The following is a 71,663-nucleotide window of genomic DNA, read 5'->3' on the forward strand; positions in this document are numbered from 1 at the left end:
TCTGTACGCGGGAAGACTTCTTCTTCCTACTTTGTACCTTGTGCCATGTTAATGAAAGACCGTTGGATAAAAATCCTTCCCCCAAATTGTCATCCTTTGTCTTCCGTTGGATTCTCGCTCGGTCACACCTGCGTGTGAGGAAAGGCTCTGCAGCCCTCTGTCCTCCTCAGCTAGGCCAGAGGTGAATCCCAAACAAAACCCACAGCTCTAATTCACGGCTGGACTTTGTTTCCAGTTTAATCAAGGGGATTTTGGCCACTGAATTATACAAAGACAAGCTGCAATTCCTGAAGTCCCATTTTAGAAGGCACTGACTTCTCATTTTGTTTGGAGCACTCATCTCCAAGCCATCCTGCAGGGTGCAGCCAGTCTCCAAAGATCAAACACTAAGGATCAATATTCCATGGATCTCCAGAGAACAGCAACTGCTTTAGTGTTTGCTGAGAGGTAAAGGTGTTCAGCACCTCTGAAAAACAGTCTGTTTAAACATGTAACCACATAAAGGCTTAAAGATAATTGGGCGCTTTTGGAAGTCCCACTATGCCCTTCACACCCCCGTAAACCTGACCCCTATGCTCCCATTTTAAGCACTGAGGTTTGAGAGTTTGGGAGTATGAAAGCAGTTGAGCTTGCAACAGTGACAAACTTTATGACATCTAATTTAAATCATGCTTATAAAATTGGTCTGAATTCACGGAAGGTGCCAAAGAATATAGTTCTTTCACGGGAAATAACATTTGAATTCATGTTCAGTGATGAGTGTTACAGTGTCAGTTGTCCCAACCTCCTCGGGCTCACTAGAAGAGGAGGGAGGATATGCATTTTAAAAAGTAGGTTTTTTTCTAAAGAAAGGGCCCAACTACCTAGAGTAGATTCCCGATAAATAAAAAACCATTTCCACCATGAAGTCACACTGTGCCGGTTAAAAAGATGTCAACATTAAGAAAAAATGACCATTTAGACATGAAAAAAAAATGACACACACAAGCCTTAGCACTGTTATACATATGTTTATGGTTATTGCTCTGGATTTGTTAGAATTTAACAGGCTTTTAATGGCATCATTTTGGAAATGGTTCTGCTTAAAGGAACGGCTGTGTGTATACATTCCTCTGAAAAGCTCATGTACAAAAATTAACCAACTGCATTTCTTCAGTATCACCCCAGTATTTGCTGGAGCAATGATGCACCAATGATATTAAAGATTTCAAAGAAAGGGTTGAGTTTTCTACTGCAGACCAAGAAAGACTGGAGCATCTGAAAGGCCAGCATCAAGGCATTCATAAAATGCTGAGTGTAGGGCCACATGGCATTAGGTTTCATTAAGCTTTTGGTGGCCTTTCCTAGGGCAGGTGGCAGCAGTCCTTCCCCATACAAACAGTCTACGGTTTGAGCTCAGCTTGGAATCTAGAATCCATATAGTCCATGTAATATATGTGTTAAGATAGCACCACGACCATTATACGAGTACAAAAACACAGTCCCTACCTTCATATTATCTGTAAGGAAATGGTGAACATGGTCACTAAAAAGAAAAAAAAGAAAAAAAATGGCTGTCTGCTTATGAATGGCAATTTCTTTAGCTTAGTGCATTGGTCTCTAGAATGATACTCTATCATTTTTAAACTGTACCACATAGTTCCCACATTTAGAGCTATTATGTCCCCCTTCCTATCCTCTAGCATCATGTTGCAAAATAAACAGGATTGAATTAACTGCAGCCTAATAGATTTTTTTTTTTACACCATAATGCAATTTCTTTTTCTTTCAATGTGCTATAGCCCTCTGAAGAACACAAATCTCAGTAGCAACCGCCCGGGGAACCCGCTACATACATCAACCAGAGGTGAGCTGAGTCTGGAGGCGTTTTCTTCCTCAGCTTCAGCGTGCTGGGGGGTATTGAAGCAACAGCACCTGCACTCAATGCCCTCTCCAATCGGCCAAGATTCACAGTAAGAAAAGCACGTGGTGGGAAGAAGCAACAGTCACACTTCAAACTGTTCTCTGTAAAAACTCATGGGAGCTGTACGTCTCTTCCATGCTGATGAGATCCCTGTGTTAGTGTCTATATTTATATATATATACACATATATATGAGCGAGTGAGATGAGTTTTCATCCGCTGGAAGCTTATACTTGTTGCAGTCAGTGCATTGTTCAACAAGGCTCGGGGACTGCTGATGTAAGAGTAAGTCCTTCTGTCTTCATTCAGCAATTAACCAGATTGCTGCTTTGTCTGATTTAATTTTATAATCCTCAGAGGGTTTAAAGAGATCTGAAGCACCTGCTTCTGAAATAAGCATGTATTTTTTGCCTTATTTTAAATACTTTTTCATTCTTTTTTGCAGTACCATTGTTCTCCATGCTCCTGGTTTTCTTATATTTTCCTTCAGAGGCAAAAGTTACAGTGATCCTGACGCAGTTCGGGCACAGCCACAAACACTTTGTCCTTCCCCTGTCTCTTGGTTAGAAAAGCATCTTTGCGAACACAGTTCTGGTGATTTCCGAGGATGAAGCCAGTTCATCCGTCATGTTAGGCAGTCAAAAAAACCAACAAAAACCCAAACAAAACAAATTGTCTAAATCCCAAACAGGCATCTTTGGAATCAGTAGTGCAAAAAGTTCACACATTTTTTTTTCCTTGACCTACTGCAATAACCTCTTAGTCTTCAAGTCTTTCCTAAAATAGTGGATCTGCAAAGTTAAAACATAAGAACAATGATAAGAAAATAAAGTAAATGTTTTGTTGTTGTTTGTTTCTATTAAATCACAGCTTTTATTACACCAAACTTCTTTATGGTGCCCCTCTAAGACATGTAGATTGTGGGAATATCCGATTAACCCCAGGTATTTTTCACCTATACGAGGCCTCTTTTGCAGAGACAGAGGACTGTAAAAATGCACTAGCGCCGGGTTTGCTTTATTTAAATGGTGGATAACTTGAGATGAACATTAGATTGTACCAGTGCTGCCCCCAGCTCTGTAAATCAGTCGCGCATTGAAGAGGCCTCCGTCAGAGGCCGCGTTTTAAGCACCAGCATTTCACAAGGGTCCAGCGCAGTCAGGAGGCTCCCTGAGCAGCAGTGCAACATTTGGAGGGGCCCCACAAGGAGCTGAGGAAAGGAGCGGTTACCTTAAGGATTTCCACCTGTCTTTTTCAGTCTGGTTTTCTGGACTTTCGCTTTCATAGGAAGCCAGGTACAAACCTGGGAACGATAAAGATGAGTTATTTCAACAGGGGCAATAACCCCTCTGCTCACTGCTCTCTTGTAGGCCCCATGGATTTTGCCTACTCTTGTTACTGTCCCACACAATAAATTGAATCTGTAAAACCTCCATGTTCCATCAGGTCGCTGTAGTGAGCAGGACACTCATGTTCAAAACATTTCTACCTTTGGGAATTTGTTACGTTAATTTTGATGGAACAGTAAATGAGGCCAGAACTAAAAACATTAGTACGAATTTGCTGCAACAATATTAAGCTGTCTAGTTTTGAATACAGAAATTTGCACCTTTTATTCCATCACAATATTCATCAGAGGTGTTATCAGAACACAAAGAGAGCTGACAGCTAAACCAACTCTTTTACATTAAGGATAAATCATGTTAAGCAACAGGAATAATCTCCCTCAGCAATCTTCCCATGGCATCCCGAAAGGGGACAACCTTCCCCTCAAGATAAAAATGAGTTAGAGAAGCCAGAACAGCAACACAGGAGCGGAAAATAGTTTTGTTGTTTCCCCCCTCTGAAAATCTTTGCACTCTGTGCTGCATTTTATGGTGCCAAAATATGTGTAAGCTGCAGAGTCTCCTCGGCACAAGCTGGCAGGGCATTAACATCTCACTGTCTTTACAGACTTCTAAACAGTAGGTTGTGATTTGTGTTCACACATTTTCTCTTTTGATTATTTAGTTATGCTTTATTCTTTAATGCTAGAATCAGTACTCAGTATTCGAAGCACTGCTATAATTCAAGAGTATTTTAATATTTAAGAGCTGGCCTGCTATTCCTTCACATTATGTCTAGCACGGTGCAGCTGTATTTTGCATAACAGTGCTGCATCTCTTTAGTGCGTTCTCCCATTTTTTATTCGGGGCAGATCTTCCTGAGCTGCTCTTCCCTTTGGCTAAGACGAGAGTGGTGACTTCTGCAGAGGGCATCTCATGAAAGCACCACGAATGAAGCGGAGCACGATGGGGAGAGAAACCGTGAGAACCACCCCGAGATACCCCTGTCTTTCACCGTGTGTTCTTCACGAGCCTAAATACAGAACTAAAGCACTGTGTCTCCTTGCGATACATAGTACTTTAATCACATTAATTATTTCACTTTGGCAGTCATTTCTCTTGGGATTTAGGCAGGATTTTTGAGACTGCATGTCGTCCTCTGAAGTGGTCTATGAAATAAAAGCTGTCTGGTCTGATTAACATGAATGGCTACAGAAAACTGCCTATAGAATCAAAAAGAAAAATAAATCCAACACCAGGTTAGCTTATGGGAACAGGGCTTTAGACAATATCTCTGTGTGACATAATATACCAAGAGGCAACTGACATCAACCCGTATGAAATGACGCAGTGTGACACGCTGGCTATTAAACAGAAACGGAAAAGAGGCCAGATAAGAAGGAAAAGATGATCAGAGAAATGATTTCAGAACAAGGCTTTCATTAGCTACAGTTTAAATTAATTACTAGAAAAAATATCTTTAAAATTACTCTCTGTAGATAGCATTTCTTTGCTGCTGTAAAGGAGGTCAGCTGGGCCAGCACTGCCCTGAGCGCTGCTGCTGAAGAGCTGACAGTGGCAGTTTGCAGAAGAGATTAGTCCCGGCTCCATCAATCCCTTAACGAGTTTGGCTAGAGGACAAGTGGCATCCATGGCAGTCCATGCCATGGTTGTGTGGCCTCTTTTCTTGCCTACAAAATCAGGGCCATCACAGCAACTTACTACACAGTGCCTCCCAGAGACGTTCTGGACGAGGGAAAAACAACCAGGGAGCAACTTCAGGAGCTGGAAGGCAGTATTTGTATGTCGATAGACTGGGGTCAAACAAGCTGCAAGGATTAGGGTGTTAATGAGTGCTGATGAAGAGACATGTTTTCAGTTACTAGAGTTTCTACAGGCTCTTACCATCCTCAGTAAAAATGGGAGCAGTGTGCAAGTAGTGGATGATGTTTGGGTCCTGCTCAAAGGGACATTCCACTTGTTTCCAGGTTATAAATTCTCCTACTTGCTTAGCCAGTTCCAGAAATTTCTGCAAAATAAAACCATTCCATCAAGTTATATCTGAACAGATCAAGATCCAGGATCCTTCACGTCAGTCACAGGGATATTAGGGAAAAGTAATCTGGTACAGCTGTAAATGGGTGCATTTTCCTACTTCATTACAGCAGAAAGAGGCAGGAAAGGGTGTGCTACATTTCTTTGTACAGGCAGTCTCAGTTTGTACTTGAATAAAAATGCATCCATGAACACGTTTCAGGTTACACATATGTATTTGAGAACAGAGGGCATAAACTTGGATGGGAGAGGAAGAAGCAGGGTTTAACAGAAATACAGAAAGCAAAAAGACTCCAACCCCTTCAAACAGAAAACATGCATGGCAAAGGTGTTTGGTGCAATTTAAGGGATGTTGAACTCAATATCCTATTTATTACTCACCATCCCACAATGTCAGTAACTAAAGGAGAAATTTAATGCATCAACAGACGTGTTGAAGAAGTAATTTACAAAACATCTGAGAGCTGAAGAACTCTTTTCTCATTGACGCTAGGCAGTTCTTTTGAAAGCACCGAATCTTTGCAATGATCTTTGCACAATGTAAAAAGTGTGAGCACCTGCACATTGCAGCTAGCAACAAGCAGCACTGGTGTGAACTGAAGCTCCCCGGCACAGAACAGGGATTACGCAGGAGACGTGACTAATATTCCCTAGTGCCAGGCCTGCAGGGAGAAGGCAAGTCCTCCTAGGGGAGTTAATGGCAATTCTTTCATGTAAAACAGCAGGCAGGAAGGAGCACGCTCTGATCCTTACACCAAGAGCATGACTTTCACCTCATGAACTGATTTCTGTCTGTATAGAGCACTTTATAGCGCCTTGTTTATTAGTGTATACAGAGGAAACATAGTTTTTCTTGTTTTCTGGGGAAGTCACCTCCTCCTTCAAGCCATTATGTATAATCATTTCTAGTGCTGACACTACACTTCCATCAGTCAACCCACACGAAGCGAGTCAGGATCTGCCGTTCGCTCGGCACTGGAAAACCCCGCAGCTTGGTTTTTGATCTGTTTGCAATGTTTATAAAAAATAAAAAGCATATTTTGTATTTTTTTAAAAACTGTTTAGGATTAGTTTAACCTTCAAGCAGTCACTCAGGAACTGCCCATTTTGGCACATCCAGTCTTTGTCAGTCTGCACTGAAAGTACATGGAAGTGGTCTTAGATAGTGCTATCAGAACGGGAAAGATAAAAAAATATTTTTCAGATCTTACTTCAAAGTTGACGTGTCCATTTGGAAGGCGATTAGCACATCCTTCATTCAAAAAGTAAATGTCTTTGATCAATAGGCTGAAGAAGGGGATCACAATCTGTGAAGAGAAATGGCAAAACTATTATCTTTCCAGCACAGTATTTTCTCTGCATGAAAGAAGAACTCAATCAGGAAAGAAAGAAAAAAGAAATATTAACTTTTCAGTGTGCTGTGCACTTAAAAAGCAGGATAGTCAAAGGCAAGCAAAAGGGCAGCGGGGTACAAAGACACCTTCAGCAATCAGGAGCTGACTGTACTCAGGAATAAATAGACTCTGAGCACAATAGCAGAGTAGAATGACTAAGAAAATACTCAAAACCCAGTTTCTTAACTCTCAGTGTATCAGTAGTGTCACTGAGCATAGAAAGAATAAAATTGAACTGCAGACCTTCCCTCTCCCTGTTGAGCTCTTTCTCAGTAAAGATGTTCAATAGACACATCAAGCAATTCAAAGACATTTGCAAACCTAAGAACAGCAAGGAAGGAAATACGTAGCATAGATACACTCAGGTGACCACTATCGTTCTAGAACAAGGAAAGATGGAATAATAAAATTTCATGGCCAAGGACTTATCTACAGACATGGTTTATCACCAGGAACAGTTGCATTTTCAACAGCTGCATTCATGGCTTTCTCTGGAGGCATGAACCTGCCTCTGTAGTGCCTGTTTAGTACAACCTCTCCAAAGCAACCTTAGAGGGTTGCGTTGAAAATACAGTTTATTGAAAGGAAAGTGCCAAGAGTAGCACAGAGACCTTCACATCACGGAAAATAACCCCTAAGTGACATTCAGGGCAAGCAGGCACATATTCCTGATCCTTCTCTCTAACCTGTCAGAGTCAGATCTTGCTTTGTTAAAGAAAAGATCTACTTCAACGTTAAGGTAAAACTCTTGAAATTAAAGGAATTACAGCAGGGATAAATTCAAAGCCAGATGCAACCCAATATTCAGATCTGAGTCTTTGCATCTCCTGTGTGCTGCTACTGAGATAGGAAAAGCCGACGTGGAGGGTTTGGGCACCCAGTTCTGTGAGCACTTTCCTGCAGCAGCCAGGCCTGGTTTTAAGCCAGTAAGCAGAGACTTACACCCCGTTGCATAGCGGGGTTTCTGAAGGTTTCTGCTGGCCTATCTGCAGGTTAATGAAGCGCAGCTCGTTAAGCGCGCGCCGTTCAAACACGCACAGCCGGCCACAGGAGCTGGGCAGCAAAGCCATCGTTCCCTCAAGTACTCAATGTGCTACTGTGACTCCGCTGCGTGCTGGACATCAGCTGAAGTGGGATCTGCAATGGACCCAGGGCAGAGTGACAGCAACTCACAGATGCTCAAACCCTCCTTGGGGCAGGGCCCCGTCAGGCCAGTCATTAGCTTTGCTCGAGGTGGAAATTTAAAATAAATACCTCCAGGTGAAACACCACATGCAGGGAACTGCTCGAAATTTCCATTTCTGTCAGCGTTTTTATGGGGCAGAGAGAGACAGACTCTCTAACGCCAGTGCAAGAGCCATAGAGCCACCGGGCCCACCACCTTGCTCCAATAAGGAACTGGGGACAAATCAACCTCAGTACTTTGGACCCAACCCTGGCAAGGGCTGAGCCCTCCCATCGCACTCAGGTGGGCTGATTTCTAGTGTCAACCTGAGGCGAATGTGCTTCAGGGCTCACTGTTATACCGTCCAAACCACGTGAATCAGCCTGAGGTAAGGAACACAACTCAGCACATGGGTGGTTTTCCACCAGAAGCGCTGATGCTCAGGCACAGCTACGGCAGCCCTCTTGCCACATACTGATCACCAGCTAGGATTTACTGCCAGGCTCTGTCTAATATTTCTGTGCAGGCCCATGCGAGCTTGTTCTGCCTGGGAACAAGGTGCCCATCACTGGTGGCACTAAACATAAACCCCTTGCTGAGAGGGAAGGTGCATTAATGTGGGCCCCATGCCATGCTCGTAGAGCTGCATGGCCACCAGGCAGCTCGGAGCGCGCGTGGAGCTTGTGCTCATCCACATCCAAACCTCAGCCAAGAGATCCCCTAGGACGCCAGTTCTCCACGCACGTTTCCACAGGATTTCTGTCTTTGGGTCATCATTTATTTCCCCAATAAATTTCCCCGGCCTGCTTTGTTTTCCAGACTTCTGTGGTAAAGGAAACAGAAATGGATAGAGCTGCACTTTAATGCTGGCTGTAATCCAGCCACTTTGCTAGCACGAAACCTGGGCTAATGCCAGAAACTCCTGTTTCACTCCCTTTTGATGGCTCACCAGGACAGCTGCCTCCCGCAGCGCGACGGCAGCCGCGGAGCCCAGGCCCGTTCTCCTGCACCAGCGCACGGCGCTGCTCCGTGCCTGCTCCCAGCCTTCCAGAGCCACCCAGGGAAACGGCACTAGCACATGCAGGGATTCCCAGTGGAATGACTTGAAGTGGGGGATGACACAGGTCTGCTGACTGCACAAATAAGGCCAGCCCTAGTGCCTGCCTCTGGATTCTGCGTGGAACAGAACCCCTCATCTTTACCAGCTCTCTCCCTGGGCGCTACGCCAGGTTCATTCGTGCCTATTTGTTGCATCTCACGGCCTGGAGAGCTGCATGGTGATGCCCTCCTCGAGGCTGCTCTTGAGCAAACGCAAATATCCCAATGGGGCCGTTTACAACCTGGACTGTGGGATTCCCACGTGCTGCCGGTTCCCCCCTTCTCCCTGGGGATGTCATCAGCCCTGAGCTGCGTTTCTGCTGAACACGACACAAACTCAGCAGCCAGGGAGGCAGCCTGAAGGAAACGAAGGGAGTGACATTTCTGGTGAAGCCTGCAGTTAAACATCAGCTCTCCCGTGCAGGGTGTCTTCCTGCCAGACGTAAGGCACAGTGTGTTGGTCCGTGATGAGGGCTCCTTCCAGAGCTCCTTCCCATTCCAGCGGGTGCGTGGGGCCCTGCAGCCTCCACGGGCACTTTGTGGTGGCTGCTTGTTGACAAGAGGGTGGAGGAGACTGGGGTCTCTAACTGTTATAAGGCTGGTCTGGTTTGAAGACAAACGCTCTGCTTCAAAAGGCAAACTTTGCTAAGAACTTGTCATGAAACGAGGTAACATTTTAGATGAAAAAAGTGATCACGTTCTTACAGTTCTATTCATTTCAGTAAAACAAACAGGCAGGAATCTTGCTTAAAATAGGCAACAAATTTTCTTAATACCTAAACTACAAATTACAAGATCTGCTGTGTGTGTCACTATAACATACTCATCACGATTAGCTACTAAGTCATCTTAAGCTAATGTTAGGTGCACAAAGGACACAGAGTATGCAAAATCTTACGTAAAATAGATTCCATCTAGTAACCTCTTTCCCTTAGTATTAAATATTAAACTAGCTAGGGTAGAGAAACATCAGAGATTGCTAACTTACACAGGAAATTAAATCAGACAGTAAAGCAGCTGGCTCAGATATCAGATTGTCACAGAAGAGCTGGATTGCAGAAGCACCTCAGAAATGCAAGTCCCAGCTGCAGCACTGGAGAGTTAAAAGAATTTCTCTGCTGCTTATAACCATCCAAGGCACTGCCTCCTCTTTGCCTAGGAAAGTGCTTTTCAGAACAATTCTGCACACTCCCAAGGGAGCTGAGTCAGCCCACGACCAGATTCTGATCTCGTTTTGCTGTAATCCTGTGAGTTTCCATTCGCTTCAGCAGATTTACATCAAATTTACAGCAGGGAGGGAGCAGCATCTGGACTGGCTCCTCTAGCAAACGACCGTTCAATCCTGTATTATGCTTGTGGATGCAGTATCTACTTTACCTTAAGTTTGTTCTATGCAGAGGTTGTCCATGTTCAGATGCATACAATTGCAATGTTAAAAACAAACCCACTTTCATGGTAAAGTAAAAATAAAGAGAACTAAGTGGAGAAATCGAAAAGGAAATGATCAAGAAGCAAGCCAGGGCACAAACAGTGCAAGATCCTGCACCAAGCTCTGATCAATCCGATCTACTGCCATATCAGAGACATCCAAGAAAGATACTTATCTGCCATAAATACTGACAAAACACTTGAATTTTTGCTCAACATGACAACCACCAAATGAAATGAAAATTCTTGAGGACAGAATTTATCCAGACCTGCTGCACTGGAATCAAACCAGATCTGCAGTGTGACTTGTGGTAAGACATTCCCTAATGTACACAGAGACCCCCCCTCACCTCCTAGTGCTGCACCTTGCTCTCTATCTCAACTCACACTAAACACAGACTCGTCTGCACGGAGACGCTGCTGGGCACAGTTCTAACAGAATCACCCTTTCTCCCAGGCCTGCCAGGTAGACACTCCACAGCAAAACACAGCTTTCTAGTCCAGTATAACTGCTCCAGCAGGGAGCAGTTTGGTCTATCAATCCAGACAAAGCGGATTTTCAAGGAATGCTCACAGCAAAGAAGTGCTCCCTGTGCTGTGTCCCCTGCCTCGCTCCCCTGTGTCTGAGCAGCCAGTCCACAAAAGCTCCGTGACCCCTTTCACACTCCCCTTGGCCACGGACTTGTATTTCTGATCCCACTCAGCAGTGCACTATCCTTGGACGTGGAAGCAGGAGAGCTGCTCATCCCAAGCACTTGCAGCCGGTGCCTCAGCTGCTGAGCCCAGCGTGTCGCTCCCTGCCCCATCCGCGCGGAGCCTCGGGAGCTGCGGTCGCATCCCAGGGGTTGCGGTGGCTCCTACCTTCTCCCTGTTGCTGTGTGCAGTGAGGGACCTGTGAGCAGCTCCCCGCAGCGCCGTCCGGTAGTTATAGAAGTTCCCAGTAGGGTCCATCTGGTGCTAAATCCACAAGAGAAGACACCTGGGTTATAAAGTGAGCAGGGTGCTCCAAAGACAGCTTTGCCCACAGCCTCCCAAGCCCTAAGTGAGCCTCGCCTGCATCCTTGGAAAACCTACACATGCGAAAGTCGGATGCATGATCCGAGGATACGATGACAGCTCTAGGAGCACAGGCCGTGGTTGTTTGTATCTCTGATTTTGTGTTAATAAATGACTGAGTTTTTACTTGGACACCATTTTATTTGCAGAATGAGGTGCCACAGTCGGATGATAGGAGGGCTGTGCATTTCATAGAGGCCAAAGACTGGTTCCTGGTGACAAAACCCCGATTCCCCATGGTACATCATCCGCTTTCCTCACTGCCTGCTCGGTACCCACAGCCAGCATCTTGCCCTCTGCCTATGAAACATGTTTACAAGCATTTCATACATCATTCACACATTAAAAAAGAAAAAGGTTTTGCCTGTCTTTTTACCTCAAGAATGAAAAATTTTGCTGTTTTCACTTTCGACCAAGTCTTCTTTAGCCTGGAAACCGGACTCATGTTCATTCCAGCTAGGAGGGAGGAGGAAGAAAAGGACAGTGGGTGCCATTCGGATATACCCTTTACACCCTGACAGACGATGGGGAGCTCTCTAGAGAAGCAGTACTTACAAATGATTGCCATCAGTGAATTAAAATTTCCTATATTAAAACACTCTCGAGCGACATCGATGAAGAACTCGATGACTTGAGCTCGCTGTTTCTTTTTTGCTGGCTGCAAGATAAAAGAAAAGCTGTAACGAGCATATGCAGAATTGGAGGGCACCCCTGCTACTTGTTCAAACAGTGGGCTCAGCACCCCGGCCCTTTGTGAGGGCAGGATTCCACATCCGTGTAAGAACAGCTTTTTTGTCCCAGAAAGACTTTGTTTCAGTGCATTTAATCCCTTCTGCTGTTCTGGGCCTTTTAAGAAGGAGGTCAAATCAAATGGTAGTTTGCATTTTCAAACCCCATGTTCATTGGGCTGGAACACCCTACCTTTCCAAATAGCAATGTGTTAGAGCCACAGGCAATCTGGGCTGCTTAACCCATTACCATTCCTCCCTTGCACATCTTTTTCAAAGTAGTAAACATTCGGTTCATTTTGATGGGGTCAAGTTAAAAATAAAAACAAATGAAAACACTACCAAGTTAAAAAAAATCCTTAGTCACAACTACAGTAATGGACAACAGGACAAAGACCCAGGCAATGAAACTCACCTGCAGAGCAAAGATTTAGGCAGACACATAACAGATACTGCTCCACTACAATTTTTGCCAGTAGAAGTCACACAGGGTAATTTAAGGCATTTTTTCCCCCTCTTTTTTCCCTGCAGGGTTCATTAGTCCACCCTGTGCTCCTACTACATCAAGAGAACTGTGCATCCCCTGTGTGTCGCCAGCTCTTTTTGCAACGTGCTCATCATTTATCAGGTCACTTCTGTGAGTGAGATATTCCTACACCTCACTGCCTGATGCTCGGCTAGCTCATTAAGAAATAATCCCCAGGTTTGCTCATTAACAGACCCTCTCAAAGGGGCACATCAAGCGGGTGGTAAAACACGGCCGCGCACGTTTTACTTACCATGCAAATCTCTGTTGCTACGAGATAGCAGAGTCTATTGAACCATTTCACGTAGGCCTCAAGGTTACTTGTCTTCTTCTGCTCACTGAAACAAGTCTGGAGGAGGAAGGAGGGAGAGACATTTAACTTGCAGTGAGCTGTCTGAGCGCCGCGATACACGCTACGCAACAGTAATCACTTTGTCACATCTCGGTGACGCCCTCGGGGGACGGTGCATTAAGGGCACAGTTCAAAAAGTCAGTGGGTAGGTGGGCGGCGGGTGGATGGCTCTAGCCGAGTATGTCACTGTGCCATCCACGTCAGTGGATGGAAAACGGCCCCATTTTGCCCGTGGCAAGTGCTCGCCAGAGCTGTGTGCACTGATCCTTGCTCAGTGGGGTATTAGCAGGCACTGCAGGATCCACAGAGCAGCAACAATATGCAGAAAAATTAAATAGGACAAGCGCAACCTTGCCAGCACATGCAGCTGGATCCTTCCATTTCGGGACCTTCTTCATTTTTGTAAATGCAATCACTGGTAGCCTCTTTCTGGAAGGAGTAACCCATAATTCATGAGGTGATCAAGAGACAGCTAGAGTTGCTTCTTTATGAGAAAAAAAAATATTTCCCTTGTGCTCTTGAGCGTTCAGGATAATTCGCTGTCTGCTGATGACTGTCTTGGCGGCTGCTCCCAAGCCGGCCACTTACATGCACGAGGGACTTCATCAGGAAGGGTCTATGTAAGAAGCACATTCTCCACTTTTCATAGAAAATTTCATATAATCTCACACTGCTACAGGCTGTGGGAGCGGACATCTGGCTGAATTCTTCCAGTTCCTTTGACTTGATAATTTGACTTCAGTAGAGGTTTGGCAGTTCACCCAGCCCAAAGATGCAGTTAGGGATCATGAGAATTCAAATTCCTTCCCTGCTCCTAAACCCTGAAGAAGTGCTAGGAACGGCCCCTCTCTAGATTTCATGTGATGTATTTAAACATTCATTAACATCCACTAGAGGGTATCAGAGAATACTGAATTTTTGTTTTATTAAGATGAGCATTTCCCAGAGCTGCCACAAATACAGGCCACTAAGAAGAAAACCACAGTGCATGAACACAGATTCCTTAATGCCAACAGGAATGCCCATACTGCACAAGTTAAATAAATACTTAAAAGCCTTTAAGGAATGTTGACTAATATAATTCCCAAGGTAATTAAAAAAATACATATTCATTTATGTTCAAAAACAGAAATCACAAAAATCATGGGGAAAGTCTTAACAAGCCTAAAATTCCTAGCTACTTTAAGACTAAATTACAAGAGCCTGTTGTAGTTTTTGCATTATTATTGAGGTCCTTATTAGGTGGAAGGTACTGCCTTGGATTCCTAAGGCCAAACAGTGATGCATCCCCTGCAATGAAGTCCCAGCTGTGGTACTGATCTGAACTGTATATTCCCATCATATTTCAAGAAAACACTTATTTTTCTTGGTCTTTCAAGATGATTTGCTCTGATACACCAACCTACCATCACTTTCAGGCTCCCTGTTTTTCTTGCAGGCTCTTTGCTTTAGTCCTTCCTGTCCACACTAGGCTGATGTTCCCCTGTTTACTTCGTATCCTTCATTTCTCTTCACATCTTAATACTCCTCTGTGCTGGCACCGCAATCTCATCCTCCCAGGTACAACACGATGACACGGAGGTGACAGGAAAACGCAAAGCTCTTGTGGTGTAAGGCCCAAGAAACACTAAGCCTAGTTGCTGCCTTTCAGCCAAAAGCATGTGCCCCCCCAGGAAGCCACTTCTTGAAGCTCACAAGCGACTCATTAAGCTCATTAATTGCCACCTGTGGTCACCAGTGTGGGGAGAGCCAGGGGGCTGGAGCCACCAGTAAGTTGGTCATTGTAGGGTGGGTCATTCTCACTATGGACAGTCCAGCAGCTCCGCACCAGAGCCCAGGATTCCTCCTCCATCCTCGCTCCTTCCTTCTCCTGGCAGCAGGAGACTGCAGGAGCTGTTCCTGGGCACTGTGGTATTGGGAACTGGCTGAGCTGCTCTTTTCCAAGTGGCAGAATGATTTTATTGTCATTAAATCTGAGCATAAAATGCTTAACTGCAAGTTCCCTGATTCTGTCTAAAATGAGGCGATTTTTAGTCTGTCTTTGATACCCTGGCAGCTCCTATGGAGGCAGCAAAATTACTAACGGTAATTTGATACTAACAGTATCAAAAAGAGACAGAATTCTTCTCGCCCCAGGACTCTTGACTAAAATTTGACTTGTGGTGGCTAAGCTGATAATAGATGTCATTTCCTTAGTGATCAAAAGCTCCAACAGTAAAATTTGCCATTAAGGAAGTCTCTTTAATACTCATCTAAGCCCAAGAACGCATTTCCCTCAACACGGATTTCTGTGAAGTTTTTTACTAATAATGACAGTTATTTTTATGGCACTCAGAGCTTTCATATTTCTGACACATATTAGATATCTGAGGGTTCCTACCTAAAGGACATGATCAATGTTCAGAATACCTGGAACAACAGCTCTGCCCACTCCCCTCTCTCGGCAAACAAGTGCAAAATTTCCAGAATTTCAATTAGAGGAGCCCAGTGTTGCACTTTTTATCCATCCATCCATCTCTTCATCGATACAAATTATTTGCTTTGGACAGAACTATAAACAGAGGTATTGTTGTTATTTTCAGAATCAAAAGATGAAATTCTGCCATTAATGTATGATCACGGTGGGAGCCCATATGCAGTTCTGAGGATGAATTTTCCACTCCCTTTCTTTTCTGGCATTATGTGACATGTCAGACTTTCACTCTCTGGCCAGGAACTGTTTTTCCTTATTGAGACACTCACTGAAGTGCTGCTTCAAACCCCACTAGAATCAGTGAAAAGGCTCCAACTGGCTTCTCCGGACTTTGGATGAAGTCCTGGTCAGACACTCTGCTCCCTACAGTGCTCTGGGTTAAAAGCTATTGTGTGGAGAGAGATGAGTACGTTGATTCATGACGCACTGACTCATGACTGTGGTGTCTGGGCACACACTGTGGGCGTTACATCACGGCCAAAGTCTATGCGCCTCCATCACTGGGAACCGACATTCCTGGTCCTGCGCAGCCACAGGCCGTCTGTCCCGATAAAAACACGTTAGGAGGAATGATCCGGAGGCCAGGACATGGGGATGCTGGCTGTCTCCGGCTGGGACACGTTCTCATCAGGAAGGAATGGCAAAGAGCTGCCAACGAGGGAGCTCTACAGAAGGTGCTGTCCCCACAGTGAGAATATCGGTGTCTGCCCACAGGTCTTCTCCTGCTTGACCTGGGCCCCAGGCCCTCTTCTTTTGGATCTCCTCAGAGCATTCCACAAGCTGGAACAAACACGGCTACCGCGGGAGACATTTTGCACGCACACAAATCATACCTTGGTGCCATCCAAAGGGTCTTTATGGACAAACGCCTGCACAAATTCCTCGGGTCCAATGTGACTTAGCCTCTCCTTTTAGAGGGGAAAAAAAGAGAGAGAGAGCAATAAGAAAGCACCCCAGAATCTCCTCTGTTTCTTTTGGTAAGACACTCCTGTTATCTGTCAGCTTTGAAAGGGTGTCACTGAACTGGTAGACAGCCAACTAGCACCAGACATTAAAATTCATAAGAGCAATCAGAGTTACTTCGGCAGAAAGAGGAGAATGAGAATAAAAATGTCTCGTTATTGAGACGGTGCAGTAAAAGCCCCTCTGCTGCACAGAGAAAGGTGCTGGACGCACAAGGCCCCATCTGGGAGCCAGGAGACCCTGGCTCTGTGCTTTAGTGCTGCCACGGCCCTGCTGTGGGCAGCACTGCCCAGCAGCCTTGCTTCCCAGCCGTTCAAACAGCAGGAATGCTGCGATCCAGCAAGCAGGGCAATGCCGAGCTCCTCGGCACACCCGGGGCTCCAAACCCACCTCCCTATCCGGGAAGCTCCGATGGTGCCAGGGAAGGAAGGCCATGGAGATGCATCTGCTCCCATTAGAGGCATTAGCTACAGGGCAGCGTCCCTGGCACTACCCAAACCAACAGTAAATCAAGAACACGGGAGGGACAGTCCATCTGCTCCGCTCTCCTGCGCTCCTGGAGCACACGGTCATGCACCAGGTTGTCCTTGACCCAACAGCTAACGAAGCTCCTTTGCCACCATGGAAATTGCTTCCCCTCTACCCCAGCTATTTCCGACTTGACATCTATCATATCCATAAATCTCAAACCTGTTGAGAAAAAAAGTGACATGAGCTATGGTGTTTTACAGCAGTTAGCACTGTGATTAATTACACTGAGTCTGGCTGCTGCTGAGACTATTTAGCCTATTGCTTAATGAACTAGGCCCTCAGTGCCCCATTTCATACACGTGTCTTAACTCCCTTTGACTTCTGCTTCTGCTCATCAGCACAATTCAGTTCAGGCTATGAAAAGGGGAGAAAAGATCACTCCCATCTTCTGCGAGCAGAAGACACTACCACTAGTGACTGAGCTATTGGTGGGGCAGCACAGCCTGGAAAACTCAATGGTCTGCATGTCAGAAGATGGATAAAATGGAGATCAGTCTCCTTTTTATCCCTGCGTCTTGGGCCATTTACATCTTATTTGCACAGCTCTTTCCCCAGCCTATAACAGTAATACTATGGCCTGCAAAATGCTCTCACATCCTTGTATGAGCATGCAGAAATTCCCAAGGGGAAAAACAAAGAACACATTAGGCAACTCGGATGCTTTGTGTGTCTGCAGGAATGGTTTTGAACTGCTAAAATTTCTTCCCAGTTAATAGAAGAGCTAAAAATCAACCGTTTCAATAAAACCTTCAGGTTGTGAGGCTCGAGCATCTTAGAGAGGTCAACAAAATGAAGTTCTGGGAATACAACTCACATCTCACAATATATGAGCTGAAGTGACATGTTCCAAGATACACACAGAAACACTCTGATGCACCTCTTCATTCTCAAGCATCTCTTAACCTGTCAAAACCGACCTCCTCCTGCAGTGCTGACACAGCATGAGCCGTGCTGCAGCACTGCTGGGGACCACAGCAGTTGGAAACCATTCCCACTTACCAACTCCACGTGCGTGAGCTGCTGCGCCAGCGTGTAGGGGTCACTGCACACACTCAGGATTTCCCTCTGGATTGACGGGGGCTTGTTTTTAAAGGCAACCAGCTTATCTGAGACAGCAGCACTAATCTTGACAATCCCTTCTTGCCCATGGCTGAGGGTTGCAAGCTTCTGATTCAGGGTTTGCAAAAGCTGATTCATTTTTTTCCAGTAGGCCTGGTAAATGGAGAGAGAAAGAAATATAAACTACCCACAGAACTTGATAATAGAGTATTTTTACGTTGAACTTCCCTACTGCAAAATACTTCTAAGCCAGCAACAGGTTACCACTTTATTTTCCATGAGCCTATTTCAGAATACGCAGTTGCCTTAATTACAGTTCTGTGCTCTGGACCAAGAGCCAGGCTGCAGCCCAGAGCAGGTGGGCTGGGCTGGCTGCAGTCCTAGCACAATTCTGCCAACACCAGAGCTGGTGGGATCAGAGGGTAATGCCAAAAAAGAGGTCCCCATCCTTTCTGTTAGGGGGAATTCTTGGCCAGCACTTAGCTCTTAATGCTTCCTGGTAAATCCCTATTTACTCAGAATAAGAAATTGTTCTAGTGATAAACTCGCCATTCCTTCGAGTTGAGAGCAGCCGAAACACACCCTTATTCCTACTGTTGGAGAAGGCTGAGCATTGCAGAGCTCTGAGTATTTAATACCCCAAATGTTAATTGCTCTTGGGGGAGGCTCATATCGTATTCCAAGCACAGCCGCGCTCAGCAGGATGATCATTACCAAGGTGCTCAGGTTGCTCTGAGAGCTTCAACAGCTCTTCACGAACAGTAAGTGGAGCCGCTGGCCACGGAGGATGAAATGCCTTCAACTCTTCATGACTGACAGCTGCAGACTCTATAAAGCTGAGATAAATGAGAGAACAGGTGGATGGGCTCTAAAGAAATAATTAATTGAAAAAGTCCTTGGGCTAAGGACTCATGTGGAGCAGAGGGTGGCTTCACCCTGCTGAAGAACGAGACCTCATGGGCTCTCCCTGGAGGAGAAAGGAGCATCAGCCACGTGGGACGGTCCTTGTTGGAGAGCAGCCTGGCTGCTGCCCACGGGGAGCTGCCCGTCCCAGCACACGGACACAGGGCAGAGATGCCCTCTCCCAATCCCCCCGGGCTGCAGCAAGTCGCTGCTAGCACCGGTCTATAGAGCAGCCAGGGCAGCACGCACGCTGGCACAGAGCCCAGCTCTGCTCTATTTGTGCTCCCTCCGTGCAGCCGTGATCCCCCCGGCAGCAGCTTGTCCGGAAGGGGCCTTCCCTGCAAACCGACACACACCTGTGTCACACACACTGATACAGCCCAAAGGAACACCTGGAAAACACTCCTGAACCCCACGCCTCAGATACAGCCTTTGGCTTCAGTCTCCCCTAGCCCGTGGACAGTCTGACGTGGCCGGTGTTGACAACACTCGTGGTGAGGTGTCCGACCTACCCGGGCCAGGCTCAGTGTTCTTCTCACCAAACAGGATCCCGTCTGCAAACATCCTACTGCTTCACGCCCCATAACAACATGCTCTCACCTGCCCCGTTTTCACTCAGGTCAGAGGCTGGAAACCCTCAGAACACCCCAAGTGCTTCCACTTTTGCTGCAAGACTTTGTAACACCCATATGACTCTTCTAGCAGAAGAACTGGCATTACTGAGTACCTCTTATTTCACCCATGGAAGATGCCCTTTGGGCTGGGCATGGTCCAGCGAGCAGGATGTGGTCAGGCTATTTTGCAAAATACAGCTGACAAGCCCAAAATGAAATAAATACCTTGAAGGCAGGAGGGACTGCTCTGGGAAAATGTTCAACACATGTTCCATTCAGAGGCAAATCACAGAGGAGTGGGGAATAGTGAAACCACCATTACCTGAAGTAATTCCTGGGAAATTAGGAACCATTCTTTCAATATCATCTGCTGCTGACGTACCCGGGCTCCCAGGAGGAGAGGCTGCCAGGCCTGCTCCGCATGAACCCTCCCTCGAACAGATGCTCAACCCCATGATTTCCAAAGGGCAGCCTGGACCCCCCGCACTGAACAGCATCCAAACGCTTCTCTGGTTCACGTGCCACGTCTGTTTGCAAACCTCCTTTGAAACTCTCTGAACAGAATATTATTCTTTAGTGGAAATTCAAGTGGTGACATATTTTGGTATTTCATGAGCACATTTTGAGAAATGAGGGAATTATTTTTTGCGGGGAGCACTGACATCAAAGTTTTCTACAGACTATCAGGTATTTTTGCTCAAAAACTTTAAGCTGGAAACTCAGTTCTCTTTCAAAATGCACTTTGGATGGGAAATCTTTGACCAGCCATGTCTGTGCGGCACCAAATTCTTCGCTGTTTCGGTGAAAAGCCAGCAACAGCACAAAATTGCTTGAAAGACAAAGTATATCAGCAAGTCCCTCAATAAGCCCTCATCAAGAGATCTAGTTTCACCTAGTTCTGCAGAAAATATGGCACAAAAATATATACAGACAATAGTAAATGATGATTCAGGTAGGCCAATCAGCAAGGGAGAATGAAATAAATCAGACATTTAATGAACACAAAAGATTATTCATAAATTAGAGCTTTTAAAGAGACTCTGCAAGTTTGCTGAGTGCACCCTTTCCCTGAAGGCTTTTCTGGGAATATTGGAAGAGGAATAAAAAAAGAAAGAAAGGAAAAAAAAAGAAAGAAAGCAAGAAAAGAAACACAACATTTTTTTCTCCTTTTAAAAGTGTTTCCTGCCTTCTTTAAAATATATTCACAAAGCCAAAACGACTTTTTTCATTACCTTTGACATGCTGGTAATTACCTTGCCACAAAGCGAACGCCCTTATGGGGGCTGCGTGCTGGACTCGCTATCAACCTATTTTTCTTCACTCCCACATTAACAGTCAAAAGAAGCAAGCTACTGTTTAATATTTAAAGAAAATGTTTCCTTCTTAACTGAGAAAGTTCCTCTGAAGACAGCAGGTCTCAGCAGGTGGCTTAGGAGCTCAAATTTTAATTAAAATTTCTAACTCTAAATGCAAATCACAGCACTTACTAAGAAATGCTTCCCAGCATGGACACCCTTATAAAAACATCACAGAGCCTTTAGGAAGGGGACTACATAAAGGACAGGAACATACAGTGGAGGGGAAAATCCTGCATTAACCTACCCAGACCAGATGACCTAACAAATCTCCGGATCTTTAATTTCTGTGATTCACGATGGGAACAACTTTCTTGCAAACAACTACTGGGCACAGCCCCTCTTTCATGCTGTCCCTCAAAGAAAATAAACATCTGCAGGATATAAGCTGTTCCTTAAATTAATTATTGATTTCACTCAGGCAAAATCACTTGCAATTATGGTGCCTGGTAACATTTGAAAAGCAATGATTTGGACCTGCTCCAGGCTGAGCACCTCGGGCATGGGCACACGTGTGAACACTGGCGTGTGCAGCAAAGGGCAGCTTTGCCTGCCAAAGGTTTTCCATGAGGGCCCTTCCTCGGGAACAGAGTTTAAGGGAGGCGGCAGGACGGTCACCTCCCTCCCGCAGGGGGGTCAAGGCCACCCTGGCCCTTTGGGGCAGCCCTTTCTGTTCCCTCCAGCTCCTCTGACACGTCCGGAGCCCCAAGCGCCAGCGCTGATGCCAGCCCTGCCCAGCAGCAGCTATTTCCATTTCTCTTGTGTTTCATGCGGGTAGGAGGGTCCCATTTCATCCCGTTCTGCTGCAGCCCTGCTAATTGTCTCTCCTCTCTCCAGCCTTTCTGCTGCACGGAGCTGCTCACATCCACGGCCTCAAGCCAGGCCCTGACGTAGCCAATCGAGCTGAATTCTTCCACGTCTCATGGTTAACCCAGAGGTAATTAGAGACTCTCAATGCGCTGTTTGCCCGTATCCTTATTATTTCATGGGCTTTGCTTCGTGGTGTGTTTAATGTCTCTGGATTAATTTAAGGGGTTCACCCACCTGAACTGAGGCAGAGGCTCTGCTCGCTGGGTCCTGCCCTGCTGCGCACGTACTCTGTGTATTTGATCACCAAGAGGGAACCTCTACAACTGCCTAGAGAGAACTTCTGCCCAGCACGCCACAAGCTGCTCCCTTTTGCCACTTGTATGCAGAGAACCCACATGTCCATAAACAATTTTTTTTAAAAAAACATAAAGACTATCCCTTGCTCCCTCTCCAGGGCAGCAAAACAGACTGGTCCTCATAGATCCTGTGGTCTTTAATGTGCATCCCAGGGGCGTTAGTGAGGCTGTGATCGGAGACTGCTGCTCTGTATCTGCTCACTCTGTTCCTGGGTCCCAGCGTTATAGGACAAACCAGCCCTAGCATGGAGCCTGTGACATGTTTTGCCCAGGACAGGAACGCACAAGGAATGCACTAATAAAAAGATAATGAAAAAAAACAAAAATTGTTTCCAATAAATAAATAAATAAAATAACACAGACTGTGAAGAGCTGTAAGCCAAGGAATGGAAAATTAGATTTCAGAACAGAACATGGGAAGTAACAGAAGAAAAAGCAGGAGGAACCAAGTAAGATAAATGAATTTAAAATCTCCAAGCAACGTTCCCAGCCAGACATCCTCACCTCATCACACGGGGCTATCCTGTGAATCATGTCTTTCAGATGGCCGATCATCCGTTCTTCCTGAAAATCATACGGGAATGTTTCTGTCCACTCCGTCAGCAACTGTAAGATTTTGGGTCCAAATTTTCTGATCCGTGCCTGAAAAGGAAACCAGAGTGAAGGACAGGGATTGAAACGTCCTGACTCGTTTAAGTCTCAGCAAATATGTGTCTCACTGAACGCAGGGCCAAATTTTCAAAGAAGGCACTTACGGTTGCACCTGCAAAATCTCCACGCATGCAAACAAATAGTCTGGTGCACAACTGACACATTTCTGCATGCAAGATGTACCAGTCTCTATATGCATGCACAACTGTCTGCTTTACATGCAGATTTATGTATTTTGCCCATGCAATTGGCCAGTTTATGGTTGAATGGACATATTTTGTTGGTGCAACCTTAATACCTTATTTTAAAACATCTGGCCTTTTTGCTGATTTGAACCAGATGTTCCTCCCCACAACCCTCCTACGCTTTCATCCTTTCCTGAAGGACTGGTTGCAACGTTATTCCTTGACCAACAAAGAGGTGAGTCTTTTGCTTCTTTGCTGTCTGCCAGGGGGATGCACTGCTTAGGGACCACTGGGAGATGTAACACAAGGAAGAAAAAACAGACAAAACACGGGCACGTTAGTACCTTTCCCTGGACTCCTGATAACGTTGCCTTCTTCCCACAGGAATATGACACGATAAGGACACCCACTCATGTAACCCACAGCTGCTGCCCACTTTGCTTTTGCTGGAGGATCTGCAGCAGCAGGAACAGCCTGGGGATGATGCTGGGGATGAATAGTCTGGGGCAGGAAGGGAGAGGGAGGGAACAGCACTCCTGGTGCCTTTGTATAGTGTCAATCCCCTGGCACAGGGGCTGCTTCCAAAGCTTTCATCCTCCGTTATCCGAGAACACGGAAAGAGGAAATTGCGTTGAACAATAAACTGTATTTTTATTTACAGAAAACACACACCAAAACAAACAGCCTTCTTCTGCATACGTACTGTAGCTCAAGTGTACCCTGTAATCAGGAAAAATTATACTCTTGAGCTCCACAGAGCTCTGCTTTTCAACCACGGTGGTTAAAATGCATTTTTCAGCTTTCCACCAACAACAGGTTTCAATGAACCGCATCTCTAAAAATAACTGCTGTCAGCTGGCATTAAACTCACGCTCAAAGACCAGCAGGTGGCTACTAAAAGGAAAGCTTTCTTGGAAACTACAAAGGTCCGGGGATGCGTTTGCTCCAGCTGTGTAAACTGCTGCTGTGAATCCGAGGAGAGGGCTCTGCGCAAGGCACCGGCCACGGCTCAGGGGATGGGAGGTCACTCGTGTGCAGCTGCAGTTTCAAAGCCAGCCCCACTGTCAGGGACACAAAACCAGCCGGGTGCCACCAACTGTGCATTACGACAGGGCTGCTCAAAATGCTGCTGCACTTGGGGCAGATTGGGAGTATTTCTGTAATTAGGTAATAAGATAATGCCTCTCATTTCTTGGAAAGTCTGACAGGCAGCAGCAGTCTGCGGTGCCCACATCTGAATCCTCATAAAGGTGCTTCAGGCAAAGCAGCCGCCTTAGGGAACAGAACATCTCGCATCTCAGGAAAAGGGCTTGGGCGCTGCACCTGGAACACATTTCCAAACTGCCCTCGGGCCGCACGCGCCGCCGGATCCGCCTCTCCCGGGCGGCTCACGCAGGGAAGGAGCCGCTCCGGCACCCGTGCCACCGGCCGGGCAGGAACAAGCCCATGTGCTCATGTGATGGTGACTGATGCGGTTCTGGATGCCCAAAACACTGCGTTTCAAAGCTGGGAAGGTTGATCCTGAGACAGGATCTGTTTGAGGTTTCTGTTTGAGGTTTTGCTTTTTTTATTTTTTTGGAAAATTGCAACTGATGCCTGTTTGTCTCTCCTCCACTGCACTGCAGATATCCATCTCCTGCTCCAGGCAATGTACTGGACAGGTTTTCATCAACACCCCAAGGAGAGCCAAGTGGAGCCTGGCACTGAACAAGGGGATCCGTCTCGCCCGCAGTGCCTTTCGGATTGCCAGAGGAGGCACGTGTTTTGTCACCCACTGTATCTGTCTGCTCAGTCCGTGGGCAAATTGGGAGGAGCAGAGCGGCAGGAACAGCTTGGATTTTCCCGTCTCGTTAGCTCGCTGGAGCGTCGCCGCTGCGGCAGCTCCCGGAGTGCCAGACGGAGCCCTGCTCCGCAGCGCGGCCGGCCCGGCAGGGGAAGGGCCGTGGGGAGCCGCGTGCCCTCACGCTGCCCTCACAGCGACCGGGAAGGCCCAGGGGGCTGTTTCGCACTGTACTGGGGGCAAGAAAGCAAAAGGGCAGAAATGAGAAAGGCAAAAAGGAGAAATGGAGAGGGCTGTGCTGACAGCGGCGACGGAGAGGGTTGTGCTTGCATCCTACCTCCTCGTGTCCTGCAGGCCTCACCAGAGCCTTACAGAGGTAAGGAGGAAAATCACCTGGGAAGACTGAGACAGGGAAAGGGAAACTGGAAAAGGATTCACAGTGAGTAGTGCCTGCAGCATCGCTCTTGAGCACTCATACTAGGATGCCTCAGTGTCAGGATTGCAGCACTACTGCCCTTATGAGAACACTTCTGTTCAACCCAAAGGGAGCCCAAGGCCTCTCTGTCCCTTGAAAATACCTCATGTTTTTTTGCCATAAATCCAAACTAACCTTGTCCAGCACCGGGTCATCCAGCCGCTGCTGCTCAATGCACTTGTGACAGACTCGGGACAGAAGCTCGTGAGGTTCGATGAAGAGCCTGGAACTCAGCAGGAATGTAAAGATATAGGCTTTCTGCAGAAAAGAGACAAGCAGAGCTGCTGTAAGGCAGCCACCCAGTGACTAAGATTAGCCAGGAACCCCCTGAACTCCGTGTTTATTGCTAGGCTTCTACTGCAAAACAGAGTTTCCCACTCAAAAAGTAATACAGACACCAGAGCACGGTCCCTGCTTAGACAGGAACAGCTTTTCATCACATGTGTCAATAAGTCACACTGGGACTCATGGCGGCCAGGTGGACATCCACTCTTCTGTGTTTATGAAATATAAACTTTTGAATGTTTACACTTTCTTTTAAACAGCAAAACCTGTTAGAGCAAACAGTCCACTCTTTTATAGCGGGGCACTGGGACAGGGCTGCAGAGCTGGGTGTCTGGATTGCTGACCCTGGAACTGGTTGCATGCTGCCCTTCAAACCTCCCTCGAGCCGGTGGCAGCTCCTCCCTTCCTGGCATCCAATTCCACCCTCGCTGCCCAAACCCTTGGCTACCTGCTGTGTGGAGGGCCAGGAAGAGCCCCTCAAGCTCCCTCTGCAAGAGCCAGCGCGGCTGCAGGGGACGGCAGGAGCTGGGACACAGGGAGGCCAGGGAGAGCGGAGCGAGCGCAGCTCGGGGTGCCCCGCGGCCTGGGAGCTGCAGGGACCCCCCCCAGCAGCAACATCCCCCCGGAGCCCCTGCTCGTCCCGCCCTGCCTGCACTAGGGAAGCTCTCCCTCCTTCTGCTCACTCCCACATTTGTTCCTAACAGCCAGGCTGGATCGAGCACAGCACCGCTTCACTGAAGCTCTAGGAAGGACTCTTGGATAAGTCACGGGATTATTTAAAATACTCCTGAGGAGAATTTAAAATGTATGCATGAATCCTTGTTCCTTCGCATCCTGACCCTTCCTGGCGCCTGGATTATCTTCCTTTCGGCAGACCTAGCCTTGCTCCCAAGCAGTAGGTGAAATTATTTCATATCATATATTGCCTACTGAAAATCTCACAGTCCAATCTTGCCATTACCCACTTTGATTGCCTCTCTGTTCTTTTTTAATTGATATGCTCCTTTATGACGTATTTTTAGCTGATCGGAAGCTGAGCTGCAGCTAATTTAAAACATGCTGCCTGTTCTGCATTGATAACTTTAGTGGTCTTCTAAACTCAGAAGCCAGTGCTACTCTGGCACTTTGAAATACAAGCCTTTCCATAGGGACACATTAGCACTTAAAAGTCTTCCAGCCAAACTCTGCCCTGAATTCCACTGAGGATGTGCAAATACAGTGAAGTCAATGGCTGGTAGGACCATAAACCTGCTTTCAGTGTAGATCCTTATACTATCAGTGAAGAACCACTGAATTTTCACTGAAGGAACAAAGATCTGAGCTCTGCTGTCCAGTGACTGTAGAGACTTTGCTCATACAACCATATAATGGTAAGTAAATTAAGAAGTCATCAAAATTTCTCTATTTTCGCTGAGGGAATGCTTTATATGTGCAGAAAAACTTTGATGGTTTTAGCAGCTGCTGAAATTCAGCTAATTTAATGCCAGTTCAGACTTTTTTGCTTCAATCTTCATCTAAACCTCTCTGGGATGAGCTGCTATTTTTGAAGTTCTCCTACTGCTAAATCACTAATTCATCATCACCACAGCTTTTCTTTTTTTTCCCCCTCTTCTCTTATTTAAAGACAGTATCAACTTTGGGAACTGCTCTTTCATGGAAGCAATTACGGAGCAATGCAATAGCATTTAAAGTCATGCATCAATTTACCAAGCTTTAAATGTATGCAATTTTTACATAAGCCTTCTTAATTCAAAATTAAATACATCTGCATTTTTTGCATAAAGCGCTGTCCCAATTCATCAAAATTAAACTGTTTATTATGCTGTGAATTGCTTACTTCAGGGTAGTAATCAGTGGTGGGTATAAGATGCTGGATTAGAGCATCCAGAGAGGCTGAGGTAAGGTTTCCATCCTGGAAGATCAGTCCTCCTTGCTCGTCTTCTTTCGAAGTATGTAGATGAGGGCTGAAGCCACATGGGGTAAACATGCTGGTAGACCTCAGCGTTTGGGGCATCCCTTCCTGCAACAGAGAGAAACTGGGGTCAGGGACAGATCTACTGGATTTACAAGCAGAGCCTCAGCTGCTGATGACTTGAAAAAATACACAAACCACTAATACGAGTTCCCTGTCCACAAAATCAGCACAATCCCTCCACGACACCCTCCATGAGGCCCTCTTTTACACTGGTCACCAGCTGATGACGCCTGTGATAGGGAATACAGAAAAATGGAACAGTTTGCGCCTGCTTTGAGGACACTAAATGACAGTGGCTGCTCTGGGCTCCCAACTCCAGGCAAGGTCTGGGCCAACTTTCCCTGAGGCCCAGAGCAGTCCCCAGCAGGGGCGGTGAGATCCTCGGCACTCGAATCCTGCAGGTCCGAGGAGAATGGAGCAGGAGCTGGGAAGCTCCATCCCTCTGAGAAGAAGCCAGGGAGGACTGAGGGTGGGAAGGAGCAGGAAGGTGCCAGGCAGGGCTCGAGAGGAGCCTCGAGAGGGGCCGAGGGGCAGCAGAGCCACCTGAGCGCTGGGGGACCGGCCCAGGACAACATGGCAGCCAAGCGGAGGATGCACAAGGAAAAGAGAGGAGGAGGGAGGAGAGAACATGGGAACTGAGAAGAGATTGAAAAACAAAGAGAAATGAGGAAGAGGGAAAAGCCAGACACTTGCACTATTTTTGGAACCTGAAGTTACTTAGTCCTAGATCTATACTTAGGCACTAAATATACGTTTCAGAAAGACCCTGAGCACTCATCGACTTCACTCATGCTGCAGGACACACAGCACCTCTGACAGGAGGCCATCCAACCTCAGCAGTCACCTTCCAGCTCCTTTTATTTCAGTTTTCTGGGCTCTAATGGATGACTTTCCAGGCTTCACCTCAATTTTGTGGCTTACAGTCAACTTTAACTCTTCCTTCTGTTGAGCAAAGTTGCTTTGCTTCCAGATTGGTGCATCATGGAGAAGGACCAGGCTCTTTCTCACTCCCCCATCCGCCAGCGCATCAGCCCCAGCCAAGATCTTTGCAAACACCTCTGCGACCTGCCAACCTGCTCCTAAATTTCATTTTCCTTGGGGTGAGGGAAAATGCCAAAGGGAAGCACCCAAGCACCAGTCTCTATCCCCTAAACAGCCCTGGAAGCCCGTCCTGGCCTCCAGCTCTGCCTGTTGAAGGACCAGGCCCATCCCATAGCCCTCCGGCCCCGGGGCCCATATTCTGGGGAATATACTTTATCTTAAAGACCAGAACATCCAAACGGCATCCAGGCCAGGCTGCAAGCTGAAATATTTAATTTTAATGAACGTGCAGATGTGCTCGTTCAATAAGACTCCAAGAGCAACTAACTGCTGCTTTTTGTACACAGCTCAAACTTGGTGTAGTAAATAGGAAAGACTGCCAAATCCCATCTGCTATTGCCAATGCTATGTTACATCTTGTTTCTATGGCAATAATCCCAAGAAAGATGACGCATCCATTTAGATCAAGAAATAAATCTCCTGGACATACAGCTGTCCAGAAAAGTTAAAACAATTCGGAATTTATAGGACACATCCTCATTTCAATGTAAAATAGAGGGCTCCAAGTAAAAATTTATACAGTGCAATCCCTTGCTGTCAATGCCTTTTTTATTATCAAATAGGAACATATCTGAACAGGATATTGCCTCAACTTTTGCATCTCATAAGAAAACTTGATGAAACACATAGTAATGCTACGCAAGTAAAGGTTCCCACTGTTTTTAAAACTGCATAAAGCCATCTGTCCAGCCATGGTTGACATACCTTTCAGTACTGCAAAGAAATCAAATGGCAAAGAAATTTAAAAGTGACAGCAATATATTCCTTTTAACCTTTTTCCTCCACTGGATACCTCAGTATCCAACACCGAGGAAGGCACATAATCCACAAGACACTTCTCTCTGCAAATTATGCTACTTACACAAAAATATTTGCGCAACGACTTGATTCACTGAGTCAAAAACTGGAATGAAACGATGACTAAGCCAGCGGCAAACCCGGCACTTGCAACACACGGCAAGTGCGTCGAAACCTCCAGGAAATGGTTTTCCATGCCCAAAGCTGAGGGGACACGGGTTAAGGAAGCAGCTGCCCAACCTTGCACGTAACGTGGGGCCAACTATCCACCAAAACCCATCCCCTCTCCTGTTGCCGTTTCCCTGGTCTCACGTTGCACCCACAGCACGAACCCCTCGTCAGCGCTCGCCAGCTCCAGCAGCCGCTGCCACTAACGTCCCCATGGCAAGTATAGTTACTGCTTACGTGGACATGAAATGTTCAGGAAACACTGAATGTGTTTTTCAGCGGCTTTGATGTGATAAGTGCTTTATCCTTTTATCAAAAGCTTAATTGCACTGTTTACTTTTGATCTTTGTTTCATCTCTGCCTTCCATCTGCTCTGCCTCTCTCAGGGAGGCGGCGAGCCGGGATGTGACGAAGGCAGCGGCGCTCCACACTTCCCTGCCTTCCTGCTTAAATTTCAGATTAGCAAAATAAATAGAAACCTTCCTGCTTCAGGGATGGAATCTTGAAGATTTCCCACCAAAACTATGGGAGCTGGAGAGGTGGCAGGGGAAGGTGTCCCGATAACATCATGGGTACGGTGGGCTCCTCCGTGCAAGGACTGGGGCACCTCGGGCAACGTCTTTGAGCACGAGCAGAGCGTTCACTGAGGGCACGGGGGACCCGAGACCAAGTGCAAGGCAACAGACTTGAACAAATATCCCTGACCTAGCGGGACTGGAGAGCTTCGTGCTGGTCTGAGAACAGAGGCAGGGGATGCCTCCCACCCCATTCCGTCTGGACCCTGCACCATCTTCATCAACTCGGGTCCAGATGTAGCTGGAGTCTCCAAAGAGGCAGCTACAGAAAGCGTGGAGCTCCGAGCTGCCGCTGAAGCCCAAAGGCAGAAGCAGACCCGGCGGGGAGCAGCAGGTTGCACCGCGGGTGCGGGTCTGGGGCCCTCCTCAGCGACAGCGTTGCAGACAGGCTGCAGGAAACACCCGGAGCCAGGGGGATCCTGCTGTTAGTAACCACGTTATTTGGCAGGGAGACGCTTTGTCAATGATGGCTGAAAAGGACAGAGAGCTGCGTTTGGGATGAGGCTGCGGATACTTCCACGGGCTCATCCTGTCAGGGCTTCCACAGCTCTCCAGGTGCTGGATGCAAAAACGAGCTCCTGCACTTCGAGGCCGTAGCTCCAGGTTGCTCCCTGACGGCCACCTTGGCCGCGGTGACTGCCGCAGGTCCCCGGGCACCGCGGGGACACAGAGGAAGTGCTCAGGTAGCTGATAGAGCCCGGCCTCGCCGTGGGCACAGGCCCCGCTGCGCAAGAGCGGCTGGTTCGAGCACAGGGGATCCAAGAGCCTCCTGCCGAGAGGGAGGGCTGCAAGGGCAGCGCGGGGACACCGGCCGCGCTGGGGACACGGACCAGGCCAGAGACACGGACCAGGCCGGGGACACGGACCAGGCTGGGGACACGGACCAGGCTGGGGACACGGGCCGCGCTGACACCCCTGCAAGCGGGTGCAAGGGGAGAAGCCGAGAGGGAACACGGCAGCAAGTCCCCTCCAGCCAGCCCAAACCACGGCAGCAGGGACTGCGCCAACACGTGCTCATTCTTCTACATGAATTTTAGTGATTTTCAAGCTATTCATCCCTGCAGACAAGAAAAAAAGAAAAAATCCTAGCAAGATAATCATAACGACTTAAAATTCAGACCTTTCTTCCTTTTGTAAGGAGGGAAGCAGAGAAAGGAGGAGGGAAAAAAAACTCAAGGGTTTCAGAAAACAAAAAACAAACCACTGCAAAGTAATTGCTTCCATTTGTCAAGGCCACGGTTATAAATGTTCTTCTCCAGCAAGAGTACTGGCATTAACAAACTCCTAATGCATTTGATGCTGATGTAATTAGGAAACTGATAGCAGATGTAACTTTCTTTTCACCTTTTCAACACGCCATAAAACATTCAATTTACAGCCCATGGAGTTGTGAGATTGCACAAAACCCAACCTGTCAATCCCAATAATGTTGGGAACGGTAAAATGAGGAATATAATGAATGTACGCAGCATAGCGACACAAAAGCATTGCCAGGGATAAGAACTGAGGGACTGGAAAGGTGGGAAGAAAGCGTTTAACCAAACTAAGTGACAGTGATTACACCTACAAGCCAGTGCCTCTCCTGCTCTCCTAGTCACACCTTGCATTGGCTGGGGCACTTCTACTCTGATTCACAGGAATGGAATTACAAGAGAAGGGGGAGAATTTAGGGACTTTGGTTTTTGGGTATCTAATCAGACTTATATGAAAACTCGATTTCCTTTGATGCCACCTGGTTTTCACCTCCAAGTCATCTCCCTTTCCAAATCACTCGCTCCCCTCTATCAGGTTCACTCGCAACCCCCTCACGTGGAGCTGCCTTCAGGTGTTGAGATAGGAAAGAAAAAACCTCTGCTCAACCTAAACCTCCAAGAGTCCAGAGCAATCCTGTGCAAAGGAAAGAAAACCAGGCAGAACACTTCCAAAATGCATCGTGGCAAAAGGCAGCCCCTGAGGGGACGTTAGGAGGAGCCTTGCGATGCCTGCAAAACTTTCTTTTTTTTTCTGAGTAAAATTTCTCTTGCGGGGAGGAGAAATTCCCATACGCACCTGGTGTGGCCCAAAGCAAAGTGCTCTGGAGAGGAATCTCCATGGGAGTTTCTGGAGCAGCTAAACGAGAGCTCTATTCCCTGACACATGCACATACCTGCACTCAGAGCCATCCCCATGGAGAAGCACGTGTGTATCTACCAGCTGAACTTGTTCTGTCGTGACAGCGAGAGCGATCATAGCTACCATTATACCAGAGGTTTATGACAAATACCTCGCAGCCAAAATACTCCAGTGAAAAAACAACTACTCCAAGCAATTACCTAGAAATCGGATGGACATGCTTCAGAAAGAGGCCCCATTTACAGGTAAGGAGGAGGCATTAAATCAATTACCGCTGCAGCGCTTGCAAGAATAAGGTCACCTTGCTGAAGGAATATTTCTGTTTATGCTCATGTCTGAGTATTTCGTTCGATAGAGAAAAATGAAAACCTGATTATCGTGAATTTGGTGGACTGGTCTGAAGCAGAATGTAAATCAGAAGTGAGAAGATTTATGGCCCATTAAATTGAACTCCAATCAAAATCCCATTCAGGCAACAGTTCCCTAGGGGCTTCAATTTGTTAGTGCCACATTTTTTTAATAACTTTCTTTTTCATGTAACATCAGCAATAATAAAAGCCCTTCAATAACAAGCAGGGCAACGAACATGTTATTTATCTTAAAATGCCATCATTGCTCGGAATCAAAAAGAATCGAAACCACATTCTGTAATAACAGAGAAACGATCCCACATAAAACTACCCTAAGGTTTTTTCTTGGTAAAAAGGTTTTTTTCTTGGTCTCGGAACAATTTCTCTTTTCCTTAGAAAATAAAGAGGGAGACCCTGGACCAAACCCAAGCAGGCGGCGTTCCCAGAAACCTCGGACATGGAGGGGAGTCACTTGGCTTGGCCAGTCAGCTCTGATAGGCCTGGAAATGAGGCAGAATGTTGATTTTTGTGCTTTGCCAGGAGATGTGGCAGGGGAGAGGAAGTTACTTAACGGCAATAACCGCTGTCGATGTGAAGAGTCGTGTGTTTTCGCAGGGCAGTCTGGGCTGCGACGTTATCAAGTCACACTTAGAAATAAGAAAGCCATCGTGGGAATTGCACTTGAGATACACATGCAGGGCTATGACACTGCTACTGCCTTCAGCCCCTTGGAGAACAAACCTGAGGAGCCTCTGAGGAACCAGAGGGGCTTAAAAGCAGCCGCCGGTGCTGCCCGAGCAAGGCCACCTCTCCCCATCCAAATGAAGGTCGTCTCCGCTGGATGCTGCAAGGATTACAGCAGAAATCCTGTAAATACAAATACCCACACCTAAGTCCTGCTCTCATGACATCTCCTCAAGAACAGGCCCTGGCAGGAACAATAACGCTAAAAAAAACCCCAACCCTCCTGCATTCAGCAAAGCAATTCTGCTATTTATGCAGGAGGAGGAAGGAGAGCTGTATATCAAACAAATAATTACACGAGCTGCTTTATCAGTCCCCGCTGATTGCTCCCGGCTCCGCAGGTTGTTCGGAGCGCTGCATGTCACAACATTTCATTCACACTCCTTTCATTTATTAGCACCTACTGCTACCTGTCTCGTAGTCAAAAATCTTTGCAAACGTTTATAAATTGGTCTCCTGGAGTCTGGCAGGGAGGTTTAAAAACCTATAAATCATATTTTTATATTCACACGAACAAACTCAGGCAGAGCCACCTGCATATATGAATGCCTAATGGTCTGTTTTGGCATTATATACATAGCCTCGTCAAGGCACCCACACTTCTACAGAGGCATATGCACACGCAGACCCCCCTGCAAATACACATGTTCAAACAACTGCCTCTCTCTGCTCTAGGCTGGCCAGGACAGGACATTTTATTTGGCTTAAGGCATTTTTTTCCAGACCTGCTACAATATTTAAGGGAAGAGGGTCTGATCTTTATCTGAAGAAACATCGATACAGACCGAGGAGCAGCTCTAGCGCTGCCAGTCCCCAGTGTCAGCTTATCACTACCCTTAATTACACTGTATTTGGGAGCCGCTCGGCTACCCGATTAGCACGATCGTCATATAGATTTTTGCTCCTAACTGCCACAGACTGGGGGCATCCCTGAGGTTCAGGCCCTCCTCGTTTCACCGCGCGGTTCCCAGCCGGCAGCGCAGAGCCCCGGATTTACGGCACTCGCCCCCCTGTAGGGATCTGCCCGGCTCCAGCCAGATATTCAGCAAAAGCAGCCGAATTCTGCACCACTCTCGTCAACCTCGGAGGCACCCGCAGCTGAAACGGGGTGACAACGGCAGCTCTCACGAGGGATGGCTTGGGGGATGCTTCCCGCATAGCCCGCACTCTTTCCATACCTTCTGGAAGTGCTCCTCAAGGGTGCCCCTCCTATGGATCATGGAGATGTGTGATCCAGGCTGGTTTTAACCCCTTTCTGAGAAACCCCAATGCCCTTGGGTTTTCGTCATCCATCCCAGGCTACAGGGTGACAACTGCCTGGTTTATAGACAGCCTGGACGGCTACACGCACGCTCTCCGTAACTCCCAGAGCAGGACACCCCGCACAGGGATGCTCTGTCTATACGTATGACCCAACATGAAATACTACATTCATTTATTCTGAATTTTTAAAGCAGCAATATTCAACAGTCCTATATTGCCCTACTTAAATAATAAAACCAACTACTTGACACAGAATTTAAATAAACACTAGAGTAGTTACCGTGTAGCTAAAATCTCATCCTCTCTTAATCCTTTGGGACTCCAGACCCCCCCAGACAGAGGCACAACAAGACTTTAAACACTGTAGGAGAATTTTTGGTAAAATTATGCATGTACAGATATGCAAACACATAGAGGATTTGCAAAAGGTAGAGTCTAATGTCAGCTGTAATCTCTCAAGCGCATGGATTTACCCATGCAGTTGAAGAAAATCACTAACCTTCCACTTAGCAGCAAGAGAAATCAGATGAGTCTCATGCCTGGATCAAGTCTGGAACTCCCTATAACTAGGACCAAAATCTCATTTCTTATTTCTCTTCACTGGCCTCAAATTTAACTGGTTCTTGCAATTAGTGTGACTACGCCCCATCTATGCTTCTAGCTCATGTGAATAGGGGATTCAGCTCTGATCCCCAGATACCAACAATTACTCCCATAAATATTTACAGCAAGTTTACATGTTGTCTTAAAAAATACAGGCTCTGGTATTTGCAAATTTTCTAAACATGCTAATATCCAAAGCAGAAACGCGCTACTTGTCTTGAAGCGTTTATTCAGCTAAATAATCATTTTAATTTGAATAATTCTAAAGGAGCTGAGCCAGCCGCCTGCTCCTCACAAAGGATACTGACAGCTGTGAGCAAACACGGGTTTATGCTCAATTTAAGGCAATGACTAAAAGGAAAAAGCACATTCTGAGGCAGAAGAGAAACAAGGGGGTATATATGCCAGGGAAAAGACTTGCTGCGGAGGCTGTTTTTGTGCTCATCTCTATTACAATTTAAATTCCAAGACATCCAGAGCGTGGCTAGAACCTGCACGGATGGGCCCTCCCATTGCCAGGGCAAAACACGTGGGGCACCCGCTCCCTGCAGACGCCCAAATGCTGCCTGGGCAGCACTCACGTGGGTGGCTGCTGTAGCAGAGGGCTGCAGAATTAGGGCCACGGATGCAATTTCCTCATTAAAACAGTTTGCTGGAGCAGTGACGGAGGCAGCACGTGAGAATCTGATGATGAAGAGACCACAGCTCCATACAGAAGAGAGGCTGTGGAAACGAGGGATGTCAACAGCAGCAGCGTTCAACGCCATGGAAAACGCCATGAGGGTTTGAGGACTGACTTGTGAGCAGCACTAATTAGATCTGAAAACACAAGAACGGCCGGGAAGGTCACACAGAGGCAGAACCTCGGCGGCCGAGGAGTCAAAACATCATCTGCAAGGAGCGACCCCCTTCCCAGGCACGGCGACATCGCGCCTTGCATTTTGTGTGCGGTTATTCTGGGATCCAGGTAGGCACCTGCACATGCAGGATGTGTCCCCTGCACTTCGTATGCCCCAAGTTCCATTTTAGAAGTCCCTGCTCTATCTTTAGGCAATGCTCAAATTTTGCAGTCGGCGTTTCCTCAATAACACGGAGAAGAGCCGAGAGAGCCTGTTAAGGAAGGAGCCAGGAGATGCAACCAGCTGGAAACCCAGGATGAAGGAAAACTACTTGTTACCTCCCCAGGGACGATGGGGGAGAATAAAAGTTAATGGCAGGATAATCAGCAACTCTCCAGGGACAAGAGTTTATAGGGCATGAGCAGATAGAGCTATGAGACTTGTTTGCATATCAAGGGGCTACGGGAGCAGGCGCGACAGCCAAATGCAGCTTATGAAAATAGGGCTCACCGTAAAGCCGACAGCTTCTCTGTACGGGAAAACACGGCCCTCCCGACACCCGGCTTGGCAGCTGAAGGCTAAATAACATCAGTGTGTCTGTTCTGGGCAGCCTGCGCAGCAACACCGCTTCTTGTGCCATTTACACTGCTTGCAGCAGATGTGCCTGGGACTCGGAGAAACAAGCTTTTGCTTTTTAATTTTTTCTTTTTTTTTTCTGATTTCAAGATTTCCTCTCGAAATATCCAAAGAAACAAAAAGAAATACTCATGCTTCTAAACAACATGGTGGAACTAGGGAGTCTTGAACAGTCAGTGAAGACAAACATCCCCAAAACGGCTCAGAGAACGCCAAGTTGCGTTACAGGATAGGATGTAATTCCGTTTCAGACAGAGCTGTGGGCATTTCAGTTCCCCAAAGCGCTTTCACAGCTCTAGCTGAGGTGCTCGGAGGTGCTGCCGCGCTCAGCAGTGCCACCGTGCCTGGCCGTGTCCCCTGTCTACAGGGCTGAGTCCCTAAGGGCACGGGCTGCCCGTCCCCTCCCACGTGGGCAGCGCTGGCCCCGTCCCTGCAGACTAATAACCAGGCTGAAAAGGAACTGATTATAGGAAGCTTCGTGCTGGGACAAGCGCCGAAACACATGATTTTGTTATTAGAATCTGTTTTGTTGAAAAGGGGGATATTAGCCAAGATTATCTCATTCTGTTCAGTGATTGTTTCAGTGAAATCTTTCCTTTAGGCCAAATCCAGGAATTTTGGGAAAATTATTTATCCTATAATGGCCCTTTTGCCATGCTAATGACTAATGTACTACCTCACTGTCAGGAAATTTTAAATGTGCTTATCATTCATAAATATATAATTACTATCTTGTTTGTAACTTTTATGTCAACATATTAAAAATTTGGATGGACACCACAATTACCTGGAGAGAAAAAAATCTCTCTTGCAAGTGGTCTGATGCACCATCATTTTCCAGAATTAGAACCCATTTTACTTGCCGAGTCATTTCTCTGCGGGAACTCAATTCAGAAATTCCCAAATCCTGCACTTTTCAAGCATTCTTTTTATGATACAATGGCTCTTTATACCACTCCACTGACACCCCGCGGGTGGTGAAAATTTCAAGTCCAAAGGTTGCTCTGGACCTCGATCCATCATTATTTAAATGCTTATTTCTACAAAAGGGTCCAGAAGCTTCTAAATTCCGAGCTACCATCGGCTGCTGAGAGGTTTGGCGCTAGCACCCCATTTCCATACTTTCCATAATCCCATCATTTTTCTTCTGCACACCTTGGATAATTTTCACCTTCTCAAGGCAGCGCAATGACTTCTGATTGCCAAGCAGGTTCAGGCAGGAATTCCAGCAGACGAGCAGCTTCGTTTCCGCACGCGCTTTGCGGTAGCACCAGCGCTGGCCCTCTTCCAAGCGGGGTGTCCTCGGCCTCCCGGTGAGGTACCCATGTTCGGACTCAGCCTCCTGCTCAGCTGCGGGCGCTGCCTGCGAAGATGATCTCTAGCGTGTCCAATCTCTGTGTGATATTCTCTGCTGCTCGCTTCAGCTCAGATTTATGCAACACAAAGAGTTTTAATCATATCTGGTAAACGTGACATCAGCGCGTGGCAAACTCACTGCCGGCTCCGCGCCCGGCACGTGCGACGCGCGGCGTCAGCGTTGAGCTCCTGCCCCCCGCGTCCAGGGCATCAGCAACAAGGAGGCAGCAACCAACCTGAGGGGCCTGCTGACTCACCAGGCTGATTTAAACCCCAATTGCTCTCCCGGCTCTCAAGTACAGCAGAGGTGTCTCCTAATTCCCCACCCTTTGTTCCGAAAATTGGACACGGGCAGCGAAGAGACGGAGGCCGCAATGGGGCGCGCGTTTTTCCTGGCGTTTTTAACTGATGCAGCCTCAGTAATGGCATTAAATGGCCCCGCAGGTTCCGGTGCAGAGAGGGGCTTTGCTCGTGGTGTACCTTAAAATGACACTTAGTAGCGCAACAACCACATCACCGCGAGCTGCAGACTCTGCGCCTCTGTGCTTATTTCTAATGCTGTGTTTGTCACCGGTGGCAAGGAATTACGCACTCCCCAGACAGCCCTGGCACGTAATAGAGAAACCTTCAGTCGCTCTGAAGGCAAAAATATCTGTCCTTGTCACCCGGTGAAGGATGGTGACCCCAGCCCAGCGTGTGCTGTAATCACACCTGCACAGCAAAGCAGGGCGAGGAAAATGAGCGCTACGGAGAGGCAGCTCCTACCTTGGAATCAATTTACCTGGGGGCAGGCCCGTAAACCTCCTCCTCGAGACGCTGCCGCTGGGCAGCGGCGACGTCCTTCGAAGTCTCCCTAGAAGCCAGCAAGGATGGACCTCGAGAAAGGCCCCCGGGCTGCTCTCCGAGAGCCTCGGATGTGGCTCCATGTGGGAATGCGCCTTCAAAGCAGGAATTTCGGAGGTGCTCTCTTAAAACACCCGCAAACAAACAACTGCGTTTCTTGCAAATCGTTCTTCGTTTTTGTTTTCAATTGCACCAGGAACGAGATTTCCTGGGACTACTATTTTAAGAGTTTAGGCCCAGAGGAAGTTCTGCCAAGCGCTAGCAAAACACAATGTAATTTTAAAATTACAGTCGCACAAATTGCTGCTTAGCAGAATGATTATCTGTTAATGGCTGGGCAGCCTGTCTCAAATTGTTGCTTTACACGAGCTAGAGAAAAGGCCACAAGAACATGTAGCGGTCACTGCTCTGACTCCTCACAGCCCCGGACTGCAAAGACACCAGAACATCTCCATGTTATTCATGGAAATCCTGGAGAATCGCTCTGCACCATTGCTATTCTGCGTGAATTTGGTTACCGTGCTGAAATATCAGACGGGAGCTGCTGCAAGTCCCTTCACGCCTTGCTACAGCTCCAGAATGCTGCTACAACAAATAATAACACACAATGTCTCCCAGATATGATTAAAACTCTTTGTGTTATATAAATCTGAGCTGAAGCAAGCAGCAGAGAATATCACAGAGAGATTGGACACGCCGGAGATCATCTCACCAAATCCGATACTCCGGACACAGCGATTTGGATTCAGCTGGAGGTGGGGCTGCGGAGCAGTGATGGATGATCCCTGGGTCTCGGCACACGCGGCACACACATCCACTCTCACTCCTGCAGGACCCTCAGTGGCTTTCAGTGCTGTCAGCAATAACAAGGCCTGGAAGAAGCAGAGTTGCCCAGGATAACGGGGACACGGTTCTACCAAACAAACAGGAGCGATGGCAGTGCCCCGCTCGAGCCCTTCTCTTGGATCATCATCTGCTCTGTTCCACGCAGCATCTCCAGGCCAAGGGATGTTCAACTAGGGGTGGAGAAGGCAGCATCAAGCGGCCAAGACGGAGCTGCTGGCTGCAGGCCCACGTGGAGCCCCTCACTGCGGCGGCCGCCCAAGATCTGCCATTGAAACCCACCAGTAACACTCGGCAACGACGGGGCAGGCGTTCCAGGACACGGCGAGTTCTGCAGGAGCCCTGTTTGGCAGAGTTATCGGTAATCCTATTAATGACAAGGTGCAATTTACAGCAGATTGGCAGGAGCATGGAGATACAGGACTTAGGTGAAACAAAAGATAGTGCAGAATTATCCCATTGACGGCGCCTCCCTGGAACTGCCTCACGCTGACACTCAGGCCCCATGATCTATCACTCATGAATTTGCTTCTTTGTAAAGCAGCACGCAGGAATTTTTAATCCAAGGTTCCTCCAGCTCATTTCAGGGCTTTTCAAAGTTGTCTTTATTTTTTTTTATTTAATTCCCTATAAATTTATTCCAGTACCGCTCCTCTGAAAACACGAACTGCTGTGTTTAATTGCGTTACTCGCACTCAACCACGCGCCCGCTCCCTGAGCCCTCGGTGAATAAGGCTACGCACAGGCACAACCTGCAGAACAGATTCACTCGGGACAGACCTGGCTCATCCTCCCCCCTCTGTGCCCCGTGCCCAGCGGGCCTGGCTCGGTGCACACACAGTAACACAAGCAGCAGGAGCACCTTTTGTGCAACACAAAACTCCACCAACCCAAATGCTCTAATCTTAATGCAGCAAGCAAATTTCACCCCTAAGAACATATCTGAGTTTCACATTAATACATGAAAAACACTGGGAGGCCACAGAAAGACACATCTGAGGCTTTAAAATTCTTTAAATAATTTGTTTTCTTTTCAAGATTAGCTCATCTTCAGGTGTCTGTGTGGGAGGGCAGACAGACGGTTACTCAACTGAGGAACTTTGCTAGCAGTCCACGTGGAAGGGCCTCCTCAGCCGTCTGAAATCCTGCAGATGGGCTTTAGACCAGGCAAAAATTCCAAACGCAGGAGGACAGACTATGGAAACATCGTTCCAGGGAGCGGCACGGATGCAGCTTTTGTGTGGTTTTGCCTCTGCTTGGATTCCCAAGCCTCACGCTGATGAATTTGGTCACTATCCCCTCAATAACTAAAAAGCCCAAGGTGCACATTTTTATACCATATATAGTGCTAAGAATGTAAACTATGCTGGGAATGAAAAAGATGAATGAATTTATTTTATTTGTAGTTTTAATTATCGAGTGAATTCCATTTACCACCTAGAATGTGAATATGTTTTATTACAATAATAAGCCCTGGGCACGAAGCCAAAAAGACCTACCAAGCAAAAGGGAGGGGGCATTAAATGGTGCTGGCTCGTGCTGAAAGCACTTGACATTTCTCCATTTCATTTTCTAGCTGCAACACCATAAATAATCTCAATAAACTGTTGCATACAACCTGGTCAATTTGAAACCCTACCCAATAGATTTATTTCAAGTATACTCTGTCCTCCAAAGCTGCTGGGAAACAACAACTTATCACTGCCAACCTATTTCTGGAACCTACACTGTCTATAGTATCAGCAAGCTGCTCCCAGGGGCATCACTTTTGTCATCACTTTTTGGACATCACTTGTTCTGTCAAAAGCAGAGATCACATTGAAATGCAAGAACAGGTCTGTATTTTTTCAGTTCATATTGTACCGCTCAAGAGAACTAACAAAATATTCCCTGCTTCATATTCTGACAGTGGCCAATCTTTTTCTACAGCTTTACTCATAGCAACCAAATTGACTTGCATGGAAATATTTCCAAGTTATCCAAACTTTCTCCTGCAGGAACTATCAGCCTGACTTCCCACGCTTTTGGTGAGCACTGAGCAAAAATCAGCGGAGGGTGTTTCTCCAGGTGGGCACTTGCTAAAACATGTACACGTGTGTTCAGCACCTTCCATGCAGATGATTCATGCCAACAGGATCGGAACCTGGACTTTCCAATTTGTAAACAGTTCTTAGCTTAAAACGAGCTGCAGATGAGACGGCCACAGCCTGCTCTGTTAGAGGCTGGAAGCAGTGAGATGTGCTCAGCCTGGGCACCCTGTCCCGTTGTGGAGAGCACGGCGACCGTTTTGTGCGGTGGTTTCATACTGGAACTCTCACGTGGCGAGCAGGAATCCAACACACACCTAGCTCTGACCCAGAGAACACAGAGCTCCTGCAGGCTCCTGCTGCTGAGCTGCTCTGGTTGACGTCCTTGCTTCAAAATCAAACCCTGCCCCATCCATCACTCCAGTCGGTTTCCTGACCACCACCTCTGCAGGCCCAAGGGCAACATTTCATTCTTGCACCCAAGCAAGGCAACAGTTTGACCTCTCATCCTGCTGCAGCTGCCACGCAGAAGGAGAGAATCCAAGAGATTTCAGCATTTCCATGGCTCCCCATGAAGAACTTCAAAGACAAGAGCAGATCCCACCTCCGGGAGGTGGGCTGAAGCCCCAGCGCCTGCGGAGGGCAGCTTGCTCCTGCTTTTATCCTTTAATCTGCAGGGACATCATGCAGCTGTAGGGATTTCAGGATCACGTTTGCCAACGCCTCCTGCTGCAGGTGTCCAGGAGGGTCTTCCAGCCACCAGATCTATGCAGAGGATGGTGCAACACCAATAGCCTCTCTTAGGGCCCTCGAATGGCACTTAGGGCACTTCATTCCCACGTACACAGCAACCACCGTTTTGCTTAATAAGCATTCAAATCCTGTCCTGTTTGCAGTTCCAGGATTATTTTCACTAGTTAGTTTACACAACATAATTACATTTCCACAAATACAAAACCTGCTTCCTGTCACGCCTTTATGTTCAGATGAACAGAACTACATAAACGCACGTGCCCGAGGGTTGGCAAACACCTGGGAGCTCTGGGTGCAGCTTTACATGAAGAAACTTTGTCTGCAAAGAACCCGAGTGGCACCTGTCCTGGACAGTAAATATGCTGCATTGAAAACATGCCCATGGCTTCCCGTGTGCAAACGCTAAGCCCAGGGGAAGCTCCATATGCTGCTGAATTTCTATTTAGCGCTGTCAGGCAGCGGCTCCTTGGGCTCCGCGCAGCCTGTTCTGGCTCGGCCCGACGCAGCCCTCGCTCCCGGCGCCTTCACCAGTCTGGTCTCCAGCTGCCAGGACCGCCGCGCATGCAGGGAAGCTGCAAATGCCTCCATGCTCCTGCGTGTGCTTTTGGATTTCCACAAGTGTCACCACGACTGACTGACATCCTGGATTCCCAAATGTCCTATTAGGAAATCACTGGAGAATGAAGCAGAGAGACAAGTCATGTTTTCCACAAGGTGCTGCAGTGGCATGAACGTATCGGAGTGCTCAGTGATGGACATCTTGACTTCTGGGTCCTGCTCGTGCCTGTTCAAAGAGCAGCGCCAGGGCAGGGAACAAAACCCCATGGCTGCAGTTTCCTCCCAGCTGAGCTTTAGCCAGTGCACCAGCATGTTGCACCTTGGGCCACCAACTGCCACCCCAGCAAGAGGCGAAACTGCCCTCGCGACGGCCCCCTGCCCACCTGGGAATGGAGGATCCACTGTGCCTCTTCCCAGCGCCCTCCTCCAGCACTCGTTTGCAAGGCAGGTTGCTCCTGCTTCCTCGTGCAAAACAAAACACAAGCGTTCCCCAAAGCCGCTGTGTGGCAAGGACCAGTGCGAGGAGCCCTCTCGCCACGGCAGCCTGGGGTCTACTGAGCCAGGCCGCCTGACGCAGTGCTCTGGTTTGGCTCCGTGTTGGCCGACTGGAGCTCAGCTTCTCCTTCCCGCCCCGGAAAGAAGCCCTTCCTTTCATAAATCTTGAACGAAACGCTCTGCCTCAAGCGCTGAAGCCCACGCGCGAAAGGCAGAGTTGAAGGGAAAAAGGCCGGAGGAGGGAAGTGCGGCCGTGGCACAGGGCAGGGCACGGCGGGGCTGCCCACGCTCCCGTCTAGCGGCTCCCACGCAGGAGGCCCTAGGCCAGCACCTAACACTCCGTGGCAGCCGGGCAGCCTTCCCGCAGCTCCGGAGGCTGCCCTTAGTGTCCTGAGATGGAGAAACACACACACAGGTCAGCCAAGTCTGTATTTCCCTGGGGACGTGGGTCGTGCGTGGCCAACGCCGTCAAGGGCTTCACGCATCACTGTCCAGGCTGTGAATGTCCATCTCCCTGCTCGGAAACCCAAACTGTGCCATTATGATCCAGGGCTAGGAATGACAGGCTTAAGATAAAACCCCAAGTATTATGAAACTAGAGATAAGATCACAGGGGCTGGCAATAGAGCATGATAAGGGTGGCGATGGTTCTGCAGCAAAGCAGGGACCGGAGATACCGCAAGGTCTGCGCAGCTGCGATGTAGCCCAGTATGCAAAACCCCAGGACCGAAGGCTTTGTGCTACCCCTTGTCATTGATGCTTTCAAAGCTGTCTACAGGCATTAGGACACATATCTTCCACTAATCTTAATGGAAAATGCTTGCTTAAATCCTCAAGACTGCTTTGAAAAAAAGAAATATCTCAGCTTCACAGCCTGGGTTGGATGCCTCAACTTTCATTTTAATATTCACATCTGCATGGAGGCCCCAGGTCAGCAAATCATTTAAACATGTGCCTCAACATGCAACAGTCACTATGTGCTCAAAATTAAGCAGACATCTAAGAGCGGCATGGAGCAGAGACGGGCTCGCTCGCATGGCTGCTGTGCTGAACTGGTGCCCAAAACGTGCACCGGGGCTGCCATAACCAAGACAATATTTTGACAACAAATACCATCATGTTACCACACTTATTCTTATAGAGAGAGATGAAAGGCAATCCTGGAGACACGCTCATGTCTTGGAGACATGCGAATCTTGGTTTGTCATGCATAGTTTGGGCTCCCACATCAGGGATCTGAGAACCAAGCTGAAAAGTGGGTCCAATTTAGTATTTTTTGCTATATCCCTGAGATTTTCCAAGTAGCAAGAATCCTGGACTAGCTTTTCTGCACTGCTTCAGAAGCTATAGCTGAGGATTAAAAATAAAACGACCAAAAGACATAATCTGTGAAATAACAGCAACAGGAGTACAGACCATCCTCCCCAACTGCATTTAAAACAACGGGAACAGGAACGTAACTGAGCGGCCAAAGCAAGAAAGGGGAGTTGCTCCCTTTAGGGCCTAGTTTTTGAAGAAAAATGACCCACTTGAATCTGAGATCAGATTTGGGCACTGAGCTATGTGGAAGTGTGGAATTATTTGCACCTTTTCATCCTATTTTCACTCTAGTCGGCACAGGATTTCGACAATGAATTAACGACTTCGTGCTCACAAGATGCTGGCCTTTTTTTTTTTTAAAGCCAAACAACTACATGCAGCTATGTTTTAAAACTCAGAACCCTACATCAGGGACATAAAAGCTCTTTTTTATTTGCAGACGCACTCGGGGTGGACAGCAGTTGTTCACCATGAACCGGTATGACCGCGGGGCAGGAGGGACCCTGCTCCCTGCCCAGTCACTGCCTGCTGCTTCACTTGCTACAGATGCAGCAACTGGAGACGGGTGGGACGAACCCGCCCAGCAGAAAATTAACACATCAAAAGAAAAAAAAAAAAACAAATATCTGGTATCTCCAGCCTGACAGAAAGGCGACAGGGTTCACCTAAGCAGGGGGGCCTTTCTGGAAGAAGTCCTGAATGGACAGGGCCCGTCTGCACTGCAGCTAGCACGTGGGCTCAGAAATCCTGCACCGTGGCTAGTTGTGAGACACTGGCACAAACTGCCACCACCTTCCTGGGGCAGAAGGTGCAGTCTGAGCCGCATCCACGCTGTCCCAGGGACAGACATCCAGCTGCCATCAAAAATGAAACCCATTCAGGTCAAAACCCAGAATACAGAATGGTTTCCTTGAAGGCATTTCTGGGTGCAGAGCAGCACCCTTTTCAGAAAGGGAAACTCACTTTGGTCCATCCGCTGACAGCGACTCCGCTCAGCTCCACTGCTGGTCGCTCCACAGCTTGCTGCTGTCTCCGTGGGGATAAGGACATGTCCCAGGGAGCTGGTTCAGGCACCACTGAAGGCAAAGCAGGACAGAAAGCAAAGGCAGGAGTGGTGCCTCCTGTTGTACAGGAGCCACACGAGCACCTTGGCTCAAGGAGAGGGGCAATAGGTGCCTTTAGGGCTTCCAAGAACAGAGCTCCAGCAGCTCTGCTGCCCCAAGCCTCGTTTGTCCTGCCCTGGGGCTACGTCTGCTCCGAGCGGACGGGCCCCGCTGTGCATTTGGGCTGCACCACGGCGCTCCCGAGGGCACGGAGCAACGCGGAATGTGCTGACAGAGGCAAGCGAAGTGACCTGGAAACGACAGCGTGAAGCAAAGCAAGGAGCAGAGCTGAGGTGGCAGCGCAGAAATGCGTGCACGGCCACAGCCCGCGAGGAAGGAGAGGGGTTTTGTCCGCTCCGGCTGGCGCCGTGCAGCCCACGCTCCGTGTCTCCCGTTTGGGCCAGAGCTCTGGAGATTGGCAGCCAGAAGATTAATACAGCGCTGCTCAGAAGCAGGGCTACGTAGAGCAGAAAAAAAAATGCTACTTGAGTTTTCTATCACGTAGAAGATCGCATTGAGCAGCCAAGCCGCAGCACCCCCAGCACGGCGGCCGCCTCCTGGCAGCGCACACAGAGCTGCCGCGCCGCTCGCGGCCACTTCAGCTGCGGTTCCTCACGCCGAGGTCCCTTTTTGTACCAAGGAGCAGCAGGAAGAAAAATTAAATCACGCAGAATGTCCAAAAGGGACTGGTTGTAAAAATCAAAGACCAAACTTTTTGTTAAAAAGAAAGCGCAACTCTTCATGATAGATGAGGTTTAAAACACTGCAAGATAGAAACAGTTCCCTTAAATAGGTACCAGTTAATTAACGAGCCTTGGTAAGAGAGAGCGTTTCCTGTGCGGCAGACTAGAGACTTCCACTTGGAAGGGACTCGATGTCAGACAGAGAAAGGTCTATTCTTCAGGAATAAAAGACTGCCCACTGGGGGGTTCATACAAAAATAAGTATTCCAAGAATCCTTCATCTACGAATACAAGCAGTAAATTCTCAAGCAGAGACTAAGCAACCTTTATATACACACTGATATCGCTTAAAGGAATTAGTACTGTAAAAGATCAAGCTTCTAGTGGCCAAAGACATGGTAGCTGGGCCTGTGGGCTTGGCTAAAGCGCGGGAGGCAGCGGGATGAGCTGCTGCTGTGAGCAAGAGCCTCGGGGCACGCGCAGGCTCGAGCACAGAGTCACCGACCAGCACCGTCCCCAGGCAACGCCGTCCCTCAGCCCGGCCAGCACCTGGGACTGCAGAGAACTCGCTCTGGACAGAGCTGTGGTCTGAGCGGTTCATGCAGCAGCCCGTGGGCGCTGCAGGGCCCCGCGGGGCAGAGCCCGTGTGCGCTGCCCTCCCGCTCCGCGCGGGACACGCGCACGGACAGGCCACGGGAGCCTCCCGCGTGCCGGCGCCCCGAGCCGTGCGGGGTGTCCCCACGGGGCTCCTAGCGCACAGCGGGCACTTCCCACACACACGTGTCCATTCCGGAGCCAGCGGATGAGGATCCCAAGCAGATGTCTGACTCGGAAGCACTATTTAAGTTATCCTCCAGAACAAAAAGCATCACTGTTACCTCCTAAGGACCCTATCTCCGAGATGCCCCCTACAAACAGCCGAAGTCAACTCGCTAGGATGTCAAACTCACCATGGTAAATCATGCACAGCCAGAGTGTCACATTAGCAAACTCCACACCATTAGGAATATCTGAGTCATGACTTTCCTTCTCTTATACCCGCAGGGTCTCGTCAACCTCCAAGGCTGTTCCCACTTACAGAACTGTCCCAGTTTATTGGAACACAGAGCAAACACAGAAGAACTCTCAGCATCATTCAGAGAGAAGTGTTAACATTTAATTCCTGCAGTATTTTTCCTATTCCCTCAAATGCATTCTCTTTTCCAACCACAAGACTCAGTTATGCAAACACTCCATCTTCAGCATAATCAATGTATCGATACAGAACTGAAGCCCTCTCAGTATACCTTTTTACAGCTTTAAGACCCTGACTTTCCCCTATGGCAAACTGAATTAAATCCATTCTAAGCCCTAACTGTCCTTCTGTTTCAGTGATTTCCAATTCAAATGCTTTGCACTGTCAAACACACACGCAGGGACATACGTAAATGCATCTCCTCTATCAATAGTGTAAGAGAAAGCCAAGTCCTTTAGGACCTTTTCCAAAGCCTTTGCCATTTTCCTATCAATTAACCACACTGAAACACCAGTGCTGTCCAATGTCCTTACAGCAGCCATCTCCCTGCACCGTGCACAGGGACGGACAGGACCATGCTGCAGAACCACATGTTGATCTTTCCACGTGCAGATACCAACTCCGACTTGCCCAGGGCGAATGTCTTGGGGAACCACACTAGTTCTCTGGAGGCTGCAAGGAAAAGATGAGGCCAGTCCCTTCCACAAGCCCCACTGGCCCAGGTACACTTTTTGTGAGCAAATGTCTGATTTCTCATTTTATATTTTTAAATCAAAAAATCAGATGCAGTAGCATTTCTATTTAGGAAAGCATTTTCTAACGGGTCTTTATCTCTTGGGACAAAGGCACATTTCTATGTTCTGCTCAGAAATCAGACTTTCTTGAGCTAAGGAACCGAAACTTCAGCGCTGCATAAAAGCATAGCAGAAAATAAAATGCTTTTCCTAGCTGAGGAGGAAAGATAGGAGAATCCTTCCTACATAAACATGATGGAATAGATACTTAAGTCACACACCAAGCATTTTACTGCTGTTTGGGAGAGAAAAGAAATATAAAATTTGAAGTTAACATTCCTTATGGAATGAGATTAGAGATATTTGTTTCACGCCCTACTTGAGACATCATAGCAATTTTCATCTGGACTAATAAAAATAAACCAGAAGCTGATCCTCCATACGTTAATATCACCGTGTCAGGCAACAGTCACAGTGTTTGAGACAGATGTGCCCTTTGGAGCCCATGTCACAGAGAGAGCTGAATTTAAGGGCTGCAGCATGCATGAATTTATTACATCAATTCTTTGCAGAGGAGGAGACTGCCACATACAAAACACAACGTGGGCAGCTAGAGAAAAGCTTCCGACACTGTGTAAAGACTCTTGGCTTCCACGGGGAAAATAATCAGAACTAAACACAAGATGTTGAAAGAAATAGTCACATGGCATCAAGTGGTGAGCGCCAGCAGAGCCCTGTTCGGATACCCGTCACCCCGACACGCACTGGTGAATTGGCTGCACCTCCACAGCTCAGCCTGGCACGAGGCTGCTTGCTTGCAGGGGACGATGCAGCTTGCTGTAACACAGGAGTTTTATTTATTAACAAAAACTCCTCCACTTTGTGCTGCTGTCTGCAGTACAGATCAGCAGCACGTGGGTTTTGTCAGCCCCATCACCTGCTGTTTTTGGAATGCTGTATCTAGAGACACCATGAAATACCCCAATATTCCCAGCCCTCAGACTGGGCATCCTCATGTCCAAATCCCAGAATGGGAAAATGACCATTGCCTTTTCTGAGTAATTAAAACTTAAAAAATGCTGGAAAGACAAAAGGTTTCATCTCTTGCATTTGCATGGAGCAACTCCTCCAAGGAAGAGCCGCGCAGAAGGGCAGCTCTGCAGCGGGCAGGCTCCTCGGCGCGGGATTTGCTCCCAATCCTGCGGGAAATCGCGCAGCCGGCGCAACCCTTCCTCCTGGCCCGGCAAAGGCTCCGCACTATGGACAATAGTACAGCCCCGCGGGAAGGAGCTGCTTGTTCCTCGCCCCTGCTGCCGCGCGTTCCCCTTCTGGCGGGACGTTGCTGTGGGGCAGGACGAGGCTGGGGTGACCCCTGCAGCTGCCCAAGGCACGGTCAGGATCCAAGTCTAAACCCGGCTTCCTCGCCACTGCCCTCGTTCTCCTCACAAGACACTGCTCACCAGCGCACACCCGCGTGCCAGATGCATGCTGCAAAGCGGCTCACTCTGCCCTAGCAAACACCACCGGGTGAAAATCAGTCCCTGGCAAGGGCAGGGGAGAGCTCTCCTCCATTCCTGCGTCTACACGGCCGCGACGCAGCCCAGAGCGAGCCGTGGCCGCGGCAGACGGCCTCGCTGCCGCACAGCACCCCGGGGAGACCCGTGTCACGAGTCGAGGCCACCCAGAGAAGGCACCTGCAGACACCGGGGGCACCTGCGCCCGGCACAGGAGATGCTGGAGGAAGAACCAGAGACCCCAAAGCTCCAGAGACACGGGCTGACGTCCTCTACCCCCAGCGCTGGCAGTGCCTGGTCACCCTTTTTTTCTTTCTATCACGTAAGCCTGAAGGTGCTTTCTCTAGAAAATATCTGTTTCATATAGTCTTGTCACCATTTTCATATACAAATGTCCCACATTTTTCAAGTGGCATCATAAAATGTGAGGCCACACACACCACAAGCACTGACATATTTCACTAATATAGTCCAGTAGCACCATACAGAGAATATTCCCACCATTTTTTTAATGAAAGGTAAACAACCTTTTTGTTGAAATGGTGCCTTACAGGAGCAGCATCTTTTTTTCTAGAGAAAAAACACGAATGGGGATTGGGCGGCTTCTCCCTGCTCAGTCAGCCAGGTGCAGCGTCCAGCTGCCTGGCCCCAGCCCTTGGAAAGCAGGAGCTGTTTGGAGCAATGCAGGAGAAAAAGGAGCACAGGATCTCCTCGGGTACATCAGCCAGAGCCACGGAGGCAGTGTAAGAGCAAGATCTGCTCAACTGAAGTCTCGGTGCTTTCTCTGAACATTTCCTTTTAGTTCCGCCCTCCAGCCCTTTGAGAAGCCCCTGTCTCGCCCCTGCCCTCGGTGCAGATGCACTTCTCCAAGTGACATCAGTGACACTCCCTGGGGCCATGTGCAAACTGCACCTTGAAGGAACGACCACTGGGTTTCCAAGTGTTCCTTTTTATTCAGGTGCCAGAAAACCATTTCTATGCATGTGTTTGCTCACCTTGCCAAGCCTTTGCAACAGCTCTCATGGAAGCTCTGCACTGAAGGAGGATTTCTTCAGTGACCATGACAAAACCTGCAGGGAGCAGTTCTCTTTTTCCTGTCCTTTTTCTTGTCCCTCTGCTGTGAGGGGCACGTTGCTCCAAGGAGCTGATGGCAGGACTTTCACTCCCCCTTCTCCAGGCTGCCGCAGGAGATAGTGCCACATTCATGCAGTATTTTTTTTGCCCTCCCAAGGAAGGGCAGAGGAGGAATGGTCCAAGAACCAGGGGACTTGGCTGGGTTTTGGGGTACCTGCGGCCAAGTCTTTCACTGCTTTAACAGAGGGACCTCAAGACAAGGTCCATAATCTCACTGTCCCCCTGCTTCCTGCCTGTCAGGAGGGAGAACAGGATGTCTCTAACATGAAAGGATGCCTTGGTAAAAGCACTAATTATCATCCAACACCCCTCCCAGCAAGAGGGAAATCAGAAGGCATCATCCGCCTGGAAAGCTTCTTGCTCTGAAGCCACTGGTAGAAAATCCTTCCAGTCTAGACCCTGGAACCTGACTTAATTAAATCAATGGGAATTATACATTAATTTACATGGAGTTCAAGCCTAACAGGAAATATTGACCAGCACACAAACCCCTCCTTTCACACGCTGCCTGGCCGCTGGCGCGGGTGCGTTTTTACGGTTCCTAGAGCTGCAGAAGCCCAACACGAAGCTGCCTGGTGGCACTTCCACCTCCAAACAGCCCATGCAGCCCCCCTGCACCCCCACGGCTCCATTTGTCACCTCCAAGTGCCATTTGCTGCTCAGAAGCAGCTCCGCTTACACCAAGCACTGGCCATACATCATCTGAGGCCTGGCTGCTCGGCGCATTCCTCCCTACACGCGCCCATAACAATCACTCGCCGTGGGACTTCTTTAAAGGGATCCTGTCAAAACATCACGAGTGAAGGTATTATGAAGACGGAAGCCCAGGGTTCCTGTGCTATTTACTGAAACACCCATTCACACAATAGATTTTTCTTTTCAAAACACATCACTGATATATTTGGACACGGCTTCAAAAGGGTAACAGTCGTGCTGGGAAGACAGGTGAGAGACACAATCTGAAAAACAAAATCCATGCACACTAAAGCCTAGCCCAAAATTGAAGCCTGGTTATCCCTAGCAACTATTGGAAAGTGGTTTTATGTAGTTTGGAAATAGAGTTCCAACGGTTGTCTGAACACAGCTTTAATACACAAACACTCAACAGACTATATTCCACCTAGTTCACCTACCCAAGCACAAAAGGCCAGATTCTGTTCTCTGGAAAAAGCTCAAAATTTGAGCAACTTGAATGGACATGAATGAGTCACTAGATTTACCTCATTTTAACAGATTTCAGAAGATTAACAGAAACAATACTCAAGCTCTTCCAGTCTCTGAGACACTCAGCCCCTGCCAGACCTGCTGTTGCACAGGCAGCATTTGCTGATTTATTGACTGCAAAATGCTTTGGATCAAGCCTTTGTGCTTGCTAATATCACCACTGAAATTGGCCTGTAATGGTCCAATGCAACTTCCATTAACAAGAAAGGAAAGATTCCCCCTTTTTTTTTTTTTTTTTTTTTTAATAGGAGTTGAATGAAGTAGTATCTGTTTGTGTATGATCAGGAAAAACACAACACCCAGAGCAATTAAGCTAGAAGCAGAAACCCACTTCTTCATTTGGGTCTAACTCAGAAGTAACCCTGGTGAAGTCAGAGCAGCTCCAGAGACATAAAGCAACAGGGAATGCAGCCCACTACTCACATCACATATTTCATGCTTCTATTTCATGGTAATGTACCAAGTTAAGCTGCTTATTAGATGGGCACATTCTCCCAACCGCTGCACAGACCTGTGTTTTATGTTGGGTTTGCTATCAGCACTGACAGCCCTTTAATCATAATACTGCTGTCCTCGGCGGTTCCACTTAGGAAGTTACTTGCTTTAATAAACAAATTGGGCAGCTGTTAACAGCCCTGTTATAGCAGGAGAGCACACGGTAAAGCCATGGAGGAGACTTTGTGGTGACAGCCCCTGTTTACACAGACCTCTCAGCAACTGTCCTAACAAGCTCTACTCAAGTATCTGCTAGTCTACATGAAACTGTGGCACGTCCTTCCGAACCCCAGAGAACACTAATTTACAATTAATGCTCTTGCTGAAATGACCTAATAACAATAACTGTGCCAGAAAGAACAAAAGTATTTGTTGTGCAGAAGGCTCTCTATGGAATGGGAAGTAAAAACACGCAAATTGTTTTCATTAGCATGACCACTAATGGCTGCATACTTGTCTGTGATCAAGGTATTTTTGAGAAATACTTAGGGTGTGTTAACAAAGTTATCCTAGAAAACAAAAACAAAGCCAGAAAGGACAATAACTAAACACACCCTGAGGCACAGTAGCTTAGGAACCAAGAGCTCCGCAGGTGTTTGGGTGCCTTTCTAACGCACCAAGCACACGACAAGCTGCCCTTCTCCTTCCCAGGTGGGTACATGACTTAGTGGCATCTCCTAGCAGATCTTGGTGGGCATCATGGCCAGCTTCTCATTCAAGAGACAAGCACAGCATCCAACCGGACCTCTGCAGCGTCCGATGAACTGCACCGGCTCTGCCATTGCACCGTTTGCACTGGGGGTGGCTTCAAACACGGTCATCGACACAGAACAGCTGAAACGCTGCTTGGCACACGCTGAGAACAGAAGCACAAGGCCCGGCACACAAGGAGGACGGGAGGCTCGTGCTGGTAACAGCCATGGAGTCTCTCTGCCAGGCCCTGGTGCAGCAGCACTGACCTGCCGATCTCGTCCTGCAGTGGGACACCAAGATGGGCAGCACCCTTTGCCCGGTTGCCCTCCTCGCCACACAGGAGCGGGCCAAGGAGTCAAGCAGCTCTGTTATCATCCTGTCTTTTACTTTGTTTCGCTGAAACTTGGTGAGACTTTGACTCTTCTTTACACACCAACCATTAGTGGACTTGATTGAGGAGTGCACAGAAGTGCTCACCGATTAGGTCTCATGCAATGACTGGGTCACAGGATAATTTACATGATATTTTCACACGCTCTTGATCCTTCAAAATGATTTTCTGTAATGGACACATTGTCTGCAGTTGTGTCTGTAACCTTGGTAAATTATTCCATACAGAGTCATCCTAATGATCAAGTCATAGGTGACCCATGTAGCCATAACTTCAGATTCCCTCTCTGCATGCGGATAAGGAAGCTCCGCAGCGCTTCAGATCCACAAACAAGATGACCAATTTGATTGAAAGAGTTGAAAAAAACAGAGGATCTCAACAGTTGTCTTTGCTCTCCACAAGCTCGCTAAGCACATGGAGCATCTTGCCCATATTCCCCCTTCTGCACAGCAAAAAACCCAGCAGGAGTAATCCCACCCCTGCCATCCAGACAAGGGAGCCTTGGTGCTTTCCAGGAGCAACCAACCCAACCAAATAAGGGATGGTGCAAAGATGCCCTCTGCCCAAAATCTGACCTCCCGCCCAACAGGACCTCTGTATCCCTCCACACTCCTCATTCCTACACCCTCTGAGGGCCAGGAGCTCAGGAGAAAGGGCCAGGGTTTTTTTGCCTGCTGCGACATGGAATGCTGCAGCTTCTTGCACTTATGGCTCTCTTGCATCAGCTTGGACCCAAGAAAGACAAATTCTCTGGAACACGAGCCCCAAGCCAGGGCGCCCAGACTGCGCACGCTGTTTATACACACGCATCGAAACAGAATATAGGAGCATCTCCTAAATCACTGTAATCAGGAAACGAGCCGTGAAATGTGTAAACGATGGCACATTAATAATCTGTTTTATAGCTTAAACCAGCATCACTGGAATTTCACAGCCAGAGACTTTTAAATGGGTCAAAAATGCAGTAATCGCACTTAATGATCACACTCCAGTATGCACTGCAGCAGGGCCAGGGACATGGGAACATGATCCGAATGGATATGAACTACTGGCACACGCACAAGACTATTTACTGAATCCCAAATAATATTTATAGCAAGAAAAAAAAATCTATCCTAAGCAGTCCAAAGGTGTTTTTTTTTCTTTTCTCCCCTTCATTTTTGCTGTGAGATTACATATGAGCGTGGAGATCAAAAGCTATTTAAGTATCTTCCTTTTTGATAATACTGCAGATTAGCAAAGGCTCCAGATTTGACCTTCTGTAACTAGTTAGCATTTTGTGGTGAAAAAAAAAAAAAACCTTTCCCCATAAGGATCATTTTGTTATTAGACTTCTCCATGCACATTTCTTCCGAGGTTCACAGCGTTAAAACTCATCCCTTGATATCTGCAGTCCGAGTTCTCATAACGGAAAGCCCAAGAATCCACAGACCCACCACGATAATCAACCAAACTCCAAACCAGGGAAACACTTCAAAGTTTTTCTAAATTTAGATACAGGCTTGTGTTCCCTTTAGGCCAATTGGACTTCACATACAATAAACAAAGACAGAGAGAAACAGTACAAAGAATCTGAATTTCAGTGCAACAGACAGTATCTGCTAATTAATCCTGTCAGGCTGTTCAGGCATAACGAAAAAGGTCAACCAAGAAAAAAAAAAATCAGTATATTCTCTGTATCAAACAGAGAAACAAAGTCAATGTTTGCCTACTGTGAAAATACAAAGTCAGCAGGGGAAACCTTCCAAAGCTACACAAGAAAGCTACAGAGAAATTTTCTTTTCCCCTCCAGTCAAAATTGGCTTCTGCTCCTAAAAAACAAAGCAAGACAAAAGATGAAAGGGCTTCTCTTCTGAAACCAAAGATGAAGAATACAAAGAATATTAATGACTAACAAGTTTGTCCATAAATACCATGAGCTTAGCTGTAGAAGGGACAAAAAGGAGGAACAGCAGCACTATTAACTACTCGAGTTTCTGATCTAATGAGTGATTATGAAGGGATGAAGGTTCACTGGGTCACTTGTGGAAGGGAGTGAGAGCTTAGGAGAACACAGGTTCCCTATGGAGGATAAAAAGAAGCGGGGAAGATGCCATGATACATGTGTGAAAGCTCAGGATGACTCTGTTTTATTCACAAAGCAGGTAGTAGAAGTAAACCCAGCAGCGGAGCTCGTCTCCTTCTCTTCCACGTGTCTTTGTGTCACGGGTACGCGGGATGTCAACCCTGCAGGAAACACCAGAATTTGCAAACAGCTCTGCTTTTGTAAGCAAAGATAGATGTAGCTGAATTTTCCTGCAATCAACTATTATAAAGCTCCCCAAAATATTTTAAATCCACCCCTTTCCTTACATGGTACTTCCCAGGGACACGAATGACAAGACTGGAGTTTGATGAATCAGCATTTCCCAAAGGAAAACTTCAAAGCGCGCTGGGCTGGGCACCGTTATGGACTGCAACGCAAAAGGAGAGAAATCCCTCCAGGCCCTGCAGCTTCCCGAGATCCCAGCGCCCGCCGAGGCCCCACAAGTGCCACACGGACACAGGGTGCGCAGGCGGCTGCTCCGCTCTCCCGCGGCACACGGCCACGTTTGAAGTTTACTCCTTCCCTTTGGAGAAATTCTTGGAGAGGCAACAAACCTAGAGCAGGCAGTGCGGGGAAAAAACAAGAAACAGTCGGAGCCAGAAGTGACATGAAGCTACGTCTGGGTTTGGCAGCGACTGATCTATTTGCAAACTCCTACGGCATACACACCTACTTCGTCTATTTTCATATGCAGAGACCCAGCTTCTCTGTGTTGTAAAGATATTCTGAGTATTTTTAAAGCACCTAGAGATCAAAAATCATTGCAATTACACCAGGGAAGATGAAAACTATCTCCCTTTCTCTAAGCTGCAACTGTAGAGGGGAACAAGAGCCTTGTGACAGCAGCCCTTCATCCCTCACAATATCCAGCGAGACCAAGAGCCAGGACGGATGTGGGATTTTCCTGGACCCTCCTCCCTTCGGCAGCTGTTGCTCCCTCCTGCAGACAGACTGCATCCCGCGCTGGAGCCTCACACGGCAGAGGATAGCAGAAGTCCCGGAGGTAGCTCCAGAGGTCGATGGGTGGAGAGCTGGGGAGCGTGAAGGCTGGCGACGCTTAACCAAGCGCTGCCAGTGAGCTGAGCTGCTCTCCCTGCCTTGCAGGGTCGGGAATTAAACGCCTCAAGTTTGGTGCCAGCTTTGTCCATCACCCGCAGCAGGCTAGGGCAGATCAAACTCTCTCAACATCTCCTGGAAAACGGGGATAACACCATGTCTCAGCAGCATCATGAAGGTTCGTTAGTGCTCATGAGCACTTTGAAGATAAAAAGCATGAAGAGAGCAATTAGAGCGATTTCTACCACGGAAAGACATAAAGCCAAGGCGTTCATATCATATACTCTTAAATAAGCATAGCAGCAGATCAGTCCCCTGCATTTAGCAGTTGTGGGCTCCATCCTGCCAACTTACCAAGCACTCAGCCTTTGATCCAAAAAACGAGCCCAGGGAGAAATGTTCACGTTTAATGTTAATCATCTGCTTAAATCCTCCGGATCTATAAAGTGAGCAAAAGAGGAAAGTGTTCCCCAGCTCCAAATCAAACAATTCCCAGAGGTTACTTGTAGGACACGAGCAAACGTCCAACCACATGAGGGAAGGCCTGTGCTACCCACCTGCTGCGTTTCTGCATCCCTAAAGAAACGCACAGGTGAGAAGAGTGTCTGGAGTGAGTTTGTTTTATCAAAACACTTCCAGCATAGCCAAAATGCTGCTATTAAGAAACACCCTGAGATGTTGAACTGCTATTCCCCAACAGAAAGGGTTCTTGAGAAAAGAAAGGAGAGAGAACAACTTGAACACTAAGCCAAAAGCTCTACATCCCCCTTGAAGACTTGGTTATTTTCAACACACCACTGCTCTGTTTCCTTAGAACTATCTGAAACATCTGATCGTTTTTGTCCTGCTAAGCATCTGGTCAGGATGTTCAGAAGTCTCTCCTCTTCCATCAACCCCACCTCCATCACCCCTGCAGGTGCACCCAGCCTCACCCACTGCAGCACGAAGATAACGTTGCTCTTGCACAGGAGAGCAAAACACCAGGGGCACTGGGTACCCGGGACAGACGCGCTACTGCGGAGCGGGAGCGCTTCAAGCTTGGCCCATGCAGCGCAGACACCCCCGAACACATCAGTATCTGCAGCATACACAAATAATCGCCTTCCAGAGACAACTTTCAGAACTCTGTGAAACAAGCACGTAGAGTGCAAAAGGCTCAGGCAATTCAAGGACCACCGTGGGCCACATGATTGCCGAGACAAGACCTGCAGCCACCACCCCGCGTCCCCACAGCAGTATCACACTTAGGCGGCGGTGGCAGCAGGACAAACCACTCTCAGCAGTCTATATTAGCTAAGATGCTCAATAAGGCTGCTGATTATTTCTAAGGTCTTAAAAATAAACCCTTTTGAATATTGTTGTCCCCGAATTTGACTAAATACCATTTTAAATCTTTTCAACTAAGCATCATTAGGTAAAGTTGGCTTCACAGTGTAATAGAAACATCTCTCCTCAACTAACGGATTGTGTGTGAAACATGCTGTACTGTAACCTTACATCCCTTCTGGTTTAATAAAAGTGGTGTGTATCGGCCACATCTTATAAAGACTTAAAAAAAAAAAATCTTCCCTGGCTGAATTAGCGCTATGTAAAACACTATGCTTTACCCCAGACAGAAGCATGTGCCTATTCTCACCTGCCATAGACCAAAAAAGCACAAGTGGTGGCATGGCCCTGCTGGCTAAAGGCTGCAGGAAGTTCAAGGGAAGTAGAAATGCTGTGGTTCATTTCTCCGCCTTCTTTGCAAGGAACATTTCTGTCCCATGGCTTGTAGATGCTACAGAACAGGTACTACTACAAGTACTAATGCTGCAGCCCGTCAGCATGAGCTGGCCAACACCATTATCCTCCTGAGGGGAAACCCTCTCAAGGGGGCTAAAAACGATGTCCCGCAAGGCACCACCGCGACTTTCTTCCCCATCATTTTCCTGGAGAAAGTAGCACTGTCTCTCCTCATCGGCAAGCTGTGACACGCTCCATCAAACCCCAGGGACCTCACAGCATCTCTGACAACCAGCCGGGACCTCTCGGACATCCTTGTCAGCTATAAGGAGCCAGTGGGCAACACCAGACTGCACAACCCATCCTCCCGCCTTTACCTACACTTTCACCTGCTCCTTCCTCTACCCCAGGCACAACGAGAGGCTCCAGCGAGTCTCGGGGAGCCGCACACCAGCAAGGTGCATCAGTCGGAGCTGAAGCGGGAGGCGCATCCCGGCTGCACGCGAGTGGGATCGCTGCCTGCTCTGGAGAGCCCAGGTATCCTGCAGCAGGAGCTGGACCCATGGAAAGATCACTAGGAGGGACCTTTTGTGTTATATCAGCCTAAGAGTAATAACTTAACCCCAGCCAAGTTTCCGTAGAGCTGCAGATCTAAGCGCAGGGTAACTGCAGTGAAGTCAATGACCACTGTGGAGCCCTTCCAGGTTTTGGCTCCAAATAAAGACCCTGCAAGCTACTAAAATAAAGACAAGTTTTTGGGCTATAAAATACCTGCCCAGCAAATTTCTTCCATGAACCGTAAGCATTAGTGTTTTAGCTTTCAGGAGAAGCACAACACACATCTCCGCACTGCCCGGGGAACGCAGGGACAGACCCGGCACCACAGCCGCCGTGTGGAACAGCCGGCGAGGCCGGAGGACACGGACACACACACACGGCTCCTCCACGCCTCTCTTCCCCGCTCATCGCCGGGGTTTCACACGAGCATCGCTGAGGAATCGCTGCCCAGCGGGGAGCTCCCGCCCGGGCTGTCGCAGCCCCCCAAGCCGAACGGCGGCGCTGGGTGACACCCACTGTGTCACCCCTGGGCAGGGCAGCGCGGGGCAGCTCCCGCAGAGCCGCGGGCGGCCCAGGCAGACACGGCGCCCGCCCGGCCCGCAGCGCCCGGCACCTGCCGAGCGCCCAAGGGCCCGCAGCGAGAAGGGAAACCTCCGCCGGGCACGCGGGGAGAGCTTTAAACGCGAGGGGGAGGAAACAAGCCACGAACTACGCGCTTCCCCGCGGCTGAGGGGGTTTACACGACATTTAAGGGGAGTAACTGCGGGGTGGCTCGCGGGGAGGTCCCCGCGCGGAGGGCGGCAGCAGCCCCGGGCCGGGCACGGGCTCCCGCCGGCGCGGAGGGACCAGCCGCGCCGCAGGTGGCGGCCGCGCAGCCCTGTGAGCAGGCAGGGGAATCAAATTAAAACATAAAAATAAAAAGGGGGCTGTGGGCACGCAGCTCCCGCGCCTGCGGCAGCGAGCGGGCGTCGGGAGCGGGGACAGGGACGGGACCCGGCGCGAAGGTCACAGGACTCACCGAGCTACGCGCGGCGGCTGCCCCCGCTGCCGTCCATGGCGCGGGCGGCGGCGGGCCGGGAGGCCGCTGCGGGCGAGAGCGTGGCCGCGGCGCCCCGCCGCATCTGCCCGCCGCCCGCCAGGACGAGGAGGAGGAGGACGACGAGGAGGAGGAGGAGAGGAGGAAGCGCCGCGCCGCCCCGGCGCAGCCCGGCCGCAGAGCGCCGCCTGCCCGCCAGCCCCGGCACGCGAGGCGGCGCGGCCGCCCCGCTCCGGCTGCCGCTCCCGCCGCGGGGCAGGGGCAGGTGCCGGGGCCGCCGCCGGGGCGGGGCCGCCGCCGCCCGCAGCTGCCGGCGCTGAGGTGGGTGGCGGGGAAGAAGCCGCAGGAAGCGCCGCCGCGTGACGCGGCCGGGCGAGAAGGAGCCCGGCAGGGCTCCCTAGCGAACCGCAGCTGCTCCCTCACAGAACCGCGTCTGCTCTCACTGATAATGGGCTCCGGCAGCCGTGCGGAGCCGAATCCCCCCGCGGGGCTCGGGGGAAGCTCTGCCTAGGGCTGACACACGGATCCCAAAACTGTGGGTGTGTGGGGAGGACAGGAATAAGGGGTAATGCCTATTTATATTTATTTTTCAAAGTACATGTCCTTAGAAAAATAGAGTGCCTGGGTTACCCGCAGAAAGAAGGCTGGGGGGGGGGGGGCTCAGTACACAGACCAGGCGCTATGGCTGGTGCTGCTGGAAATCCGCCTTTGTGGAGGGGAGCACGGCAAGCGCCCGGGATCGCTCTGGTGATGTCCTGGGTGGTGGCAGAGACCCGCCACCTCCCCGTGCTGCTCCGTGGCCCTGCCCGCCCTCAGTGCAGGCCAGGTGAGCTCTGAGGCCCATGATGGTTCAAATCCCCTCATTCCCCCCAGCCAGGTTTGGCTTTGGAGGATTTGCTGGTGAGGACATGCTAATACAAGCCAGTTGCGCAGGCATTTTAGGCGTGCATGTGGAGAAATACATCAAACCCACAAACTCATCTCGTGGAGGACAAGCAGCCAAGGTGCAGTAATGATTTCTAGTCACTACAGGCCCCAGACCAGGTATCTCACCCCTGATGACTGAAGGGCGCTGTGCTGGGAGCACTGGAAATACTTTCACTAAGTATGGGGGATTAGGGATTTCTCCTAGCCCCAGGACTGCTCAGAAGTGAGGGAAATCCTGAAATCACTTGATTTCAGTGATACGAGCAACACTGTATCTTTCAATCACTATTTTTCATATTCCTGCTTTCCATGCTGATTTGATCAGGGTTCCCAGAGCAAAGGCATTGGAAAAGTGAAACCCCAGTGGCTGCTCAGTATGTTCCATGAGTCTGACTGCTGCTGCAGCGAATACCTGAGAGGCAGGACAGAGGCTGGTCCCTTCCTCCTGTTGCAGTTCAGCTGTGGTTGAATAGTATCTTTGAAGTATAGAAACATAGAGCAGCAGAGGGAAACAAAAAAATCAATACAACCTGGAACAACAGTTTGAGCCAGATGGTGAGCAGCCTGACAGACTGACTGCTCAGTTGTCTTTCTCCTAAGTTCTTTCCTCTAAGTCTTAACTTTTTAATCATTCTAAAGATCCATCATAATTACAACCTCTGACTCAGCCATTTCCATCTAAGAACAACATCAAAATAACGCCAAGGGGTTACCTAGTGTAATCTTTCTCCCAGGACAGATGAAAGAAAAGGTTAACCCTAGCTGGAGGTTTCATCCTGTTTTAGAGGTCTCAAAGTGAAAATACAACTAGTCTAGCAAACTTACCCTATGGCCAACATCCTTCCTTTTGCCTCGTGGACATTTTAAAAGGAGTATGTAGATCTTTTCCTTCCCCTCCAGTTCTGCAGATCAGTGGTTTTCAGCTGTCCTTTTTTGCCTCATTTTCTTCTACTGCCTTTCCAGGTGTTAAGCTGACAGGTGTGTGATTTACAGGGATCTGCTTTGTCAAAAAGATGAGGAACTGTGTATTTCCCCTGCTGTATTTCCCATTCTCCACCCATTATTAAAGGTAAATTGTTCAGACCTGGCTTCAGCTTGTTCCCTGGATATTCCAGGGTAATCTTCTCCAAACGTTGCCCATCTAACTGTGCTTTTTGTTTCTGCTGCCCCTCTGCAAACATTTTCCTTAAGCTGTTTTCCTAGAAATAGAGAAGAGGGAAGCTTGCTTTAGAATTCAAGTATTAACAGGTCAATTACTGATTTTGGCCTTTATTTCATTTCATTTTAAGATTAAATGTTTTCTTAAAAGAAGCAAAATTACATAACTATTTGCTCATGAACAAATGAGAGCAATGCTTTATTTTTTCCCTGGTATAAGGCATCTGCCCAACATTTTATTAACTCGGCAAATTACATTAAGCATCATGCAGTGCTGAACAGTCCTCAGCTGCTAATTCCCAGCTCGGTATAGTTTAGTTGACTGTTAAATGAGAAAAATCCATAGTGGGGAAAAAAGAAAAGTCATTTTAGAGCCACAGTAGCAAATAAATGAACATGCATTTCTGAATTCTGATCAGCTTCTAGCAAGGCTCGTATTTTATGAACTGCCAGAAGACGATGTTAGAACTTGCCCAATAAATGTGACACGCTTCTGAGCTGTTTGGGTACAAGTGAGATTGATTGATAGATCTTACATGTTCAGACATTTATCCAAACAAGAAAAAATAGTTTTCCATATGCAAATATTTTATGCAGATTTTTATGCAGATAACTTGTATCTGCTCCTTCATTTGGTTACCTGTAGTATTACATATGGACACAGTAATAATCTGAATTTACATACATGCATTACTGGAAGGTCTGGCTCTGGCATGTTGGCAAGTAAATCCTGGCTGGAAACATTAACAATCTGATAACTTTTAGGTAACTATATGAAATGAAATAAGAGCTTGTCAAAGGAAAACATGTTGTTAAGAAAACTGCAATTCTTACATTCTCAAATAAAAACGCAGACTGTGAAGAAGTTAGCCAGAAGGCTCTCTCCTGGCCCTCCTGCTGCTCGTTTCTTCTCCCTTTTCTTGGGGTGCAATCCTGCTGCTCAGCAGCAGAGCCCAGGAGGCAGAAGCAGCAGGCCCATGCTGCAGATCTGGAAAAGCAGTAGTAAATCAGCGCTCAAAAGAGGGGGGTTGCGGATGCCCCTTGGTTCAGTTGGTGGCCCTGCCTGCAGGGAGCAAACATGCATGTGCCAAAGGTGGATCTCACCCAGCCTGCGGGAGTGTCGCACACGTGAGGACTGCCCGTGCACGCATGGTGGTTTCCATGTGGGAAATGCCAGACTTGATACCTTCAGATTTGACATTAGTTAAGATCTGAGTTCTTCTCCACAACTGACAGAATAAACAAGGTTATAGGAAACCTAGGGAAGAAGCTGCAGCTGCTCCGCAACCACTGACAGGCAGTGGTTTCCTGATGTATCCACATTTACCATTCCTGGTCTTAAGAAGTATCAAGGCAGTGCTGAAATTTCAACCTGGCTTCAACCATGTACAATTTTCACCTCAGCCGCCTCCTTAATTACTTTAATTCCATCCTGGAGAGACAGTTTATCCTTCATCTCTGGCAACATCTCTACCTGAAGTTAGTGTGGGTCAAGGCAGCATATAATGTAGTTCTAGGTAAGAACAAACATAGCCTCTGTTGATATTTTTCCAACTTATAATTTATCACACATCTTAAATTGCCATCAGCATGTGAAAATCTTACCAGGGTGTGTCTCTGTCGGGAATTTCAGAGCATGTTTCTGTTTTGACAATGCTTATGTGGAATGACCATTATTCTCTTGTGTGGAATGACCATTATTCTCTTTGGTCACCAGGGAACCCATTCTAAGGCCAGCCTGAAGGAAACACTATGGAAGGAAGCAGCAACAAGAGAAAAAAAAGAAGCCAGTCAAGCTACTACTAATAGTATTAGTTTATATGTGTTATTTCTAGCCTGTTTAAATGTTAATTTCCTTTCTTGATTGATCATCTGAGGACCGTCAGCAGTCACAGGGCAGCTGGATCACAGCAATCGCAGCAGCAGCATCTCCAGTGCTCCCTGTGACGACTCCTCATCCCGTCACGGCTCTGCTGAACGCCACCCTGGCCCCTGGTTTTCACAGCAGTCTGTCTTAGCTCTGCCATCTTCACAAGGATTTGGCAAACAGGCAGGTTTATAGGAAGACCTGCAAATTTCAGCTGTGGCTTGGAAGTAACTGTGGGTGCTGTCGTAGACAGAGCACCCACAGTGCTCTAAATCATAACTGGGCACCTCTGGTTACTGTTGACCTGCCCAGTGCTTTAGCCTGCAGTCACTGTCTCGTTTCAGCTGGGGAGGGCTCTGCTCCAAGCTCAGTATCTTTGATCCTAAGCGGCATAATGATATTTTATACCATTAGTATGCCAACAAACTGGCTTTTTCCTATGTACTCATTTTAGCTGCTTAATGCATTAAGAAGCTTTGTCTGTGTGGAGTAGGGAGACAAGGGGCTTGTTGATTCCCGTCGAAGGGCTCTTGAACTTCTGGTAGGCCCATGCTGGAGTGCCTAGCACAAACACGCAGAATTTAATCTTGCTCAGTTGCAAAATTGCCCTTGAATTGTGCTGCTTCTGGGAAATGCCCTCGAGAGAGGCAAGCTGGCTCCTTCCAGGGGGAGCTGCAAGGCTGCCAGATCTGTTTGAAACACGGGGCTGAGGGTCACATTGCGACCACGGCGTTGGGGAGGGTCACTTTTGGGAAACGAGCACGAAAGTACTGAATCTGCTATTAGAGAAGGAAAAAAAAACCCAAATACTGTAGCATGTAACAGTCCTTTGTTGATGGAGATTATCTTGACAAGACCTCTAGGAAGCTTATTTTCTCACTACAAACCCGTTTCCAGGCTATTTTTGTCCATGCTGTACTCCATCACTTTTTCTAAGATAGACTTTTTCCCAGCAGATGAAAACCCAGCTCCTTTCCAGATGTGGACAATGGTGCAGTTGAGCCGGGTGACAACAACAAGCTTCTTCTCAAAGCACCACACAAAGGACTTCAGTGAGGGTATTCACAACCAGCACAAGCGCCGAGTGTGCGGGCTCCGGCTCCCTGGCAGCGCTGCTCTACACTGCGCTCGCTCGGGGAGGAATCTGCTTCATCAGTGACCTCGGGATGGGTGTCGAGATGGTTTAATCGCGGTTGAAAATCACAGCACAGAACGGGACTTGAGTTCTTTTGGCTGGACAGACCGTACTCAGTTTGGGGACCCTGCTTCAGCAAAGCGCACGTTAAACTTCAAATTCTTCAACTGGACTTAAATAGGCACTCTGGGCTGAGCATAGGCCACAACAGCCACAGAAAATTAGAGCACAGTTGATCAGGTAGTTTGTTTAGGCCAGTGAATCCCTCTGTAGATGGGCATTTTGTCATCTTTCCCATGCTCCATCTCCTTATGGACTTTTTCCTCACATCGCTAGGCTGTCTTTTAGAGAACAGCACTTAACTGTTTATTTGTACAACATCAAGCACAAATGAAGCTGCCGTTTCTATGGCTCTTGTAGTACCAATATTTAAAAGAGGAATGGATTTAAGCCTCAGCTTTATTGCCTTCCTAAAGAGAGGCCAGTCTTTACAGCCCTCATCTTTCCTGTGTTTTCCTCTGTGCAAAATGGGTCTTCACTTAGCCCAACTTGCTTTAGATCTCCACAGGGCAAATTAACTGTGGATGAAAGTGACAATATTAAGTGAGAAGTAAAGCTTAAAACATCTGGAAAACTTTTCAAGCTTCAGCTGACATTTCAAGTAGTGCCAAGGTTGTGGCAAGGTGACAAATGCGGCGTTCCGTGCAATGCAAGAAGCCAGGGAAGAGCATCATGTTTCTGCAGTAAATTAATCTGCTGATAAGGCCTAAAAGCAGCGGTCAGTCTGAGAGCAGGTTCAAGGGAAAGCTCAACCCAGGCTATGAATTTACTGCTTCTGTGATACAGAAGGAGGTTTGAAAAGAAGCACTTTAGAGGGGCAGCTAATGGGCAAGAGACTGAGCCAAAGCCCACTCTGATCCACTGCTATAAACCTGGTATCAGGAGCAACAGATTCAGGCTGATCATCATCACTAAGATTCAGTGAACACTGGAATTGGCTGCTTAATTGTGTGAGAGAGAAAGAGGAAGATGAATCTAAGCTGTTATCCAAAGGCAAGTCCCAACACTGCAGGATAAACATTCTGCTGAAGGGTCTTTCTCAGGTATCAGGTATTTATCTGAATTTGATCTATGGCATTCCTAGGAGAAGGAGGAAAGCCTGCGACAGCAAAGCCTCACCAAGTGAAGGGATAATATTTGCTTGATTGATAGTCATGTTCTTTTTGTTTTAAATTAGATTTTCCAAAAGCGTAGGCCCAAGGACTTTCCCTTGCAGGAGATCAAGGGTCACACCTTTGACAGGTCCAGCACACCTCCGTTTACTGACTGCTCTGTACATTTACAACAGCTGAGTGTCTCCACCAAAAAGAGAGACCAGACACGGAATCAGGAGCACACCCATACCTGACCCAGGTGTAAAATAAAACATGATTCACGGCCCAGGTAGAAGTGGAACGCAAAAAGCAAACACAAGACAAGGTGAAATGTAATTACATTTCCTTAATTGCAGGTGAAAAAGAAAAGAAAAGAAAAGAAAAAAGAAAAAAGGTTTAATACTAAGAACTGTTCTCTTTAAAAATGTGTAATCCACGAAGGCAGGCACTTTGTTCAATCCTGCTTTTTTGGCAGAAAAATAAATATTGCTGTATGAATCACTACAACATACTTTCAATTAAAATCTTCAAGCAGAAATGTATTGCTAATGTAAGCTATTATGCTGAGTTGAAATGTATAGATCATATTTAAACTGAAAGGAGGTAAATAATCCATTGCTCTTATGTAATTTCCATTGGCAGAAAAGGAAATAACGCAGAATTATGATAAACAGTGCAGCTGGTAATGGAGGCTGTGGCTTGCGTCCCTGCAGGGGACACCACCCAAACTTGGTGAGTAAAACAAGCAGTAAAGTAAATAAAGTAGTAGTGAGGCTGACAATGCAAAACCTGTTTTGTAAACCACAGGTCTGAACGTAGAGACTTCTAATCCAAAGCCCCAGATTCCGGTGGGCAGCAAGGGCAGGGTTAGTGAAGCCTCCGCTAACCTGGCAGCGTCACTTGCTGGGGTTTAACCCTGCTGTGGGGCAGGTGGGCGTACGTATGTGTGAAGTGCTGCATGGGCTCTTCTCCACTCCAGCCCAAAATGGAAGGTGACAGTTTCCTTTAATTAGTTTTAACTGTTTCAAATTATGTAAACATTAATTTCACACTTACGGGCTAAGATAATAGATACCGTCAAAAGAAAAATTAAAAGAAAAATGTGTGCACAAGAGCAGAAAGAGTTGCTGCTCAGCAGCACAGAAGAAAAGGCAACTTTCTGCAGAGCGCTGCAAGGGAGACACTGCAGCTGCCTTCACTCCATAGGTGATAAGTATTTTCTTAGTGAAAACAGAACACAGATTTTATTTCTGCCACAGAAGATATTGTTTCCAATATCAAGTTGCAAACAACAATTTGTTTGCCTTTCCCATCATAACTTACTCTTTCTGACTGGGCATAATATTAAAGCTCAACTCTCATGCTGCCTCTGAAAGCTTCTATTAAGAAAGAAATCTCCCAGACAACAGAAAATTGTCCTAGTCCCTATTGTCCCTATTCTCTTGCATCTCAGTGTCTCACTGTCCATCTGGGAGTTTAACCAAGTTCATCATTGCTATAATAAAGCATCTTTAAAGGAGGTTGTAAGAGGCCAAGAATTTCTAAGAGTGCCCCCGCCCCCTTCCTCCACTGTTTTCTCTTTCCTTTCCTTGTTTCTGGGAATCACCTGTCACTACAGGTAAGCTCTGGCATGGAGAGAACACTTGTGCTCAGTTTGGAAGGTGTCAGGATTTGATACAATTTTCATCTCTGGTAGCGACACCTCCTTCAGCCCAAGGCGCCGTCCTGGAAAATTCCCACCAGAACTTTCACCCTACACAGGTTGCCTGTTACGGTCTGTGGATTAGAGGCAACATTTGGTCTTGAATGTAAGTTAGTTCTTGAAAGAACCCCAGGCTCTTTTACGGAAAGATGCATATATACAGCAGAAAACAGAAAGCGAGCACACAGCCTCATTCCATTACTTTCTGATTTAGTCATCCAGAGAGTTATACTTACAAAGCAATAGTAAACATTGTTATCTCCACGTACCAGGTGGGTGTGAAATATAACTTGAAGGACACACTCTCAAAGCTATTACTGGCTTGCCTTATGTTGTCGACTTTCCTAATGGAGCTGAATTAACTTCTCTGCATTATATCACAGAAGGAGATTGGGTTTATTTAATCTCTAAAGATGGAGCCCAGACAAGAGGCAACACAGCCCAGAGGAAAAATACAGTCCAGTTCCCTAGCGTATTTGTTTTAACATCTCTCATTGCCAGCATTCAATTAGTCAGCAAGGTTAATCTTTAGCTAGGATTCTTTGTCAGGACTGTGTTACCTTCCTCCTTTTGGCCAGAGTTCCCTGCACACACAGCCTTGAACTTGTATGTCTGCAACGGCAGGGACTGACCTGGGGCAAGTGTGGAGCACCAGACCGCATTATGATACCCCCAGTGCTGCCCTGTTTTCCCATTGACCCAAGCCTAATTCAAAATAGCAACAACCCAAGCCAAAGCAACCACTAATGATGTTATAATTGCTCTTACATTTGGAGCTGGGGAATTCACCTGGTCATGCCACTTCCTGTGCTGAACTCCAGCTGCAGCAGAGGCGCTGCCCGCGCCCGGCAGAACCAGCTCTCACGGGGCTTTCAGGCGAGTTTACTGCAGCCCTGAGTCGTCGGGAGGGACAGCAACTCCTCCGGAGCAGAGACACTTGAGGAAAAAAGCAAAAGGGCATGGAATGAACAGTAATATTTCACACATTAACTCATTTCTTTTAAAGATGAAATAAACTTGAGAAAGAAAACACCAGATTGTGAACTTTAGATCTCATCCCAGCAGAAAACCCTTATCTTGCTCCAGCCTGAAAACAGGCATGAGAGAGTAATGCAGCCTGAGATGTGATCACTGCTTCTCCTTTTGTCAGGAGGAAGTTATGGGAAACCCAAGCCAGGAAAGATGATTTGCCTATGTATTAGTCAGCCAAGGAACTTGTACTCTTGCAAAACAAACCACCAACAAAAATAATTCAGGCTCTCCAAGGAACACATTAGAGAACATAAAATCTGGAGACCAAAAGACAAGCTGGGATGAGGGGAAATACTTGCTTCCCTTTGACGCGTACGGAGTACTGAGGTCTGTCCCAACACTAGTGTGCCACGCGGAGCTCCACGACGTGGCTCTGAAGGAGCAGGTCGGCATTGAGCTCGGTCCAGCCCCGGCGAGGGCATCGCCTTGCCCGGGCAGGACTGGAGCAGCGCAGCTCCCGTCAAGGCCATGGCAACCCCAGAAGCTGGAAAGCTGCTGCCCGAGGGGCTCCCTCACCCAAGCGCAGCTGAAGGATCTGCGACACCTGATTGCGCAGTATAGACTTGCAGCTTCGTGTCTCAGAAACGCGTTGGGGTTATTTGCTCTGGTACTTTAGAAAAGTAAGCGCTGCAAGACACAATTGCAAGACATTTATCAAGGGGAAAGGATTTTAAAAAGCTATTCACAAGACTTTGTTAGAGGCCCTCTAAGAACAACTGGACTATGAAATAACCAGTCAAGGTAAAAGGATACAGAGAGGCCCAAATCCTAGTCATAGGAGATTTTATCTGGCCAGACAAACTAGGAAGGACCATCAAGAAAAATTAGAGTGGAAGTCTGTTTGGTTTTGGTGCCAGACAGTGTTTTTCAAGCTGAGGAAGTGTATCCGACAGGGAAGGGAACAGTGCTGAATTTGATCAAGTCATGAAGGGGCTAGAGCAGAAGCCACAATAGCTGGGCAAAGCTCCGACTGGGAAGAATAAGGAAAGCTGCACCAAAAAAGAAAGACGCAGTAGGCAGGCAGGCAAACTAATTTTTCAAAGTATCTTGTTCCGTCATGAGAGACACCACGTTATTTACTCCCAACAACACCAAAAACTTTGTCTGCGTGGCCTACCAAGCCCAAGGTAGGTACCAATCTCCAAACAAGAACTGCCAGCTCCAAGGCACCCACAAGCCCTAACCAAAGCGGTTGCGGAGGCCTTGCAGGTATTTTGGAGAGCAAAGGCTCGGGGCACTCAGGCAGCATGTGGCGAAACGCACGGGGAAGGTTGTTGGAGAAGCTGCTGGAGGCAGAGGGACGTGGTCAGCGCGGAGCGGCGGCCGTGGCCGCGCAGGGGCCTCCTCTGCGGCAGCCGCCCTCGGGCCTCCCCGGGGCACGGAGCAGGCCAGCCCCAGCCGCCGGCCCTGCGCCGCCGCCGTTCACGTGTGGAGAACACAGCGAGCGGCCCTGCCGACCACGCCGCGAGGCCGCTGGTTACGCAGGGCGGCAGCGGAGCGGCACAGCGAGCCACCGCGGCCACGAAAGGGAACGTTTGGCAGCGACAAATGGTGACACAGGCTCCTCAGGAGGGTGAAGCGGGCTGGACCCGGCTGCGTGCAGGAGGAGCTGGCACTGCCAGTGAGCGCCCACCGCTGTGGCTGCCCGGGCAGCGAGGAGCCCGCAGGCAGCGAGGAGCGCGCGCGAGCTCGGCCTCGGCCCCGGCTCTGCCACACGAGCGCTCGGCTGCCTCAAAACCCCTATGCTCAGGGCCGCCTGCTGTCTCCTTGTCCCCCATCAGCTGGTATCGCCTGCTCCTCAGCCAGGCATCAAGCAGACATGGTGACCCACAAGGGGAAGCGACGCGGGGCTTCGCACAGGAGGCAGCAGGGTTTATTCCTCCCGACTCTGCCACATTTGGAGGGCTCATTTGGAGAGCTCCGAGAGCCCTGTGGGAAAGGTTACGTTCTTCATTTCCATGTATCACATTACAGAAATAGAAGTTGCTCTCCAGTGACCTACAAAGGGCAAATGGGAGATAGATAATTGTGGCCTTTTATTCTCTGCAATTTATAAGCAAACCCCAAAGTGTTAAGGATCACGACTGTTTGGTTTTGCTCCTGGCTTGGTTCTACAGTCGATATCCCGCACAGACAACCCAACCAGGGATCAGAGCAATTAGAGTAACACCAGGAATGAAGAAACAAGATTTGAACTACTGAAGAGTGTTCAATCCAGCTCTGTGGAATACCTTGGGTTTTATTAACATTTACTTAATTCTACTGGCCCATTAGTGCTGCTGGCCCACAGAAGGCTGTAAGAGGACATCTATATTGAAAGCTCAAGAGTCTATAATAGCACAGTTTTACAGCCAAGTTCTCCAGTAAAATCAAAAACGGAAACCAATATTCCTTAACTTCCTGCAAAGATGATTTT

General features: G+C 48.0%; 1 protein-coding gene across 2 annotated transcripts; it reads right to left on the reverse strand.

Moving 5' to 3' along the window:
- Positions 1-2,314: 2,314 nt before the first annotated feature.
- On the reverse strand, positions 2,315-60,356 carry RASGEF1C (RasGEF domain family member 1C). 2 transcript variants are annotated; one of them, XM_088536754.1, is made up of 15 exons: positions 60,255-60,333; positions 39,545-39,704; positions 27,307-27,489; positions 25,320-25,442; positions 22,598-22,735; positions 17,996-18,208; positions 16,336-16,410; positions 12,931-13,026; positions 11,979-12,081; positions 11,800-11,879; positions 11,229-11,324; positions 6,494-6,589; positions 5,133-5,256; positions 3,133-3,205; positions 2,315-2,693 (listed from the first exon to the last, which is right to left on the reverse strand). In XM_088536754.1, the coding sequence occupies exons 3-15, from the start codon at positions 27,481-27,483 to the stop codon at positions 2,669-2,671; spliced, it is 1,419 nt and encodes a 472-aa protein (XP_088392880.1). In that variant the 5' UTR covers positions 27,484-27,489; positions 39,545-39,704; positions 60,255-60,333; the 3' UTR covers positions 2,315-2,668. The 2 variants fall into 2 exon arrangements, with proteins under 2 accessions (XP_088392880.1, XP_088392881.1); XM_088536755.1 differs by lacking the exon at positions 39,545-39,704 and having other exon boundaries at positions 60,255-60,356.
- Positions 60,357-71,663: the final 11,307 nt, after the last annotated feature.

This window comes from Tinamus guttatus, unplaced genomic scaffold, assembly GCF_059628265.1.
Source record: "Tinamus guttatus ecotype Peru unplaced genomic scaffold, ASM5962826v1 Tinamus_guttatus_pri_ptg000710l, whole genome shotgun sequence".
Taxonomy (NCBI): domain Eukaryota; kingdom Metazoa; phylum Chordata; class Aves; order Tinamiformes; family Tinamidae; genus Tinamus; species Tinamus guttatus.

Excerpts from the sequence above, each read along its gene's own strand:
- RASGEF1C (XM_088536755.1), bottom strand. The coding sequence starts at position 27,483 with ATGCCCCAAACGCTGAGGTCTACCAGCATGTTTACCCCATGTGGCTTC. Across the intron at positions 16,411-17,995 it reads AGCTCACGCACGTGGAGTTG|GAGAGGCTAAGTCACATTGG; the intron begins GTAAGTGGGAAT and ends CCCCTCTAAAAG. Across the intron at positions 11,325-11,799 it reads CAAAATTTTTCATTCTTGAG|CACCAGATGGACCCTACTGG; the intron begins GTAAAAAGACAG and ends TTGTGGATTTAG.